We start from the raw sequence: 72,089 nt of genomic DNA, 5'->3' as shown, positions 1-72,089 counted from the left end.
TGGTAAGTGCTCTTTGTTTCCTGTGAAAATAACCCCGGCTTTTTGTTTTCTTTAATTTTAATGTCTTTTCTCAAATGTTTGAAGTATTTCCCATGTTGGACGCCAGTCAAATTGTAGCATTTGTTGTCATGTGCAGCATGTTCAGAAAATCTGCTTCGGTTTATTTTGGATGATGTCATGCTACGTGCAACCATCTTAAAATGTAACTTTTCCTGAGGGAGTTGATGAGAAACGTGACAAAATGTGCACATGGCTAGAGTTAACTTTTAGAACTTAAAATCTAGATAATAAAGACAACATTCCCCTTTAAGTTTTAAAAATGGCCCAAAGATATGTAGAGCCTAAGTGAGTTTTGATGGGCAATTTCTGGACCATTCCAGACCATCACTGGCAAGAAAGCATCCAGATTTTACCTTCAATGAGTCATCCTTTGGGAGAGTCAATGTAGGTATGGCTTGCCAATCAAAACTGGAGTCCATCCTCTATGAGTATTTAACCCTAATGCTCATTGTCTACATGCTTTGGATAGCATTTCTTTTTAAAAATTTATTTTGGGCAGGCGCGGTGGCTCATGCCTGTAATCCCAGCACTTTGGGAAGCTGCGGCAGGCGGATCACGAGGTCAGGAGATCGAGACCATCCTGGCTAATACAGTGAAACCCCATCTCTACTAAAAATACAAAAAATTAGCCAGGCATGGTGACACGTGCCTGTAGTCCCAGCTACTCGGGAGGCTGAGGCACAAGAATCACTTGAACCAGGGAGGTGGAGGTTGCAGGGAGCTGAGATCTCGCCACTGCACTGCAGCCTGGGTGACAGAGTGAGACTCCATCTTAAAAAAAAATTTTTTTTTTGAGGGGTAGAATGGGGTCTCACTATGTTGTCTAGGGTGGTCTTGAACTGGCCTCCAGCAGTCCTCTCACCTCAGCCTCCTAAGTCATTGGGATTACAAATGTGAGCTATTGCACCCAGTCTGGGTAGCATTTCTAAGCTATTTTTAAATATCTTTTGTCCCAGGGAGTTGAGGGCCACTATTTATTTTATTTAATCACAGGTTGACAAGAGTCGATGGCCTTATGGAAGTTTAATATCCTCTTAACATTTTTTCGGAATTTCAGCTCTTTTTGTACTTGATGACTTATTGTTTACTTGGTGTCATAATTGTTATAGAAGAAGTGGAAGAAGTTTTTTCATTATAAGTCCCTGTTGGAGAAGAAGGGAATTCCCACAGGCCAAGAAAAGGGAACAAGAGGATTAACCCCTGGCATTGTGGCTGATATGGTTTGGATGATCTGTGTCCCCACCCAACTCTCATGTTGAATTGTAATCCCCAGTGCTGGAGATGGAGCCTGGCGGGAGGTAATTGGAACATGGGGACAATTGCTAATGGTTTAGCAACATTCTCCTATTGTAGTTCTCTTGATATTGTTCTCATGAGATCTGGTTGTTTAAAATTTTGTAGGACCTCCCCCACTCCTCTTCCTCCCGCTCCTGCCATATAAGACATGCTAATTTCCCCTTCACCTTACACCGTGATTGTAAGTTTCCTGATGCCTCCTCAGAAGCTGAAGCTGCCATGCTTCCTAAACAGCCTGCAGAATCTTGAGTCAATTAAACTTCTTTTTTTTTATGAATTGCCCATTCTCAGGTATTTCTTGATAGTGGTATGAGAACAGAGTAATACAGTAATCCATCAGTAGACTGTGATTTACTAGGTAAAAAAATTAAAAGCATTTTTTTAATTTAAGGAAGTCAGTATAATAAACAAATAAAAATATTTTACATAAGATCCCCTAGTTCCATCCATGTTGCTGCAAATGATAGGATTTCATTATGTTAAGTGAAATAAGCCAGGCACAGAAAGGCAAATATTGCATGTTCTCACTAATATATGGGAGCTAAAAATAAAAACTTGAAGTCATGGAGAGAGAGAGTAGAATGATGGTTACCAGAGGCTTGGAAGCATAGTGAGGAGGGGGGATAAAGAGGGAATGGTTAACAGGTACAAAAATAAAGTTAGAAGGAATAAGATCTAGCATGTGGTGGCACAATAGGGCAATTATGGTTAAGAATAATTATATATTTCAAAATAACTAAAAAAGTGCAATTGGGATGTTCCTAACACAAATAATATATGCTTGAGGTCATGGATACCCCAATTATCCTAATTTGATCATTAAACATTGCATGCTTGTGTCAAAATATTACATGTACCCAATAAATATGCACAACTAGTATGTATCCGTAACAACTAATAATTTTTAAAAGAATAAGGATTCATTCCTTCTTTAAAAATAATTCCAGGGAAGCTCAAAAAAAGTAAAATTAAAGACATGTCCAGAATCCTTTAACTTTCTGATTGCTGCCATTCTAAGTTGTTCTTGAGAGAGAACTAGAAAATTTGAGATGAATAAGCACATGTGTGCTCCTACACATCACCACACTATCACAACTGCAGGAATTCTAGACAAATAACAATTAGACTTTTAGAAAAATATTGCTAATGATGTGCTATAGGATATCTATTTACTCCCTGTAATTATTTGGGGAACTCCTTGTAAGTTCTTGTATGGATGTGTCTTTATTATGATCATTATGTCCAACAATTTACTTGCATCCATGCTGGTCCCATTTTTCTAAGAAGAATCTTTACCACTCTCTTCTGGAGAGCATTTTATTTCTGTAGGGCAGGGGGCTTCTTCTTTTGTATTGCTCTTCTGTCAGGACGTTTACCTCTTGACTCGTTACAGGACACACCCCACAGACATTTGGAACTTAGTTGGCCTTTATGGTTTGGTTATTCCCAAAAAGTCACATGACGGGTTGAAAGTTCCCTAAAAGCATGTAACTTCTTTCCTATTCAATTATAAGTGGTTTCCTTCCACCCCACCTATTTTTTTCTCAAAAAAGGCAGAGGAAAATGATCAAAAATTTCTGCTGCTTTGATTATCGTGGCTTTTGGTCAGCAGATTGTATAAAGGTGAATAACTTCTGATTTTTTTGATGACCTATGACTGTCATTGGATATGTAGAGTTTGGTTATCATTGCAAGGCTCTGATTGGGAGGAAGGGAAGCTCCATCAACCAAGGAAGGTGACAAAAGAGTTAGGTTTTAGCTGGAGATCCACAGTTGATTGTACCTCACTGGTTATTGGTCAAGAAGGCTTATTCTAGGGTGTAGAGAATGATGCAGACAAATTGCTGGCTTTTTTACGGAACTAGAAAGCATAATAATCCTACAGTGTAGACAGATGCCAAGTATCTGGGCTGGTGAAAAGCAACATATTTGACAGTATCTAACCTAGCACAGAAATACAGAATGCTAGGCAGGAGCCAGCGAGACACTACGGACATCAGTGAGGGAGCAGCTTCCTTCTGTGACCCCACAACCTGGCTTTTGAACCTGGGATTATTGTAGTGGCCAGAGGGACAGAATACCTTTACAAATTACCAGGGATTTACTCTTTAGCACCAATGATATCATGTAGATTAAATAACAAAATAGAACAAAAACAAAAGCAGTCAATGTTGCTACCTTTGAATCATTTCCTGTTGAGGATAGTCAACCTAACGAAGTGTTAAGAGACCAGTTGATCAAACAACATGAATCTCTGATGCCTTTTTCCATTTTTACCTGGTTTGTTGATAGTAGGTTGAGACAAGTTTAGGCAGCACACTCACTTCCATACAAAAGATAGAAGATAGTTTGTGAAATCTTATAAGAGAGACAAAAACAAATATTTTAAATTTTTTCTTCAGAAAAAAATCAAGCTTACAAAAATTGTACTGCTTTACACATGACAGGCTTTTCTTTTATAGCTGTACTTCCCCAAGCCTTAAAATCATTTCATAAGTTATTACACAAAATTCATTGGATTATTTTTCTCCTGAGGCCGTTTCCTGCCCATGCCAATCAATCTACCTTCTTCTGAATCCATTCACTATCTTACAGGAAAAAAATAATTTATATATATATATATATATATATATATACACACACACACATATATATACACATATATATACACACACACATGCATATAATCTTTACACATATGCACATATATAACCCCACCCATTTTTTGTAAATAGAAATATTTTAAAAATTTGTACTACATTATAAAATCTAAGTATTGTTATATTATATAAACTTGAATATCTCATCTATAAAATGGGTAGGGCCAGGTGCGGTGGCTCACGCCTGTAATCCCAGCACTTTGGGAGGCCGAGGCGGGCAGATCACAAAGTCAGGAGATGGAGACCATCCTGGCTAGTATGGTGAAACCCCATCTCTACTAAAAGTACAACAAATTAGCCAGGTGTGGTGGTGGGTGCCTGTAGTCCCAGCTACTCAGGAGGCTGAGGCAGGAGAAGGCGTGAACCCAGGAGGTGGAGCTTGCAGTGAGCAGAGATCGCGCCACTGCACTCCAACCTGGGCGACAGAGCGAGACTCTGTCTCAAAAAAATAAAAATAAAAATAAATAAAATAAAATAAAATAAAGTGGGTATAATTACACCTACCTTTAAAAGATATTGTAAAGATGAGAGGAGTTGTGTAAAGCACCTAGCCCAGTACCTGATATGTGGTAGATGCTAATAAATCACAGCTCTTATTATTAATATTATTTAAATGTTTTCTAATGTGCAAGCAAGCCACATCCCATAACGCACTACATTTAAAACTGTAGGTTGTGATCATTTCTAGGTCATGAAGTCAGTTTTGTGGACCATGGCAAGAATCAAAGAAAAACAGAAAAAAAGAAAAAAAAATCTCAGGGTATGTTACTATAAAAAGGTTAGGAATGGGCCAGGCACGGTGGCTCACACCCGTAGTCCCAGCACTTAGGGAGGCCAAGGTGGGCAGATCACGAGGTCAGGAGTTCGAGACCAGCCTGACCAACATGGTGAAACCCTGTCTCTACTAAAAATAAAAAAATCAGCCGAGGGTGGTGGCGGGTGCCTGTAATTCCAGCTACTCAAGAGGCTGAGGCAGGAGAATTGCTTGAACCCAGGAGGTGGAGGTTGCAGCGAGCCGAGATCGTGCCACTGCACTCCAGCCTGGGGACAGAGTGAGATGCCATCTCCCTCCCACCCACCCCACCAAAAAAAAAAAAAAAAAAAGGTAAGGAATGTTTTCTGAAACTATTATTCTGGTGTGTACAATATGTGGTCAGTATTTGTGTTTGTATTTGTGCTAGGCCAAAATTTCCACAGGGCATGTTCAAAAAATGTTGTGAGCCATTGATAGAGAAAGGGGTGGAGAAGTGGCAGGAGATGTGACAGGCGTGTCTAGAATCTCACAGCTGGGAAGCTTGTAGTCCTTCTAACTTTGCCCTCTTTACAAGACTGGGAGACCATGCTGTTCCAAGGCCAGGAGTTTATTCCTCTGCAGACATTCCTGGGGCTGATGACTAGGGAGAACTGGGCGAAAATCACCCTAGGATGCAATGGACAGTGGTGCCAGAAGCTCAAGCCCAGGAATTCCCTGGCCATACATGGATCCCTATGTCCTAGAGCATTTGGGATGGGAAGCCTGACTGCCAGGTGCTCATGGTGATCCCATTGATATGGTGGTGATGAAGCTCTGGCATCTATCTACCATGGTCTTCTGCTAGTCTCCAGGGACTTGGACACCATTGCCCCCTCTACTGGAATGGAAGCTGGGATGAATAAAAATCCAGGTCTGTGGGTGGGATGCAAAGTTTTGCTTTCCTCCCACCTGTACCTTTAAGACTGTGGTGCTAGCCTCTTTATTGCAGCCAATGCAAGAATCAGGCCTCTCTATTTTTGAGTGAGAAAAGAATGAAACAAATGTTTTGTAAATTCCAAAACCTTGTTATTTAAGATCAGATATCTTACAGTGTTCTGAAGAAAGAATGTATAATCAAGATGTGAGCAACAGAAAGTGATTAATTCCTGGCATTATTACAAAAATGTTAAGTTATGATTCAAGAAGATCTGACTGTACTTACTAAAGAAAAATACTCACCCAAGTGAAGACTGAACAGAGAGCTTTCCACTAGAATGTGGAAAAGAGTTCATCTGTTCTTCGTGGTCATGGAGGTGCTCTGCACCTCATGGACTCCAGGGAAGCCTGGATCTCAGAGGAGCCACATGCAGAGAAAGAGGTAGTTTGCTCACAAGCATCACAGAGACAATGATGTCAGAGATTGCAATTTCTATTCTGCCCCAGGCTCAGGTTCAATTTTAAGACCACTGGAGTCATCTCTGGGCACAATGCTATAGCATCAAACACTTGGAGGCTATGGGGAACGTAAGGCAGGGGCCTCATGCTTTGGGCCACCTTCTGATTACCTGGTCCTCCAGGTAATCAAGCTTGAGGACCACCTATCATGTGCCACTGCCCTCTTTTGAGTCTGTTTTTTGAATCATCTCCTCCAGTCATCCATCCATCCCTGAGGCTGCTCAGTGTCCTCCTCCTGCCTTGAAGGAGATGGAGGAAAGGATGATGCACTTTGGTTCCGTGGAGGCTTACAAGAGCACCATGGAACTATTCTGCTTTGAGGAACTCTACATGTAAATTTGTGTGCATGTAATGTGTACACAGACTCACTGCTCTTTCAGAGAGCTTGGAATCACTCCTACACGGGCTACAGGTGAAAAGGAGTAGAGCAGGGAGGAAAGAAACCTCACAAACAATGCCACTGTCTCTACGTGAGAGGGAGAAGGTGCCCTCATCTCCTCCTTATCCCCTTCCAGTGACTGAGATGTGCATGCCTACCTCTCAGGAAGACTATCACAACATGTTAATGAGGTATACAATTGAGTAACACTGCACATGTAAGTGAAATTATGCAACTACATCAGAAAATTGGTATGAGAATGCATTATTGAGATGCAAGTGCCCTATTTCTAAAAATATGTCGCTCGCTGTTTTACACACACACATGTGCACACATGCTCCATTTCTACCACCCCCCACCAACCCCAGCCACTAGTAAGGGGTTTTCCAAGTCACATGTTGGAAATCCTACATTATTCAGGGTAACAAGGAAAGTGACAAAGGAGTTAGGTTTTAGCTGGAGATCCACAGTTGATTGTACCTCACTGGTTATTGGTCAAGAAGGCTTATTCTTATTTGTAAGAGTGTATAACCGGCTGCCTTTTGAACCAGTCCATACATTTAACACAGAATTGAAGTTTTAGCAAGGACGAGTCACTCCAGGATGTGGCTGTGTGTTTCCAGAATAGTCCTAGACATATTTGAGTGAGAAAGAAATTCAATGTGTTGCAGACTCCATATATTAAATTTTTCTGTTGCCCACTTTTTGTGTATTTTTCAGATACGTTTTATACTCTAAATCAGGAGCATTTTGCCAGGAATTTCCCTCAGAACCTCTTAAAAAGTCTGTACATTTGGAGATAAATGAAATCCGTGTTCCTGATTTATTCTCACTTTCTTCATCAAAATGTTACTTTCTACAAGGCACTTGATCATCAATAAGCTATATGAGATTTTTAAAGGCCTTTTTTTTCCCTAGAAAAGGGAAAACACATTTGATCAATAACATAGTTAGTTATAAAGTCAAAGTTACACAAGAATTTATAAAGATATATTGTTTTACTATTTAACTTTAATAACTTAGGCTATAGATATTTGGAAACTCACCAATCATTGTCAGAAAAATGCACATTTTTGTTTTTTTCTTCACAGGATAAACACACTTTTTAATTTATCTTTACAGTGACTTTCTAAAAAATTTGGTTCAAGATCTAGAAATGTACTTATCTTACATTTCAATACATCTAAATATAAATACCTTTTACAGAAAAATCCTAAATCTGTAAACATGAACATATAGTCATAATACATAGTTCTATGCACATGATATAATAGAAGACAATACTTCTCTCTCTAGACGCAGAGCTCACTGAAGACGACAGGGATGTCTTCCTCATCTTGGTATCTGCACAAAGTGGGTCCTTGATAAATATTTGTTGACCAAATGAAAACATTAAAAATAACACTAAGGAACACTTTTATAGATAAAAGTCTTCTGTTTCAGACCTCAAAGGGATGCCAGTTGAACAAGAAAGACTGTGTCAACAAGACAATACACTAACTCATACTACAGTCTTATTTTAAAATTGATTAAGGCCGACTGCGGTGGCTCATGCCTGTAGTCCCAGCACTTTGGAAGGCCAAGGCAGGCAGATCACAAGGTCAGGAGATCAAGACCATCCTGGCTAATACAGTGAAACCCCATCTCTACTAAAAATACAAAAACAAAATTAGCCGGGTGTGGTGGTGGGCACCTGTAGTCCCAGCTACTCGGGAGGCTGAGGCGGGAGAATGGGGCAAACCTGGGAGGTAGAGTTTGCAGTGAGCCGAGATTGCGCCACTGTACTCCAGCCTGGGAGACAGAGCGAGACTCCATCAAAAGAAAACAACAAACAAACAAAAAAATGATTAAAAGTACATGGCTGAGGGCAGGAGGGAGTGGGGGATGTTCTCAATCATACAGCTGTTTAGCTTTTCCCAGCATAGCCCCTTTTTGAGAAGAGGAGTTGGGAGTTGGAGTTGGTTACAGGGCTGGAGATTAATTTACATTCAAACTTTTAATGTTAACATGATCATTATACTTCAGAAATAACAATATTTTTGTCTATGTAGCATTTTATACATATATACACATACATACACATATAAAATATAAATATATACAACAAATATGTATTTGTTTTGTGTATTTGCTCAGCTATATATATCTAATTCTACATGTAAATTCGTGTGCGTGTAACATATACACTATATATGTAATATGAATTTATATATTACTTATAAAGGAGAATAAGGTAAGACAATACCATTGCAGTTCATATATTCCTTTTACATCACATATTATTTACCTAAAGAACATTATTTTCTTTTGGACCCTTCAAGGAGGCTGGCAATGATTTCTGATGTCTGAAGCTTGTTCACACTCATAATTTTATGGGAATTACCAAAGAGTAAAACATGAAACTCCCTAGAGACACTCAAGAAACTTAAACCCTTCCTAATTGATACAATCAAATTTCTAGAATCACAAAAGAATAAAGAAAACTTGTTTGAGGCTACATTCCCCATCAAAGATTTTCATTGGATTATTTTTTAAGCTGCAAAGACGATGAAATGGAGACCAAAAAGATCTGAACAGCAACATTTTCCCACATACCAGCATTGCTGACTTCTAAACATAAAGCCATTCATCAGAGTTTCAGGCTCACAGAATTCCCTGTTTCCACAGAACCCACATTCACCTTTATGCAAAAATGCTGATTCAGAACAGACATTGTGAGGAATATTTAGATGTGTGGCAACTCTTTCAGTTCTAAACACTGGATGTGGAGTATAAACGTGGAGAAAGGAACTTGTGAAAGCAGGAACTGGTATAATTCGCTCTGGGGCAAGACTTCAAAATGCAAATAACAGAGGAATAATAATGCTATTAGTCATTCAAACCTTAGTGGATATTAGTTTAGTCAAGGCTGCTGTCATTCTCATTAAAATCAGCTGCTGCTTTTAGCCTTTCTCATCACCCACCCCTGCGGAGATTTTATGGTGAAAGTATAGAACAGAAAAAAGTCATTGTGGAGGTAGGGAGTGGGAGTGGGGAGCAAGTAAGCACAGCATGATTTGAGAGACAATTGCCAGTAATAAAAAATAAATAAAATGTGAAAGAATATCCCAAATGAACTTGATCTATTTTGGAATTTTGACAAAGCCACATCAGGTACCAGAAAACTGTCGTCTTTCTCTTGTCTTCTTCCCTCCCACACTATACCATGACCACCTGCTCCTAGAAGACAGTTCCCTACCCCACACTCACAGGACGAAGTCCAACACAGCACTGTGGTGACTTCATCTCCATAGATGGTTTATGGGTTTCTGTTTCACATAATCCCAGAAGTGATTTCTGTAATAGAATCGGTAGAAGTTAGAGACTTCCTGTTATAAGCTCACAGTGGTTTCCAAGTGATTACAGAAACGGGGTTTTTTATCAAACCAGATGGGGAGAGGAAGCTCTTCATTTGTCAGTTACTGGGCATATGTAATACACTGTGCACTGATCAAAGCACAGGGCAACAAACAATGATGCATCAATGGTTGTCTCCTCTTCTAGGAAATCACAGTCATGTAGGTACTGCAGATGTTCTTACAGTTTGATGTGAGTGCAAACAAGCAAGGCCAATTTAAAATTTGTTTGGGTGGTAGAAACTTTTTCCAGTATTTTTTTCCAGTATTCCATATTCACAGGCAAAGTGGATTGATAAAATCCAGTGGTGTTGGCAATGACTGACTAGTGACAACGGAAGATTATCTAGATGAATCAATAGCAATGAATGTCTGCATTCACATCCTGATTACATGTGAGGTCCTAGGATCTGGGTCCCAAAGTCGAGTAGCTCCAGCTCATGCATGTAAATGTGCTGAGTGGGCAAGAGTGGGCAAAAGAGACAAGCCAAAACGTTTCTCAGGCTAAAGGAGATTGGACATGAGAACGAAATAAGACACATCTAAGTGCAAAAGACTAAAGCCAGTTATTAGCTCTCTCTTTAGCTCTCTCTCTCTCTCTCTATATATATATAATATAAAACATATTTATATATGGTATATATGTATGTGTATATATAATGTATGTATGATATATAATATATGTATATATTTATATATGTACACATATATAAAATATTATATAATACATATATATAAACTACTCTCTCCTAGCTTGCTTAATTCAACACGCTCATGTTCTCTCTATGTGTGTGTGTGTGTGTGTGTGTGTGTGTGTGTGTGTGTGTGTGTATTAGGAGATTTCCTATGCCTGATTATCATAGCACAAGGTGATGATGTGCTATGCCCCTGGCATGGGGAAAGTGGGGTTAAAGGTACCCTCTGAGTTTAGACATTTAACATGCTGTCTTAGATGAACACGTATTAGCATTTTAGCAAAAAAGAAGCTGGTGAAGGAATGATAAAAATAGAAGAGCCAGTGAAGGAAAAGCTAATATAACCTATTAATGTATAAAATATTTTTAAAGTTATTTTTGTTTTTTGTTTGTTTTTGGTGGAGACAGAATCTCGCTATGTTGCCCAGACTGGTCCAGAACTCCTGGCCTCAAGTATTCCTCCCACCTTGGCCTTCCAAAATTCTGGGATTACAGGTGTGAGCCACTGTGCTTGTGGAATTGTCAGGGAATGTTTTACAGTGAAGTTGTGTCAATAAATGTAATCTGAAGTGTGATGTGCAAGTTCTTATGCAAAGAATGACAGCCAGCAAACAAAATACAAAATGATTTTTGATAAAATGTTCAGATAAAAAAATTAAAAAATTAGTTTGACTGCATGATCTAGCCATATTTTTCTCAGACCCTTATCTTCCTATTTAATAGGCAAAAACTATTACAGAGACCTAATTTAATAATCTCTAGAACAGCTTTAATATATTTTTACATTTAATCTTGTTTTTGAAGAAAAGGTATAATACAAAGCAATAGTTTCCACAAAAGAAAAGAAGAACACTTCAAATCACTTGAATTAAAAAAAGAAATATGTATATATATATATATATCTTTTGTAGGAGATGCAGACTGAAGATAATGAATTAAAATTAACTGAAAGAAATACAATATTCCATCACATACAATACATAGATATTGTTCTGGTGTTAAAATAATTTCTTGAAATATTTTTCCTTTCTCTGAGTTAAAAATAAAAACTAAGTTGTTCAAAATGTCATTTTTTATAGTGCAGAATATCAATAATATGTCCAAAAGATACCTGTGATGAAAATATTATATGGGATTTGCTAAGTGCATGCAACTTATTTCAGAATGATTTCAGAAGAATTCCACTGTCACAGTTCTGTTTCCCAGCAGCAGTGGCACCACCAGTAACCAGGCAGATACTGGCTTTTCTGGTTCAGAAGAGCAAAGGATGTTGACAGAAAGCACCACCCGGTGATTCATGTGTCACAAGAAGGTTTAAATCATTCTTCAGTAGAAGAATTTCCAAGGTTATTCCTTCCCACAAGCTTTGTATATAAGTCACTCTGCTATTCCCATGGTTACCAAAAGGGGAGAAAAAAACAGTACACTTCAAATTTCAACTGCTTTGCTGTTCAATCCCAAGCATAAAGTGACCTTCATCTGAACACTGTCTCCTAGAAAGTTTATTTTTTTCAATTGATTTGGATATGACCTGTCCCTTTGAAAACAATGTAAAAGTATCCCAAACAAACAACAATAACATTTATCTTCTATACACATAATAAAAGCTAGAGTTTTGCATCCAGCTACACTGCTTAACTTTAAATTATCTGAGAGGATTGGACAGCAAGGAAATTACCCAGAAAACTATCATCTGGCAAAATTTTATAAACGAAGCAAAATGGAAAGATGGAAAAAATGATCTTTGAGTTGGGTTGTTGGGCCCAGTAAGCCATGTGAAGGATTCCCATTAGCTCCAGTTAAACGGGCTATTTTAAGCTTTGTAGTTAAAAGGAGTTATTAAGATACAAAAGGACAAACCATCCAGGTTACATGGCTCATGAGTCCTACCAACTCCTTTTTCCTCAAGGAAATATAAGAAAGCAAACAAGCAAAACAAAACAAAAAGACTTGTAAACCAAAAATAAAATTCTAAGGCCCCCTCAACCATCTGAATAGACTTTCTCCTTGGCAGGCCCTCTTTTAAAATTTAACCTGAGAGACCATTTCAGGCCGTGAAGGGAAATGGGAGTTGGACATGTCTCATTACGCCTCTCCAGCATTGACATCAACACAGACCTTAAGTCTCATAAGAAGCATTTTACAGTCTATCCTCTCTGAAGCCTGCTACCTGGAGGCTGTATCTGCATGATTCAACTTTGGTCTCCACAACCTCTTATCTTAACCTAGACATTTCTTTCTATTGATCCCAGGTCTTCTTTAGATGAACTCAACCAATTGTCAACCAGGAAATTTTTAAGTCTACCTGTAAGCTGGAAACCCCCACTCCACCCCCAACTTATACCCAGCTTCAAGTTGTCCCACTTTTCTGAATGGAACCTATTAATTTTTTTATTTGTTTTAAAAAAGGAGTCTTGTTCTGTCACCCAGGCTGGAGTGCAGTGGTGTGATCTTGGCTCACTGCAACCTCTGCCTCCCAGGTTCAAGCGCTTCTCCTGCCTCAGCCTCCTGAGTAGCTGGGACTACAAGCACGTGCCACCACGTCTAGCTAACTTTTTAAAATTTGTTTACTAGAGACAGGGTTTCACCATGTTGGTCAGGCTGGTCTTGAACTCCTGACCTCAAGTGATCCACCTACCTCGGCCTCCCAAACTGCTGGGATTACAGGCATGAGCCACCACACCCAGCTGAACCAATGTATTTCTTAAGTATATTTGATTGAAGTCTCATGTCTCCCTAAAATGTATAAAAGCTGCACCCCAGCCACCTTGGGCACATGTTCTCAGGACCTCCTGAGGGCTTTGTCATGGTCACTCATATTAGGCTCAGAATAAATCTTTCTAAATATTTTACTAGAGTTTGAATCTTTTTGTCGACAGACTGCCAACAGCAATGAAACATATATCTTGCTTCTGCTTAATCTGTAGTCTATAGTGTTAGAGTCTGCTCAAGCCTCATTATCAGTCATAGAGGAGATGATCTGAGATTGGTGTTTCCAGCAAAGTTCTTTCCTATTCTTGTCCAGAAGCAACATCACAACAGAATGAATACAATAAATTCAGTACTTTGACTGTGTCCTCGGTATGAGCCCTAGACACTAAATAAGATTCACAGATACTCCAATTCTTGTTCTCAGTGAACTTACAGTCTAGTGGGGAAGCTAAACACCTAATTTTACCTTTTATTATAATTTGATTTCCTCTTTTGTGCTTGTACAAGGAAATGAAATGAGAGTTCAAAGGACGAAGAATTAATATCTCTTTGGATTCAGAAATTGCTTTCTAGAGGCTGACCGTGAATGTGTAAAAAGGGCAAGATTTGAATAGGTGGCAATTGAAGGGAAGATTATTGCATGTAGAGAATGTACCATCAGCAAAGGCATGTAAGTTGTATTTCAGTCATAATTAGTTTAGAATTCGTGTTACAATGAGGCTATAGACTGCAGGATACAGACCAGTAGCAGATAAGTAAGTAGGATCATTCTATGGTCGTCCTAAAATGCTAGTTTAATAAAAATTCACTTCACCTTGTAGACAATTAAAAGTCATTAAATATATATATTTAAAAAGTAGTAGTTGAGCTTCATAAAGTGCAGTTCTGACCATATCCATCCCTTGAAGCATTGTATAGACCAAGTGCAAGGAGGAGACATATTTAAAGGGAAGCATGGTATGTTAGTTCTCACACTGCCATGAAGAAATACCCGATACTGGGTAATTTATAAAGGAAAGAGGATTATGGAAGGGGACGCAAACACATCCTTCTTCCTTGCTGCTGGTGGCAGCAAGGAGGAGTGCCAAGCAAAAGGGGGAAAAGCCCCTTATAAAACCACCAGATCTCATGAGAACTCACTATCACGAGAACAGCATTAGAGTAACAACCCCCCTGGTTAAATTACCTCCCACCAGCTCCCTCATGTGACATGTAGGGATTATGGGTACTACAATTCGAGATGAGATTTGGTTGGGGACACAGCCAAACCATATCATTCTGCCCCAGGTCCCTCCCAAATCTCATGTCCTCACATTTCAAAACACAATCATCCCTTTCCAACAGTCCCCCAAAGTCTTAACTCATTCCAGCATTGACTCAAAAGTTCAAGATCAAAGTCTCATCTGAGACAAGGCAAGTCCCTTTGACCTATGATCCTGTAAAATCAAAAACAAGTTAATTACTTTCTAGATACAATGGGGGAAGAGGCATTGGGTAAATATACCTGTTCCACATGGGATAAATTGGCCAAAACAAAGGGGCTACAGTCCCCATGCAAGTCTGAAATCCAATAGGGCAGACATTAAACCTTAAAGTTCCAAAATGATCTCCTTTGATTCCATGTCTCACATCCAGGTCAAGCTAATGCAAGAGATGGTCTACCATTCTGGGGCCTGGAGGATGGTGGCCCTCTTCTCACAGCTCCACCAGGCAGTGCCCCAATGGGGACTCTGTGTGGGGGCTCCACTCTCACATTTCCCTTTCACACTGCCCTAGCAGAGGTTCTCCATGAGAGCTCTGCCCCTGCAGCAAACTTCTGCCTGGACATCCAGGCATTTCTATACATCCTCTGAAATCTAGGCAGAGGTTCTCAAACCTCAAATCTTGTCTTCTGCACACCCACAGGACCAACACCACATGGAAGCTGCCAATGCTGGGGGCTTTCACTCTCTGATGCGATGTCCTGAGCTGTACCTTGGCCCCTTTTAGCCACGGCTGCAGTGGCTGGGATGCAGTGCTGAGGCTGCACACAGTAGTGGGGCCCTGGATCTGGCCCAGGAAACCATTTTTCCCTCCTAGCCTTTCGGGCCTGTGATGGGAAGGACTGCTGTGAAGTTTTCTGACATACCCTGGAGACATTTTCCCCATTGTCTTGGTGATTAATATTCAGCTCCTCGTTACTTATGCAAATTTCTGCAGCAGGTTTGAATTTCTCCCCAGAAAATAGCTTTTTCTTTTCTATTGCAGCACCAGGCTGCAAATTTTCTAAACTTTTATGCTCTGCTTCCTCTTGAACACTTTGCTGCCTAGAAATTTCTTCCACCAGGTACCCCAAATCATCTCTCTCAAGTTCAAAGTTCCACAGATCTTAGGGCAAGGTCAAAAAGCCACCAGTCTGTTTGCTAAAGCACAGCAAGAGTCACCTTTGTTCCAATTTCCAACAAGGTCCTCATCTCCATCTGAGACCACCTCAGCCTAGACTTCATTGTCCATATCACTGTCACATTTTGGTCAAAGCCATTTAACAAGTCTCTAGGAAGTTCCGAACTTTCCCACATCTTCCTGTCTTATGAGCTTTCCAAGTCTCTTGGAAGTTCCAAACTTTCCCACATTTCCTGTCTTCTTCTGAGTCGTCTAACCTGTTCCAACCTCTGCCTGTTACCTAGTTCCACAGTTGCTTCATTTTCGGGTATCCTTATAGCAGCACCTCACTCTACTGGTAATAATTTGCTGTATTAGTTTGTTCTCACACTACTATGTAGAAATACCTGAGACTGGGTAATTTATAAAGAAAGAGGCTTAATTGACTCACAGTTCCACAGAGCTGGGGAGGCCTTAGGAAACTTATAATCATAGTGGAAGGCAAAACAAAAATGTCCTTTTTCACATGGCAGCAGGAAAGGGAAGTGCAAAGCAAAAGGGGGAAAAGCCCCTTAAAAAACCATCAGATCTTGTGAGAACACACAATCAGGAGAACAGCATGGGGGTAACTGCTCTCATGATTAAATTACCTCCCATTGGTTTCCTCCCATGACATATGGGGATTATGGGAACTGCAATTCAAGATGAGATGTGGGTGGGGACAGAGCCAAACCATATCACATGGTCTGTGGTTTCCAGAAAAGCCAGTGATGCCTATTACCACCATGCTGAGACTATCATCTCTCCACTCTTCACTGGGTCTGCCCACAACATTTCATTCCTCCCCACTCTCCCACAACTTTCCTGTGCTGGGAATCCAGATAAGCCCACCGCATCATCAATCCTTGTTATATCGGGAATGTTTCATAAACACTGCATATGATGTGCAATGTCTCTGTATCCCTATTTAGATATTTAGATAAAGAACCAGGCAACAATCGGCCTGAGGTCAGGAGAATGCTTTCGGGATAGTACGGTGGTTAACTCCACAATAATGTTGCACACCCGTTATTTTTGCACCACTCTCATCTCCACTACAGCCCTACCTCTGCACCCAGGCAGCCCTATGGATATCTCTGATGCTTCCCAATGTTGAGGATACAAAGTGAAATACACTAGAGTTGTAAGAGTGCAGTGGGATGGTGTGCACAGAACATCTCAGGTAGGCGGCCTAAAGGCTAGGGACCTTGGTTATACCAAATTCATTGTCAGCCTTACCTTAGCCATACCAAAAAATCCATAGACCATGCATTTAATGGGGATCATATCACTTCCAAGAGGTGAATATTGGTTCTTGGAGGGGTCAAAACGTCTAACTTGTGTTATGTATAAAACACAGATATACATATCATACATAAGCAGATACATAGTGCGTCTGTGTTATTAAATTGTTACGGGGAAATAACTTGGTACTACTGTGTTAGGAAAAACATGTCTAAAAAGGCTGAGAGCAACGGTGAGAAAAATGTTGAGAAATGCTGTCATAGGAGCCTCAACCTTGCCCCGGTGGGTTTACAGGGGAAGTGGAGAGGGGGAGGGAAAAGAAAATCTCTGAGAAAACCCCACCTTGACTTTTTATGCCATGAGCCAAGGTGGAACTGTTTGAATACTTCAGCACCCACTCTGACAGGCTAAAGGTAGCTATTCAGAGAGCTGATGACAGAATATGAGATTGGCAGGTCTTGCCAGGGTAGAGAGAGAGCCAGGGTAGAGAGAGAGGGGCAGCAGGGGAAGAGGCAGGCCCTGCCAGCTTCAGTGTAGTGCATTAAGCTTGAGGGTGGGGATTTCCCATGGCCTTCCTTAGAGCTCAGGCTTGTAGGGACAGAGCTGGAGTTCCCCGAGTATTGCTTTGCATTCCGGAACACACTTGCAAGGCTGAGCTTAGCCTTAATGCTGTCTCTCCAAGGTCTGGAAGTCTCTCCCTTTTTGTGGACTGTGGTGGTGCTCTAAAGGGAAGTGTTTTGGCTACACTGGACCTTTGGTAAGCCAGTGGACTGGCATGGAAGGACACTTTGGCAACCAAATCCTGCTTAGAGTGATGCCATATTCTCCTCTTTGCAACTGAATGATAAACAGGTGGAAAGAACCAGTCGTGGTCTAGGACCATTCACAACCTCAGACGGAATCTTCTTTGTTTCTATTGGAGTTTCTATGTAATTGTTTTGTCCACCCACAAACAGTTGGAGTCTTGCCCAGTATCTGAGACTCGGGAAGAGGGTGGAAGAGTGAACAGAATCAGAGCAGGAGGAAGGAGCTGGCACTGCAAGGAAGGCATAAAATGTGAAGCATGGTAGGGGAGAGTCAGAGGAGGGCAGTGGGTGAGAGAGAAACTGCAGAAGGTGAAGGTAGGATTATCAAGGCCATTTTAGCTAAGGAGAAAGAAAATATGAAGAAAATTGTTCTGATGACTAATTGGTTAGATACATAATTTTCTATAATTATGTTGTATGAGAAAATTATGCATATTTATACATATATCAGAATATGTATAGCCTCACACAAACATGCAAACACATGCATATCTCATCTTATTATGTATGTGTGTGATATTTAAGTATGTAATTTTCTAATTTGATAATTGTTTAATGAAGTTCTTCTTCCAAGGTACCTTCCTTTGAATTTCTTTTTGTGCTCCTGTATGTAAAGGAGAAAGTGAGAGGATACTTCCAAAAATGGAAAAGCATCAAGGTTGGGCAATGAAAATTTAATGAGGCTGTCACTCTTTAGATCTTTAAGGGATTTCTTGTAAAGGGTGAATAATACTCAATAGAATTAGCTGCTAAAGAATTAGGGTATATTTTTTAATTATAAGTTTATACAGGTAAATGTTGATGGGCTTGCACTGACAAGCTTCAAGAGAGGTAAAGAAGTCTTACGTACTGTGGGAGGAGAAACAGGTCCACAAAAGGAAGTAATATTGTCATCCCACGTCATTTCATGTAAAATCAGCTTTGGAATTTATGTTCATACCTTTTATGGTTAAAAAAATGAAGACTTGATTTGCATTTGTAATATGTACTCGGGTTCACATCCAGTTAAATCCAACTAAGCTCACACGCCCATGTCATTTTGACAAGATTGAGGTGCAGATGAAACTAAGGATTCTCTGAGTTGTTCAGACCAACATTTTTTCTCAGCCTGCCAAGTGGAGAGGAAGGACAGAGATTTTTGCCTCAAATTCAAGAAAGAAAATGTCTTACTTTTCCATGTTTTTTATGTTTTGTAAACCCAAGTTGTCCACATCATTATCTCAATTCTGCACTTATTTCAACATACACACACACAAACACACAGAGATTTTGACAAAGCCATATTCACTACCTTGGTAAAAGAGATTTCTGTCCAATCTAAGTTTCAAAAAAGAAAACTATTTAATTAAGTGAGGGTACTAATATGGCATGGAGAAAAAGAATTCTTAGTCATAAATCAAATATGCACTATTGAAACCACATGCTTTTAAAAAATAATGGTTTCCATCTTTACAAAAAAAATTACAGTATTTGAAAATTATAAGCCATTGTACCTAACTCCCTCCATCCATCCTGCTTAGATGGGGAAGAGCCACCTGTCATCGATGCACCAGAAATATGTCTATACGCAAATCTCTGTGCCTTTTTAAAAGGCACTGCCAGAAGCCCGCTCATTCCTAACTGTGCAGAGGGTTCGGCTGCTTTAGAGTGCTGATTGTTCCCTCAAAGTTCATACATACTTTGGGATGAAATTTTGTGTGTGTGTGCATGAGCTGTGCCTTACAGCTTGGGTTTCTAAATATGTTTTTGTTTGCCTGGTTGGTTAGTTGGTTGTCATGAGTTTACTAATATCTGTCTAGAATGTATGTGAAAGAGTCCAATATTGGCATTACTAAATTCAGATTCTAGACGAGTACTTAGGCATTACAAAACTGGAAAATATGAGAAAAGGATGCATTGTCCAGGCTCCATAAATATACTCTGTCATTTTATTTTAAACACTCCTAAAAGGATTTTTTTTCAATTAAGACCTTTTGCTCACAACAGTTTCTCCAATAAGTTTTTATTTTACGAAAAAGCAAGGGTTAAAAGAGGTGAACAAATGCCAAAATTTGGGGAAGGGGGTTGCTGTGTTTCCTCTTTTGTTGTTTGAAGAATTGGGGGGTGGTTTTATCGTTCTTTTCTCTTTTCAAAATCCAGTTAATATAAATGCTTTTTTAATTGCAGAAACAGGCTTTGATGTCATTTAATGAGACATTCCTGAGGAGGTAGAAAGTAAAAATAACATGAATAGTTATGCTGCAATCATTAAATCATCATTCCACCATAATAAAACCCAATATATGGTGAAATGAAAGTCATCTGTTCTGTAGGCAATGAGAGAAATTAAAATCCTCTAAAGTAACAAAAAAACAAGAAACTCCCACATGTACAATTATAATATTTGTGAATCTAAATACATGATCATTCATTTCTTAAAGAAATTTTTGATGAAAAAGCAATTTTCCAGATAGAAATATATACATTAAGAAAGAACTTCTTTTCTGAGAAAATTTCAGCTTTGAACATGTAATACCAATACTGATGAATTTCTTTTACTTAGTCACATATTTGCCCCTTCCTGAGAAGAAACAAACTGTATAAACTGTTGGTTTGCAAAACAGTCTACCTTAATTGGAATAGAAGCTAAACAGACAAAGATAAAAAAGATATCAATTGAAATAGTTTGGCCTTTGCTAAAACCTAAGTCACTATGGCCACCACAAATATAAACTCAAAAGATCCTGAATCATACATGAATGAATGCCAAATGCTGCTTCTCCACCGAGGAGACATTTGAAAGTGCAACAACAGCTTGCAAAGTACACCATGTGCCTGTGTAATCCTAGTAATGTGTTAAAATATTATTTATAAAAAACTTACTGAAAGGTTTTTTAAAAAAGCCAACTTCTTCCATACCAAAAATGAAAATGAAAAAAAAATCCTAAAAGAAACACAGGAATCTCATTTATTCTAATTAAACTGACTGAACCTATAAATAATTTTAATTTCTGAAAATGGCTAAGACGTACTGAAACGTTACGAGAGTGGGAGAATCACTGGCATGCCAGATACAAGCAAGGCTGTTTGCATATCTTGTGGCTTGGCCATCTTCTATTCAAAAGCTATTCAGAATTGTTTTAACTTCACTAAAAATCCAACAGGAGTTTATTATAACCTCTGCAGTAGGAACCCACTCAGCTAAAACTTGTAAAATCTAATTTTTATGACGTTACTGAAATGTTAAGACTTTACATTTTGGTAGCCATGGCCAAAAACACTCTAGAGAGATGGTTCTACCATGTTAGCCCTGTGAATAATAACGAACCTTTAGCTGGCTTCTCTGATGAGCCTTACCATGTACTCCATAATATAATCTTTTAAATGGGCAACTTCTAAATATTGACACAACCATTCATAATAATGCTTATAGGGTAAAAGAAAATTTTTGAAGCACTGAATTCAGTAACCTGGGTCATGGTCCAATTTTGCTCACTACTTCATATCTTTTATGTAGATTATTCCTATAAACATGTTCCCTAAATTCCACATCAGTTTGTAAAGTCAATGGATTAAATTATTCAAATGTAGCTATTTAACGGTCAGTAACAATGCCTAGAAACCTATTTATTCATCTGTAATATCAGAAGGCTGAATTGATTGATCTTGAAAATCCTTTCCAGATTTACAACTCTTATTCTAACAGTAAAAGAAATACAGAAAAGTTCCACACAAACTTGGACGGGAAGCTAATATTTGTAATGTCACACGGAGAGATTAGCTCAACAATTTCCATTAATAGCAGTCATATGGTGAAATCCCCCAGAGCTATTTAGAAACAAATCTCTGATTGCTTAGAACTACAGGTAGAGCCAATTCACTTAGACTTTTTTTTTATTAGAAAATTCAGGGCATTCAAAGGTTATGCCCTTTCTTTATTGGGATGGAGTAATAGATGCTTGGAGACTAAATTTTGTGTTTTGCAGATAAATATTGATAAAAGACTGACCTGAGTAAGGAATGAGTGGAGAAGAATGGCAGATGCTATAAAGGTCATAGTAACAGAACTGGGCTCTGGACTGACATGTTACAAGTATTTCAAGACCCCATGGTTTCTTGTTGATAGTAAGGTAGCCTACCAATTTTACTGAATAACTTAAACAGTGAAAGAGGTACTGAGATACTATAAGCAGTGTGTGTTCACCATTTTATTTTAAGTTGTCTATGGGATAGATGATGCAAGACTAGGCAAATGCCAAAGTCAAAAAAAGGAGAAGCCGATCAAAGGAAGTTTCTAAAGATTTAAAAGAAACATTCTAACATGGTTTCCTTCTTTAAAAGTCAGTGTGTTTGGATGAAGAGGCTGTGTAGGGAATTGGGAAGAAGTGTTATTTTTCATAATCACATGAATTTATAAATTAGTCTTGAAAATTGAATGTAATTATTTCTAGAAAGTTGCTAGGTGTTTCATATTTCTGTAAATATGAAAAAATTTCAGATTATTGAAAAATCAGAGTAGAAATATTAGAATGAATGCTTTAAGAAAACAGAAGAGGTTGAGTGCGGTGGCTCATGCCTGTAATCCCAACACTTTGGGAGGCCAAAGTGGGCGGATCACGAGGTCAAGAGATCCAGACCATCCTGGCCAACATGGTGAAACCCCTCTCTACTAAAAATACAAAAAATTAGCTGGATGTGGTGCTGCGCACTTGTAGTCCCAGCTACTCAGGAGGCTGAGGCAGGAAAATGGCAGGGAGGCGAGCTTGCAATGAGCCGAGATTGTGCCACTGCACTCCAGCCTGGGCAACAAGAGCAAGAATCCATCTCAAAAAACAGAAAACAGAAACAAAAAAAAAAAGAAAAGAAAAGAAAACAAAGGAATTATCTTTCTCACATTCCTAACACTCATCCTTCAATTGCTCCTTAAAAATATATAATTTAATGGCAATAAGATACATAGATTTGAAAGAATTTATTAAAATTTTTGAGAATACAATTTTTTAAAAGAAAAGTCTATGAAGGAGTTGTGAATTATATTTGATTCATACAATACAGGTATATACTAAGAATGCAACAGTCAAGTCAAATTTATGTGTATAAAAGGTTAAGAACTCATAGAAATAAAAATTAATTTTTCTCTGTGAGTTCTTCCCTGATAATCCATAGGTAGTTTAAGGTGTTCTTTCTGTCCTGTTCCCAATGTACGTTATGTTATAAACTTACTGGAGTAGAATTGTTTCTTTATAGGTCTATCTGCTTCTTGTACTAGATGCTGTTTGCAATCAGGATTGTCTTTTCGCCTTAGTGTCTTCTGTGATTACTGGACAGAGTAAGCGTTCAATACGAATTTGCTCAATAGCTTGGTATTGCTTTGATTTATTTTTAATGTAAAGAGAAAGGTCACACAAATAAATAATCTTACCCAAGTGTTTAAAGCCCTGGAGGATAATATTGGAATACTTATAAGTTAAAAATCTAAAACAAACAATAGCCTGGGAAAAAATACTTGCATCATATATAATAAAAGGAATATCCCAAAGAGACAAATAACTACACAATAACAAGAAAAAGACTAGTAGCTAAATAGAAAAGTCATAATAATGGAGAGATACAAATAAAATACATAAATGACTAATAAACATATGAAAAGAAGAGGGAATTATTAGAGAAAGTCAAATTAAAACAACAGTGAACTAGCATGTTTGCCCATTTCATCAAGTAAAATTTTAAAAGATCGATAAGATCAGTGGTTGGTAAAGATACAGGGAAATAGTGTTAGTGGGCATGTAAAATGGTACCACCCATTTCAGGGGTTGAGGTTTTCCATTCTGTCTATTAAAACTGAAAACACATACATCCTTTGAACCAGCAATATGACATCTTGGAATTAATGTTAGAAAAACACTTGCATGAAAAATCATGTGCCTGAATGGTTCTGGTAGCATTTTTGTTGTTGTATTAGTGAAAAATTGGAGGCAAGCTAAATATCCATTAATAATATGCAGCTGTAATAAATTGTGGCCTATCTGCAGAATTCTGTACAGTCACAGAAAAGAATAAGTTGACTATGTGTTCATAGACAAGAAAGTGTATCTATGACATAATGTATGAAAAAGAAAGTTGTAGATGAGTATCTATAGTATGCTCTAATTTTTTTAGTAGAATACATAATCACAAAAACTATGCATGCTAGTATCTGGAAAGGTGCATAATGTCAATGGCTATTGACTCCTGTAGCAGAGACAAGAGACAACCAGAGACTTTCATTTTACTTTTACATATTTTTGCAATGACTTTAGTTGCCACTTGATAATCATTTAAAACACAATGTTTTAAGGATGTGAAATGCAGAGCTAGGACTTTGTATGCCTGGAGTAAAATTTGTAACATTAAATATGATGTTTTTATCTTAAGTATTTTTAATGAATATAATACTTGCATGTACTTTAGAAAATCAAGCCATACAGGAGGACTTTATACATCAGTTTGGATGTTTTTGGCTATAAGGAACAAAAGACTTGATCAATAGAGAAAAAAAACAGGCAATTATGATCTCAGTTTACAGTATGTCAAAGGGAGGGCAGGGTTGGTTAATTCAGCAGCTCACAGATGTCAGGAAGCCTGAGTTCTTTCCAATTCTCTGTTTTATTATTCTCAGTGTGAATCTCACCCTTAAATGGCTACAGTGGCTCTCGGTGACCTATCTGGATATGGCAACACCATCAGGAAGAGGATAGAGCTTATCTCCCTACAGTTCTCTCTCAATAGCGAGGGGTACCTTTCTCAAAAACACCCCCTTCCATACCCCAGAACTCTTCCTTTTGCATTCCACTGGGCAAACCAGCATCCCAATCAAAAGAAGTAGGATTATCCTTGGAGTTTTAGGTAGAACTGGCCTCCCTTGAGTTCCATGAATAAAAACAAAATCAGAGTTCTCTTAGGAGGGAAGAAGGGGTGGATAGATGCTGGATAGTCAACCAACAATGTCCATTACTGTGCATTATAAAAAGGAGCAGCCCCTTTTTTGCTTCATCACTTCCTTCTCTAATCTCTCATGAAGGAACAACTTTTAACTCCTGTATTCCTTAGATAGTTAACCCTGTATTTCTAAGCAATATGCTTATACTGTTATAACTTGATTTATTAAGTTTAGGGTTTATTTTAGGGTTTTTCTGTAGAATTTAAAAAGAATTTAGTATATTTACATTCTCCACCACCACTGTTGATCTTCTCCCAAGTATAATTACGTCATTATTTTTGCTTCCTCTAAACACTACCTTTGCAACTCTAAGAAAAATTATATTTACATTTTTTATTTCTTATTCAACCAAAGACAGTAAGTATCTTATGACTCCACACTTTCTCAGCTGAGGCATTACTCATTTCCACCATCTCCTACAGCTTTTTTCCCTGGCTACAAACCTTCCAATTTCTATCATTTATAATTTCATTCTTACATTGACATGCCCATAATATCCTATAAGCACAGGGAAGTTTATATTCTATAAGCCTAGTTAAGTTTTCTGTGCTGTGACTCTAGGTTTTTTCTAAAGGTTGAAAATCAGTAATAGTTATTTATATTAGCACAATTATACATTTTTCATTGGAATTTCCTTTTGTGTAAGCTTTTCTGTTGATACTTTTGCTTGTTTTGTTCTTGAACCATTTGCTTTTATCATATTTTCAATTGTTATCAAACTCTTCCTTTATCATTTATTCTCTGTAGTTTCATTTCTGCCCTTGTTGGAGTGATCCTATAAGAATTGTTTCCTCCTTCCCTCTGTCCTGGTTGCTCTGTGGGCCTGCTGACCAGCTGTCCTTCTTTGACTTCCTTCAACGGTTCTCTTGCTTTGGATAGATTATTTACTTGAGTTCCCACCTCTTTTTCTTTGTCCATTCCCTCCTTTTGCTGAAGAGTATCCTCAAAAACTCCTAGGAAAGGCCAGGCACAGTGGCTCACGGCTGTAATCCCACCACTTTGGGAGGCCGAGGCAGGTGGATTATGAGGTCAGGAGATCAAGACCATCTTGGCCAACATGGTGAAACCCTGTCTCTACTAAAAATACAAAAATTAGCTGGGCGTGGCAGTGCGCGCCTGTAATCCCAGCTACGCAGGAGACTGTGGCAGGAGAATTGCTTGAACCCGCGAGGCAGAGGCTGCAGTGAGCCGAGATCTTGCCACTGCACTCCAGCCACTGCACTCTGTCACTCTGGGTGACAGAGCGAGACTCCGTCTCAAAAAACAAACAAACAACAACAACCACCACAAAAACTCCTGGGAAAGTTTGCTTGGAAGGTTGACTCTCTTCAGAGTTTTATTCTGATAGCATGTTTGATAGTTTGGCTCGTTTGTATATCACATCTCCAGCTTGGAAGGCATTGTTTTGTTGGCTTATAATACCCACAGTGATCGATCGATCAATCTATCTATCTATCATTTATCTATCTAGATATATGTACATGTATATATATGTATGTACAATTGACCCTTGAACAACATGATTTTGAATTGCATGAGTCCACTTATGTGTGGATTTTCTTCTGCCTTTGCCATCTCTCAGACAACAAGACCAAAACGTCCTCTTCCTCCTCCTCCTCAGCCTACTCTATATGAAGATAATAAGGATGAAGATCTTTATGATGATCCACCTCCACGTAATGAATAGTGAATACTTGAATCATATTTTCCTTATGATATTCTTAATATTTTCTTTTCTATAGCTTACTTTATTGTAAGAGTACAGTATATAATACATATAATATACACAATATGTGTTAATCAACTGTTTAAAAGTAAGGCTTCTGGTCAACAGTAGGCTATGAGTAGTTAAGTTTTTGGGGAGTCAAAAGTTATATGCAGATTTTTGACTGCATGCAGGTCAGTGCTCCTAAGCCTCATGTTGTTTCAGAGTCAGTCAACTGTGTGTGTGTGTTCGTGTGTATGTATATATGTATAATATATACTTAAATTTACATATATTTTCTCTGGAAGCTTTTAGAGACTTCTTTTTAATCTTAAGTGTTCTGAAATTTCCAGCAGTTGCTCCTACATATGTGGTTTTCACTGATGTTATTAGATGTTGTTGAGTTCCTTCAATACGAATGTCTATGTCCTTCTCTACAAGAAATGTGTTTGTTTTGATAATATATCTTCTCATCTGATTTTATTATTCTTTCTTTCTGAAACTCATTATTTGGATAATATATTTGCTGGATTGGTTATCTTTTTTTAATCTTTTCACATATCTTCTTTCTTTTCCATATATGGTCAGTCATTTGACTGTTTTCTAAAAGATTTTATCTACTTAAATAATTCTTTTATAAATTTTGCTTTGTTTTTTCTTTTCCTTTCAGCAATAATTTTTAAATTCCAGAAGCTCTTTTTCTCTGTCCATTTTCATATCCTTGTGTTTTTTGATGGACATAATATCATCTTCTTAAATATATCTAAGAATACTATTTAGAGATTTTTGTTTTATCCTCTTCTGTTTCCTGGATTCTTTTATTTTCTCTGAGGTTAATAGTTTTATTTATTTCTTTCTCTTTCATGCTATAGGATTTCCACAAAAACTTTCTTTCTTTGTTATCTTATATTAATAATATATATTATTATATTAATGAATAATATTATTATTATATCAATGAACAAGGCAACATAAAATTTCACTCTGGGTGATAGTATAGAAGCAGGGATCTTCTTTACAATCTGCATAACCAACAGCCTTCTCTCCAGGAAGAACTAACAAGGGATGAGCTATCATGCTTTGGTGTCCCTAAATGGCAGAGTACAGAGAGTTTTGATGTGGATTGTCAACTCCCACACCATCTACCCTAATTTGCCCCGAATAGTTACTTCAGCTTCTTTAGAGGAAAGTCCTTTGGTTGCTGTGTTTGCAGTGGCAGTGGTAGTGGCAGTGGGTAGATACCTTGATGCCAGGCATTTTGTTACTGGAGATCGACTGGGTTATACACAGAATTTAATTTTTCTTTTGTCATTTCCACAGCTTTTTCTTTACCTTTAGTAGTGTCTTCCATTTCTAAGGCCTAATCCTTTTCAGCGTTCTTAAGTGAGGATAAACTCCAGCCAGGGTCATGGATCTCTCCACGTGAACTCATGGCTGTGTTGTTCACTGGCCAACTGCATCACCCACAACCAGTCCTTCATTTCCTGTTGGTCTTCAGAAATCTGTTACAAGTTCTTTGTCTGTTGATATCTACCCCTATCTTTTTTTTTTTTTTTTCTTTTTTACTGTTTGGGATTTTATCTTCTTTATTCTCTACTACTATTTTAGTGAGGTTTCATGGGGTGAGGGAGAGTGATAGGAAAGAGATAAACACATGTACTTGATCTGCTATTTGGAACCAAAAATCACAGATAAGCTTCTAAAGACAAATTTTCACCTCCAGTTTAGCATTATAGTTACAGAAATCTTTACCTTTTACAAGCACCTTGTCATGCAACATTTTCTTTAATCTTCACAACCTCATGAGATAGACAAAATTATCTCTAATTTACAAATAACAAAAATCAGATGCAGTAAGATTGGCTTCCTTAAGGTTAAACATTAATTAGAACTCAAAGTATTGTAATTTTTTGATTTTGGTACCATCGCCAACAACATAACTATGTTAAGAGGTCATTGCTTTAGACATGTGCCTCAGTTGCTGACATTGCTTAGGATGAATGATAGTATCATATAAAGAGCCCTTGGCTGGAAGAGTCAGGAGGCTTAAAATCTAGTCTCATTCCTCTGAACTAATTAACCACAACTTCACAGGCTTTTATTTCCTCATCTGTAAAGTAAGAGGGTCAAATGCAATAATATTTTCAAATTTCTTTTCAGCATTCATGTTTTTTGTTTCTATAAACCTGGAGAATGTGATCCTCAATTATATTATTTGAGGCTTGATAAACCTCACTGTAGAAGTGTGTCCTGAGCATGTTGCTTTGGATTTAAGCAGACAGTGCTCTGCCCTTAGTGGGATAGGCTTCAACAAGAGTTTTCCCAGGGCATCAAATTAAGTCTAATGATATTTAATAGTTAGGACTCTTGCCTAATTGGGACAGTCATGCTCACTTAATTGAGATGCCTCTAGGTAATTGTGTGGTATATCTACAGAACTTGAGGTGACCGGAGACTAGTCATGTTTTGGACTTAAATAATTCTTAGTGCCAATTCAGCAGAGCAAACGCAGAGTGAACTCTTCTTTAGAAAAATAATCTCTTCCAGATAAAAATAATCAATTTTCCTAGGAAGAAGATGACTCTTCAGTTGTCTGGTAAAAATCAATTGGTAAATGCCACTCTTGCTTCCAGAGAGGAGGCCAATCATTGATAGGCTGGTCTAATATGTTGAGCACTCCTCATAGGTTTGTATCACAGCAGGCGTAGTGGTATGGTGTTGTCTTACAGAATCTTATAATCCACATTAAAAGACAAACCCATATAGAGAAAAGAGGCAGGTGCTGACTCTGAGATGTAAGAAAAAGGAAGACTTCAAACATGTGCACACATACATGCATGCTTATTAGATAAATCAAAGGAAAGCACAGGGTCATAGATTCTTCTTTACAATCTCCATAACCTCAACAGGAGGTGCAGAATTTAACACATGGCTGTTTTATCCATCAGTCTTCTTTCTTCAAGACTGAATGAGATCTCTGGTTTCTTAAACAGTTGCTATATTGAGGTTTGTTGCCGTGGACTATGAAAATCTTCATGTTTTCAATATAGCCCATTCTATCCTCTACTCGCCCTATATGACAATATTTTCCTTATAAGTAACATTTAGGGAAGTTTTTTATTTTATCTACCCACCTACTTGGGATGCTGAAGTGGGAGGATTGCTTCAGCCCAGAAGTTTGAGGCTGCAGTGGGCTATAGCGGTGCCATTGTACTCCAGACTGGGTAACAGAGTGAGACCCTGTCTCTGAAAAATAATCATCACCATAAAATAAAATAAAAATTAAATAATTTTTAAAAGATCTAAAATAAAGCACATTAATTTTTTTAAAAAACACATAGACCTATAAACACATAGACCTATAAAGTATGATTTGCTGCCCTTCTGGGGACACCTTTGGCTTTATCTGAGATAAGTTGATATCATATAAGAGTGAACATGTCTAGAAGAATCACAATATTTCCAGAGTAGTTGAACACTGCACACATAAAATTTGTTCTTAATCCAAATAATCTCAAACCACATGTCCCATGTAATCACTGTAGTTGTCAACAGCCGACTCACACTGGTTTATTTTTTTCCACAGGGGTGGAGCTTTTTAGATAATTGATTTAACAAAGTTAAAGGTGTAAGTTTAATTATTGCTTTTCAGCAGTTTATATGACATTTGGGCTCAGTAACACCACTGAGATTTTTTTTTCCACCCAAAGCTGGAATGTTCCGTGCCCTTGCTCTAACCCCATCTGAACCAGGCACTTATCTACACTATTATTAGCAAAAGTATTTTACAACTCACTGTGAAAGCAGAGAGTTACCTTTCTCTACTATCTCACTGAGGCACTCAGGCTAGGGTAAGAGACCAGCAGTGGTTAAGCAAATTAATACGCTAACATCAGGTGGATTTCAGCATCCCAAAGGACAAGCATTTATTTAGCATCCCTCTTTCCCTTCCCTTTGGTTCCACGTCACCCCTATGTCTGACTTGTACTGAGTAGTAAATTGGCAGTTTTCACTACAATGGTTTGGGATATAATAAAATATTCACTAGTTTTACAATATTTGTGATTTTATTTTCAATTTTAATTATGTTGTTCTTGTTATAAACATCCTTAGTTTATGAGACAATGAATATATTTCATATTTGTTTAAAATACTTTAAGTGCCATTGAAAGGTTGTCTGCAATTTGGGAAGCAGAGTCATTGTGTCATTTTTCTATTTAATGCTGTGTTCCTGATAGGTACTGAATAAGTGACAATCATTGTTGATTACTTAACTGCTATCAATGTATTTCATAAAATAACCTATACAATATTTTATCAATATTCTAGTCCATCTGATGAGCATTAAACCTGCCAACAATAAGTCATATTTATTACATAATTATTCTGAATAAGGTCATCTTATGACCTTTTTAATTCCTAAGAATCTCTATTTACTTTGAAATTCAGATTTGTTGGATCAATTTATAAGGTCAAAGTTGTGCTACCACTTCACAGGCATAAAAATCTGCTCAGCTATAGACCCAGGTTACGTTGGCATGCATCCTGCAGCAGAGTTTTAAATTTAATTCTAGACTTTAAAAAAACCTGGATAGAAGCAAGAAAGATGGCTGGATGGAGTACTGATGAAAGCAAGGTGAAGTTGAGAGTCAGAAGGCTGGTCAAGCTTGCGTAAGTGCCTTAGTTGCTAATTTGCCTGTGGCTTTCTTTAAACCTCGGTTTTATAATTTTTATAGTGAAGGTACAGAACTCAATCTCTCTGACTGTATATCATGTTGATGTTTCTTGCACCTCATGTAGTTCTTATAAAGGCACTCTAAGGCTATGGTGATTTTCTGAATCCAAAAACTAGTAATGTCACAAAGGTTGTTTTCTAATCTATGAAATATCTGAATGTATTCTGTAAATATAAAAGTCTGTCAAAGCTGGGCAAAGACACAAAAGTATTTTATCTTTAAAAACACTACCAAAATTTAAAGATCAAGTCACATTTAGTTACACATTTAAGTAATTTTCTATCTCAAAAAAAAAAAAAAGATTTCAGCAGTTGAGACACTGCCAATAAATCTCCATATTTATTTTCTGTTATAGACTGAACTGTGCCCTCCTCTACCCCAAGTTCATATGTTAAAGCTCTAACCCCTAATGTGATCATATTTAGAGATAATGTCTTTAGGAGGTAATTAAGGTTAAATGAGGTTACCAAGGTGGGGCCCTAATCCAATAAAACTGGTGGGCTTCTAAGAAGAGGAAGAGAGAGAGAAATATCTCCTTGCACATGCACAGAGGACAGGCCATGTGAGGACATGTTAACAAGGTGGCCAACTACAAGCAAGGAAGATAGACCTTACCAAAAAGTGAACCTTGCCAGATCTCAATTTTTTATTTTCCAGCCTCCAGAACTGTGAGAAGATTAATTTCTGTTGTTTAAACCATGCAGTCTGTGGTATTTTATTATGGCAGTCTGAGCTAAGACATTCTCCATATTTATTAAAAGTATCAGAAGTAAATAAAATATTATGCTGTGGAAGTTCATGGGAGTCCTCAAAATAGATCTGGTGCTATTGCGTCTGAAATATTTGACTGTCTGGAAATAGTACCATCTTAAAAAATTCACTCTGTTAGGTTGCAGGAGGGAAGATCTTACTCTGGTGTAGTTCTAATTATCATAAGGCATTGTGGAATTAATATTCAGATAATGTTTACCACATGTGTAGTTTTAAACTGAACAATGGCAATATTCATCTATTTACAACCATTAAAGATGATCTCTTAAGATTCATTTTGTCCAAAATAGAGAGGGGTATAGGTGTCCCCTGCAGGGTGGAAGAATACTGTGGACATCCTACAGGGCTGCCATGTGGTCACTCCAAGCTTTCCTGCATTTGCTAGGGTGTTCTGCCCTCTCTCACAGTGAGTAAGCATAGGGACAAGCAAAGATATTAGGTAAGTCAGAGATGAATGTTATTTTTCTTGTTACCAGAATCAAAAGAATGTAATTGAGCCATTGTCCACAAGCACAAAGAAGAGAAAGGTTAAGTGACTCGCCCACAGTGCTCATTCACAGGAAGAGTCAAAATCCGAAACCAGCTCTCCATCAAATATTCACTCCATTGTTCAAGCTTTTATCCAGTCAACTACACAAAATTCCTCTCTCTATGTGGAGATATAACTGGGCCTAAAACATGAATGCCACAGATTCTATGACACAGCAAAATACTTTAGAATATATTAAAATGGGTGCACATTTCCTCAATTGAAAAAAAACTAAAATATTAGATATTTTTAAAAACACTTATGCCACCCAAAACAACCAGATGTTATAGAGTGAATGTTTTTCGTTCTTTATAAATTTGGTAACATATGGACCCCACGTATATTCAAGAAAACAAACATTTTTTTCCCTTCATTGATTCTCATTTTGTTATTATCTCTTACAGAGGTGAATTCTTGGAAGAAAAATAATGCTTTTGTTGTGTGACCTTTGTCAGAATTATCTGTAAACACTCTAATAGAAAATAATCAACCTCGAAATGAACTAAAACACAGTTCTTTTTCTTGGTTGAAAGTATTTGTCTAAAAACGAACTTCAGGCGGGGCTCGGTGGCTCACGCCTGTAATCCCAGCACTTTGGGAGGCCAAGGCGGGTCAATCATGAGGTCAGGAGTTTGAGACAAGCCTGGCCAACATAGTGAAACCCCGTCTCTACTAAAAATACAAAAAAATTAGCCAGGCGTGGTGGCATGCGCCTGTAGTCCCAGCTACTCTGGAGGCTGAGGCAGGAGAATCACTTGAACCCGGGAGGCAGAGGTTGTAGTGAGCCGAGATTGCACCACTGCACTCCAGCCTGGGTGACAGAGCGAGACTCCTTCTCAAAAAAACAAAAATAAAACAACTTAAATTTACTTTCAATTATCAAAGATGCTATATTGTTTTACTCATAGTAGGGACTCTTTTCTGGGAAAAGATAAATAACAAAAAGAAATCTTTAATTTCTAAGATCATTGAAGTCATTCCAGTTTATATATCTTTTAAATTATATAATACAGATTTTAATGTTACCTGATTTTGCCTTTCATTTTAAAACTGTCATGTAAGCAAAAGTCACTACAAGTAATTTAGCTTTAATTAGTTTTTTATGTAGTTTGTGGCATGAGGATCTTATTTCTCCCATAAACTAATAATAAGTTATTATTTTGAATCATTAGCAATCTGACAATTTAAAATTTTGCTACAGTATTTATCAAAAATTCCATTTGCCATTGACAAGCAATATCACACTCTCTAATAAATCTTGTGGCCACATTTTGGTCAGCCAAGATGAGTGCTTAAGTAAATTCTCCCACCTAACGCCACAACTCTGTAGTTTACAATAAAAGATAGAAGCAGTAATATCACAATAAAGGCTTAGCAGGAAATCAGCTCACTCTAGGAATGGCATTAGATAGTACTAAGACCAAGAACATTCAGTTGACCTCAAGTTTTGTTTATCTTTCTTGGAATGATCTTGCAAGAAAAATAGAAACAAGCAAAAAATACGAGCAAATAAAAATATCTAGTACGAAATTTTAGGGATTTTGAACAAATATTTTGTTTACTTCTCTTATCTGTAAGTTTTACCATCTTAGATAGGTGAAACTATATCCTAATTTTTAAAAGAATCAAACCTCTGGGGACCAGATATTATATACTACCATATTAATTTTAGTAATAATTCCTATTTGGAATAGTTCTTTCATGTGTTTCTTAAATTCTGCCTCTTGCACATTTTTGTGCATTTCCTCTTGTTTAGTCCTCAGTGGAAATGAAGTTCTTTGTTAAAGAAGATAAAGAATGTCTAGTCACTATCTTTTAAATTAGAATATTTCATAGGCTTGATAATTGATATAGTTTGGTTGTGTCCCCATCCAAATCTCATCTTGAATTGTAGTTCCCATAATCCCAACGTGTCATGGCAGGGATCCAGTTGAAAGTAATTTAATCATGGGAGTGGTTATCTACACTCCATGCTGTTCTCGTGATAGTGAGTTCTCATGAGATCTGTTGCTATTATAAGGGGCTCTTCCCCCTTTGCTTGGCACTTCTCTCTCCTGCTGCCATGTGAAGAAGGATGTGTTTGCTTCCCCTTCCGCCATGATTGTTAAGTTTCCTGAGGCATCCCTAGCCTTGTGGAATTGTGAGTCAATTAAACATCTTCCCTTTAGAAATTACCCAGCCTTGGGTAATCTTAATAGCGGCATGAGAACAGACTAATCCAATGATAGATATTGTATCTGAACTGTCATTTTCTTTCTAAAATAAATAATCTCACTACCCTGCATATTTTCTCATCTCCTTTAATTTCAGAATTACTAATTCACATTGAGAACTGGAAAGAGCAATAGACAAGAGATTAAGAGTCAAGGCTGTAGTCACAATTCTGCCATATATTAACTATGTGGCTTCCAATAACTTGCTTCAAACTTTCTGAGTCTTAATATCAGTTAAATGTGAAGTTTTGACAGTTATCTGTAATTATTCTTGTGCATCTAAAATCAAAGTTCTAATTCTTCTCTGAAATTTATGTAGTTCCCCCACATTAATCAGGGAATCCAGAACTGGACACAGTATGCTGGTGCTAAGTATATGAGTAATGTCATTATTCTGAAGTGTTTTACTACTATGTCTGAATTGTAGTCTCAAAATAGTGTTTTCAAATTATTGGACTCCTGCAGTGAAATAATCATTTTATTATCCATGTTGACTTCAACATGTTTTGTTTCTGCTAATCTTGCTCATCTTTATGAGCTTTGAAATGTTTAACTTTGTTTTTCAATGCATCAGCTGAAGATATACGTATTGACATGCCTTTTGTTTACTAATGATTATTCCTCCAACATATCATTATGTATATGATCTGCACAACAATTGGCTAACCTTTCCATCTAACAGTACATCATTTACTTCCTTAATTATTATTCCCACAAATCAACAAAGAAAATATTTAGCATTGTCAGGGGTGGTGCTGGCCCTGGAAAAGAACCACCAGTGTTGACACTGATCCTCTGATAAGTCCTCTCTTTAAAATGACCATGAGCAGTGAGCCGAGATCGCGCCACTGCAGTCCAGCCTGGGTGACAGAGCAAGACTCCGTCTCAAAAAAAAAAAAAAAATAAAAAATAAAATAAAATAAAATGACCATGAATTGTGTGATCCACCCTAGAACCTATGTACCCAACTGACTTATTTTACACTTCCCAGTTTATTTGCTTCTATTTAGTGCAATATGTTCCATTGATCTCCTTTCCTTGAGAGATAGAAAGCAGCTCAAGCTGAGAGTATGACACCTAGGAATCTATTTAGAAAATATATGACAAAAGAAAACTTCACATGGAAGGGGGAAAAAAGGCAATAAAAACTATAGCCAGCTGAACTCTGTCAATCTACATTAAATACAAAGACCTCAAAAACTCCATTTACAAACAGAGATTATCAGAATGGGTAACAACACAAGACAACTATATGCCATCAATAAGAAATCCACTTTAATTATAAAGACACAAACAATATAAAAGTAAAAAAAAATCATGTAAATACTAATCACAAGAAAGCCATTGTGACTACATTTATATCAGAGAAAATAGTCTTCCAACAAGAGTCAATGTCCAAGATAAAGAGAAATATTTTATGATAATAAAAGGTTGAATTTATTCAAAAAAATTTAAATGTGTAAATTTAAATTTACATCTGATAACAGAGCCTCAAAGTACATAAAACAAATTGACAAAACTAAAGGGAGAAATAGACAAGTTCACAGTCATTACTGGAGACTTCAACACCTCATTTTTAGCAAATGATAAAACAAGTAAATTTTTTAAAGCCAATAGCATTATATTATATTTGAACAGCACCATCAACATGTGATCTAATGGACTTTTATCTAGTCTGTTATCCAAGAGATGCAGAATATACTTTCTTTTCAAGCATACATATAATATTAACAGCTGGGCACGGTGGCTCACACCTGTAATCCCAGCACTTTGGGAGGCCAAGGCAGGTGAATCACAAGGTCAGGAGATGGAGACCATCCTGGCTAACATGGTGAAACCCTGTCTCTACTAAAAACACACACAAAAAATTAGCTGGGTGTGGTGGTGGGCGCCTGTAGTCCCAGCTACTCAGGAGGCTGAGGCAGGAGAATGTTGGGAACCCAGGAGGCAGAGCTTGCAGTGAGCCGAGATCCCGCCACTGCACTCCAGCCTGGGCAACTGAGCAAGACTCCCTCTCAAAAAAAAAAAAATTAACAGAAAAGACAATATTAAAAACTTTCAATAAATTTTAAAGTATGGAAATCACAGAATATTTTTTCTGACCCCCAACAGAATAAAAGTAAAAATCAGTAATAAAAAAAATCAATAAATTTCCAAATATTTGGAAACTAAGCAACATATTTCTAAATAATCCATTGGTCAAAGAGGAAATCACAAAACAAATTAGAAAATATTTTGACCTGAGCAATAAAAAATACAACAAATTGGAATTTGTAAGACGTAGCTAAAACAGCACTTAAAAGGAAATTCATAGCTTTTCATGCTTATATTAGAAAACAGTTATTTCTAAAATCAATAATCTCTTCCGCCTTAAAAATCTGTAAAAAGAAATGCAAATTGTTTTAAGTAATCGAAAGGAAATAAAGAACAGAAATGAATTAACCTCAAATAATACAAAAATCAACAAATTAAGTTTTTTCAAAAAGTTAATAAAATTAATAAACCTCTAGCAAGGTTTAGAAAAAATAAAGAAATCACAAAATATCAAAGTCAAGAATAAAAGAAGAACTATCACCACAGATCCTACAGACATTAGAAGGATAATAAAAATATATATTATGAACAGCACTATGTCAACAATGTTGACAATATAGACGAAAAGGACAGATGCCTTGAAAAATATAATTTCCGGCCAGGTGCAGTGGCTCACACCTGTAATCTCAGCACTTTGGGAGGCCGAGGCGGGTAGATCACGAAGTCAGGAGTTCAAGACCAGCCTGGCCAACATAGTGAAACCCCGTCTCTACCAAAAATACAAAAATTAGCCAAGTGTGGCAGCACACGCCTGTAATTCCAGGTACTTGGGAGGCTGAAGCAGGAGAATGACTTGACCTGGGAGGCGAAGGTAGCAGTGAGCCGAGATCATACCACTGTACTCCAGCCTGGGAGACAGAGCAAGACTCTGTCTCAAAAAAAAAAAAAAAGAAAGAAAAATATAATTTCCAAAGTGATAAAAGAAGGAATATACAATCTGTATAATAGTGTACATATTTTAAAAATTGAACTTGTAATTTATAACCTTCCCACAAAAAAAAAAAAACAAAAAGAAACAAAACAAAAATCTCCTGGGCCAGGTGCCTTTAGAAGTGAATTCTACCAAACATTTAAGAAAAAGGAAACAAAAATCAACCTTACACAAACTTTTCTAGAAAGTAGACAGTGGGCAGGGGTCGGGGGTGGTGGTGATGGGTAGTGTACACATCTCAATTAGTTTTATGAGGCCATATAACCCTAATACCAAAATCTGAAAAGGGATTCTTTTGTAAATTCTTACAAAAGAATTTACAAGGCAATATTTCCCATTAACATACAAAGAAAAAATCCCTAACAAAATATTAGTAACTAAATTCCTGCAATATATAAAAAGGACAGTACATCATGACCAAATAGTGCTTATCTTAATACAATATTGGGCTGGGTATGGTGGCTCATGCCGGTAATCCCAGCACTTTGAGAAGCTGAGGTGGGTGGACCACCTAAGGTAAGGAGTTCAAGACCAGCCTGGCCAACATGGTGAAACCTCGTCTCTACTAAAAATACAAAAATTAGCTGGGCGTGGTGGTGCATGCCTGCAATCCCAGCTACTCGGGAGGCTGAGGCAGGAGAATCACTTGAACCTGGGAGGCAGAGGTTGCAGTGAGCTGAGATCATGCTACTGCACTCCAGCCTGGAGCAAGACTGTGTCAAAAAAAAAAAAAAATACAATATTGGTTTACATTCAAACAACAATCAATGTAAATCATCTATGTTGTCAAAATTGTTGGCATAGACCTGCTCATAACATATTTTTTTATTATCCTTCTAATGTCTGTAGGATCTGTGGTGGTAGTTCCTCTTTTATTCTTGACTCTGATATTTTGTGATTTGTTTTTTCTTAATCTTGCTAGAGGTTTATTAACTTTTTTTTTTTTGGTGGGGGGAGGGGGGACAGAGTCTTGCTCTGTCGCCCAGGCTGGAGTGCAGTGGCGTGATCTTGGCTCACTGCAAGCTCTGCCTCCCGGGTTCACGCCATTCTCCTGCCTCAGCCTCCCGAGTAGCTGGGACTACAGGCACCCACCACCATGCCCAGCTAATTTTGTTTGTGTGTTTTTAGTAGGGACAGGGTTTCACTATGTTAGCCAGGATGGTCTTGATCTCCTGACCTCATGATCTGCCCGCCTCGGCCTCCCAAAGTGCTGGGATTACAGGCATGAGCCACCGCGCCCAGCCAATTTCATTAACTTTTTGAGAAAACTTTAATTTGTTGATTTTTGTATGTAAATCAAAAAGGAAAAAATCCCATGTTCATTTCAATAGATATGGAAAGAGCATTTAACAAAATTAAACTCTCAGCAAACTTGGGATAGAGGATAATTTCCTCAATACGATAAAAGGAATCTATGAAAAATCTCTAGCTAACATTATACTTAATGGTGAAATACTAAACATTTTCCACTAAGACAAATAAAAAGTATGTTTATTTCACTAATTTGATTCAACATTGTACTTGCCTTAATCACTGCAATAGACATAAAAGTTAGAAAAGAGGAATTAAAATTGTTTTCATTTTTGACATGATTGTATATGAAGAAAATCCTAAGGAATCTACCCCCACAAGAAAAGCCAAAAAACCCCATAATATCTACTAGATCTACTAGATAAGAAGTGATGACATGATTTGATCAAAGTTTGGGAATTCAAGACAAATATACAAATATCAATTCTATTTCTATGTGCTATCAATCAACAATTGGAAATTAAAATACAATAGCACAAAACATAACATACTTTAGGGGTACATTTAACAATATATGTGAAAGATGTGTACATTGGAAACTACACAGTATTGCTGAGAATATGGAAAGGCATAAAAATGATACAATGGACTTTGGGGACTCAGGGGAAAGGGTGGGAGGCAGGTGAGGGTTAGAAGACTACAAATTGGGTTCAGTGTATACTGCTCGGGTGATGGGTGCACCAAAATATCAGGAGTGACCACTAAAGGACTTACTCATGTAACCAAACACATGTTCCTCAAAAACCTATGGAAATAAAAAAAAAATTTTTTAAAGAGAACAAGGAAAAAAAAAGAAAATCATTAAAGTACCAGGCTAGCTATTAATGATGATAATAACAATAATGATATTTTATGTGTCTATAGTGTCTTTTTATATGAACATCTCAGATGACTTTACTGATAAATACTTTGATTTTACCCAAATAAACATACTTTTTCAATTAAAAATAAATAAATAAATGGAGGGATATACCATATACCTGGATTACAAGACTCAATATTGTTAATATCCCAACTGTCCTCAAATTAATCTATAGATTCAATGCAATTCCAATCACATGCCCAGCAGGAATATTTTTTAAAACTAAAATTTAAACAGAAATGTAAAAGGCCTAGAATCAGTAAAACAGTCTTGCAAAAGAATAACAAACTGGGAGTACTTACTCTCCATAATTTCAAGACTTAGTATAATGCTATAGCAATCAAGAGAATGTGGTATTCATAGAAGGCTAGATAATAGATTAATGGTATAATATACAAAGCCCAGAAACAGTCCCATCCATTTATGGTCAAGATTTTTTTTTTTTTTTTTTTTTTTACAAACTGTCAATAAAATTTATTGGTAAAATGATTTTTTTCGACAAAAGAGGGTGGATAAAGTGGATATCCATATCAAGAAAAAGTGAGAGATATGACTAACTTATTATATGATACACAGAAATTAAGCAGAGAAGTATTATAGACATAATGTAAAATTTAAATCTATAAAATAAACAACTGGAGACTATCTTTGTGAACTTATGATCTGGCAACAATTTATAGACAAAATGCAAAGAGTACTGACTATAAAGGGAAAAGTGGATAAACAGGACTTATCAAAATTCAAGACATTGGCCGGATGCGGTGGCTCATGCCTGTAATCCCAGCACTTTGGGAAGCTGAGGCGGGCGGATCCTCTGAGGTCAGGAGTTTGAGACTAGCCTGACCAACACGGTGAAACCCTGTCTCTACTAAAAATACAAAAATTAGCCTGGCGTGGTGACATGAACCTGTAATCCCAGCTACCCAGGAGGCTGAGGCAGGAGAATCGCTGGAACCCGGAAGGCAGAAGGCTGCAGTGAGCCAAGATTGTGTCACTGTACTCCAGCCTGGGCAACAGAGGAAGACTTCGTCTCAAAAAAAAAAAAAAAAAATTCAAGACATTAAAAAAAAAAAAGTATGGCCACATACCAGGATAAAATATTCATGATAGCCAATAAACACATGAAAATATATGAAATACATTAGGGAAATGCAAATTAAAACTACAAAAAAAATCATATATCCATTAGAATTCCTAAGATTAAAACTACTCAGTGTCAGAGAGAAGGTAGAGCTATGGATTACTCACATATTGCTGGTGGAAAGTAAAATAGTACAACCACTTTGGAAAACTGGCAATTTCTCTTAAAGTTAAATATACACATAATCTTTGACCTAGCAATTCTAATTTTAGGTATTTACACACAAAAGTAAAAAAGATGTCCAAAAAGTTGTGTAAAGAAATTGTTACTCCACTTAATTTATAATCATAAAAACTTGGAATTAATCCGAATGTCTTTCAACAGAAGCATAGGTAAGCAAATTGTGTTATGTTCACACAATGAAATACTACTCAGCAAAAAAGGAACAAACTAAAAATACATGCAATCACATGAATGCATCTACCCAAGATATTTATATTATGCAATACATCCAGTTCAAGAATAGGCAAAACCAGGCCAGGCGCAGTGGCTCACGCCTGTAATCTCAGGACTTTGGGAGGCCGAGGCGGGCGGATCACGATGTCAGGAGATCGAGACCATCCTGGCTAACACGGTGAAACCCCGTCTCTTCTAAAAAACACACAAAAAATTAGCCAGGTGTGGTGGCGAGCGCCTGTAGTCCCGGCTACTGGGAACGCTGAAGCAGGAGAATGGCGTGAACCCAGGAGGCGGAGCTTGTGGTGAGCTAAGATCGCACCACTGCACTCCAGCCTGGGAGACAGAGCGAGACTCCATCTCAAAAAAAAAAAAAAAAAAAAAGAGAATAGGCAAAACTAATTTGTGGGGATAATAATTGTTGTTCCTGGAAGAAGGCAGTTTGACTAGGAAGGGGCATGAGAAAACTTTCTGGGCAGTGGTTTGTGTCTTGCTTGGGATATTGATAACAGGATCATACACATTTGTCAAAATTCATTTGTTGGTACACTCAAGATCTGTACCTCAATGACATAAAGTATAAAAAGAAGCTCTTCAAACCCCCAAATCTGGCATGTATGGTATGTCATATTTATGCAGTTGTATTCGTGCGTGCGCATATGAAGAAACCAGTTTGCTTGCCCACGTTAGAATCTACTCTTTTGAATTGGATTTGAATGAATTTTTTCAATGCCTTATAAATATCTAGATAAGACAGAAATCCAATGCCTTTTGACCAATGATCTCAACATGTCATATAGTTGAATTCGTAAGCCCAAATATAGAACTGCTTGCAGAAAATCTGGGGCCTAGGAAAATGAAGCAGGTGCCCCAAATCTTGCATTTGGGAGCCTGCATGCTGTGGGCTTTGGGGAGGCAGGCAATAGAGGATACAATTATTTCAATTGAGCTAAAAAACAATCTAAGTAATAGCCCACGGCATATGAGAGCCATATAAGATCTCAGAGGTCTTCCAGGTCAGCCCACTAACTGTACAGGTGGAGAACTTGACACCCAGAGAGGTTAAATATTTGCCCAGGAACACACAGCTTGTTAGTGGAAAGCTCAGGCTAAAATCCAAATATCCTTATTCCTAACACCACGTGAAGTCACTGTATCTGTATGCGTCTTCCAGCTGTAATTACTCACCATTTTCAAACCAGAAGTGAATGGATGGACCATCAAGACATTCAGTCTAAATGTTGTTGTTGTTGTTGTTGTTTTTTAATCTCCCCAACCACTTTCTGGCTTCCTTTGATATATATTCCAACCCAATTTAGACCAGAAAGGAGGGAGTGAGTAACTAACTGCTTGCCCGAGCCCATAACCCTTTAGGGCTGGGTCATGACTAAGAAAGAATTTTATTGCAAGGAAATTGCATTTCAGTTTCTTACAGCAACTTCCCTACAGAGGTTTTAAAATCAGACAGTGGAATGCAGTGCATCACAGAATGCAACTGGCGTGCATCTATTCCACGACGTGAGCACAAAAACTCATTTGCAATTACTGTACTCATTGTAATAAGGTTGACTTTTTCTTTTTCTGGAAGGAATTTAAGGATCATTTACATTTTCAAGATACAAGCAAAATTTCACTCTCCAAATTATAACCTCATTTTTTGCAGTCATTGTGTAATTTTAGAAAACGTAGAGATCTTGCTTATATCCCAAATTTCCTTTGGAAGACTGAATTTGCAGTCTAATACTCTGCTTATATTTTAATGCAAACTAATTTTTTTTCCACAGTAGTGAAGGACTTCAGGGCTGTTGTGTATATGGGAACAGTGAACATCGGGGACCTGGAATTACCCAAATAATTTTTTCTCCAGAGGATTTCTGTTATTCTTGCACCCATGCCCTAGCCTATGCCCCAGCCATTCTGGACTGTTACAGAAAGAGATTTTTATGATTAGAATTGCAGTTTCCAGAGTTTATTTATTCACCGGGGAATGTTTGAGAGCCCTGTGAAAAATTATATCCACATCAGCCAGTTTTGGAGGACTCAAGGTGTCTTATAGTCCATAGGCAATCTCAGGTAGGTGAGCTCCAGAAAACTGCAAAGTCTTCTGATTCTCTTTTTTCCAATGCTTTTTGACCTCACCTTCCATGTTAATTAAAATGGAAGGGTTTTCCAGGCCTTCCATGTTAATTTTCTGTAAGCAGGTGTTGTGAAGAAGGCACATAAACAGAGAGAGGCTTAGCAGGGAATAGCAGGGGAGAAGAAGGAGGACCAAGAAACATAGGCTGGGAAGCATTCAACAAGACTGTTGAAAATGCAAACTGAAAAGTCTGGGGGGAAAATTAAAATATGAATTCATGTATTTCAGACTTTTCTGGAAAGCACCATTCTTGGAAAGTTCCCAAGATATATTAATTGAGCAACAGCTAGTTAGCTTTTTTGGAAAATGCATCAAAGTTCAACGACTTCCATTGTAGTTTATAATAAATGAACCTCTCTTTTGGAATGCTAATATTTGCCTTTCTTGTTTTTTAGTAAAAACAAGATGCTTGATTCTTGTTTTTTAATTAAAAAAATGCGTTCACATTTCTTGGTTTTTCCTTTCCTCACCATGCCAAGATTTCTGATGTACCACAAAATCCAGTTTCATATGTCTGTCTTAATTCTACATGAACCACCTTATGAGCCCTGGTGCCAATGTGTTAAGAGCCATGAGTGACTTCATCTATTACTAACTTAGACTTCTATATGTGGGACTTGATGATATGCGGTACTCAGGAAAGCAGTCATTTGATTGATTCCATAGTGTAGCTGTGACAGTGTGGAAGCACTATGGGGCGTTTAGAGGTAGCATGAAGGCTGTATAAGCCTGAACAAAATGTACTGGCATAAATCCTCAGTAAATATTTATTAAGATAAATGGCTTCATACAATGTGCTGACGATAGCTTTTTGCTCTGTTAGAATTAAGATAAATTGTATTATTGATGTATTAGGACCTCCTCTTTGCTTTTAAAGCACAGGACAGTAGTTTTTTTCTCATATAACTTATATACCTTCCTAGTCACCAGAAATGGCATCAAAATGCTTTCATATTCCTTTAATCTATGGCCAGTCTGCCATGGTTTGGTAACAACGATGTAACCTACAGAAATGTCTTACATAAGAGCCAGGATCAGATTGTGATGAATCATTTGACCTCTGCTTATGTGGCCAGTGTTAAGGTGTTAACAGTCAGTTCATAATCATATCCAACAGTTATCAATAAGTAATACCTCAGCTAGCACTGTAAAAAGCAGTGAGGACTAAGTCTACACAGCTTTTCAGAGAGCATTACTAGGAGCTTGTGATGGAAAAGGGCACAGCAGACCCCCCAAGACTAGAAGATGTTTATAGAACGCAAGATTATTGTTGGCCACTGATGAAAGAATACTTTTCTTCTCCCTGACATACTTTTTCAAAAATAAGTGGTTGCAAGCCTTATCTGGATCTGCATTACCTTAGGTATTCTTGAGTGCTATTTTGAGCATTTGGGTATATTTTCCATGATGCCCTCTTCCCCCAAACTGGTGTCCTTCAAAGGAAAGAATAAGATTTGGGGTTTTATTATATAGCCTGGATATAAAGAAAATTTAACCAGATAATTTAAAATAAAAACAAAGTATTTTAATAATTAAAAGAAAATAAAATAATTTTGTTCCCATTTCTGTGACAAAAAGAACGAATCAATACTGTCATATTTCTACTGTCTTTATCAGGTAAGTCATAAACTGATTGGTAAGTGTAGTTGGCTGCTACCAATTTAGTTGAAACTATGATCTGAATTACTGAATCAGCTCTGCTGAAGTCAAATCAGTTGTGTCAAAACGAAACATTACCCTCCGCCCACCAAAAGAATAATAAACTGGCCGGGTGCGGTGGCTCACGCCTATAATCCCAGCACTTTGGGAGGCCGAGGCGGGCGGATCACGAGGTCAGGAGATCGAGACCATCCTGACTAACATGGTGAAACCCCGTCTCTACTAACAATACAAAAAATTAGCTGGGCGTGGTGGCGGGCGCCTGTAGTCCCAGCTACTCGGGAGGCTGAGGCAGGAGAATGGTGTGAACCCAGGAGGCGGAGCTTGCAGTGAGACAAGATTGCACCACTGCACTCCAGCCTGGGCAACAGAGAGAGACTGTGTCTCAATGATAATAATAATAATAATAATAATAATAATAATAATAATAATAATAAACTTGTCTAGAGCAATGATTTTCAAATTCAGTGCCAGGAAACACTAGTGAGCCATTATAACCTTTGTTCACAGGTTACTCAGGATTTAAGTTCTAATACTGACTTTTAAATAAATATGACAGAGTACAAGGTTTAGACATCTCTTTATAGGTTTGCCATCAAAATTTTTGCAATCTCCCCTCTCATCCTGGGTATGGTGTCCTAGAGATCATCTGTATTTTTTCTTTGTTGGTTGGTTAGTTTTGCCAGTCAAAGTAGTAGCCCATGGCCCAAACCTATTTGACAACTACTCTTCTACAGAACATGTTGAGTTAAATGCTTTAAAATCTAATCTCTGCCTTTGCCCGAGCTAATGACTCTCTTCAAGGTATCCTAGCCATTGTTTTCTGTTTCCTCACTTTGAGTTCAATAATATTAAAGTAGTGGCTACTAAGTGTTTTTTTAAGTAAGCTTGACCTAACAATTACTGCTTTTTTTAATTAAACTAACACTGACCTCAACTAAGTTTTCACATTTTTTGTTGTTGTTATTTCAACAGAAGGGGCAAAAATTTCCACAAAAGATCTTTCTAGAAACTTGATAGGACATCTTTAAATCTTTCTTTTAAGCCTTAGATTAAAATATTAAATGCCACTTGACTGTGCACATAGCCATAAATAACTCCGCTGAGTACATCTCATCAGCTTGGCAGTGAAGCTCTGGCAGTCTCCAAAAGAAGTTCTAATTGGTGCTCAGTAATAATCTCTGTTTTCCTTTGACTACTCCTAAAATACTGGAAAAGGTGTATCTTTGGAATATACTATATGCTTCAAGAGAATAATATATAAAGAACTCATCCTTAAAAATGTTTTCTTAGGGCAATTCCTTAAATATTTTTCATATCTCACTGACAAATTGACATAAAGTATAATTGGGTGTTTAGTAGATAAAGTAATCAATGGGTCTGATAGTTTTATATTTTTATTTGTTTGTTTTCTTTACTTAGGAAATACTGAAGTATAAACAAATGGCATCAGGCATCAAAGATCTGAAATTTGAAGAGGCAGGTGGAAAGGGTTATTTGTGCCCTATAATACACAGAACCAAAATCATGTGGTCTGGGTTTCTAAAGAATGCAACGGACTATTTGTTAAATTAACTATAAACAGAGAAAGGGATGATCAATTTCAAAATGACTTATTATTCAGTACTCACAAAGTTGTGTCATTTCCTGTTGGCTAAAGAGTGAGGACTAAGTCAATACAGCAGCAGTTAAATCATATTTGCAGTTAGCATTCATGAGAAAAAACAAGGCTGAATGTTTCAACCCAGACTGGAGTGCTGTTACCACACAGCCTAGACAACTTAGTGCAGTGTCCTTGAGAGGGCAAATAGGCATAATTTTAAGAGAAAATAAAGGAAAAGATTCTCTTCCAAGAAAACAAATTCTTCCTAAATAAGCAGTTCAATCCATTAAATTGTATGAATATTCTTTCCTCAATTCCTCACTTCAAAAAAAAATGCCTTCTATTTTGTTGATGTTGTGTAAGACTGAGTGATCACCCTCTTCTGACCACCCCAAAAAGAGACAATTGTGAAATTGCCACCTTTCAGTACAGAGCAGTTTACAAGTTTACATGCTTGTTTTAAATTTTGTATTGAAATGCCTATATTTGAAACTATTTAATATCTGTCATCTTATTAAATTCTCAAAGAGAATGCCCATGACTCGTATCCATATTTTGTGACATAACATCTATGAAGGCATCCTGCACGTTTTCTTGCTTTGATGTCAGCCATCTCTCTGCTCCATTGATGATGCCTATAAGAAACCTGTGCTTCCTCCTTATTATGCACTTGCTCCTTCAAACACTTCTGCTGGAGTCTGAAGAGAGGCAGGTGACCGTGAATAAACTATTGGGATTATGCCTTACAATATTCTACTGTGGGCCAAGATCTCCATAAATACACTGAACATGAAAAGGGGAGTGCCTTTAGTGTGTTTCTAAAGAATAATTTTGGAAAGTGCAGGGCACATGATTTTTTAAGCAGTGCTATTGTGCAACTTAAAGGAGGCAGATGTTATCATCCTCACATAAGGATGAAACTGCGGAAAAGAATTTAGTCAGTGTTCGCCCAAGGACAGATAGTTCATTGGTTTAGCCTGGACTAAAACCCAAGTCCCTGACTTGTAGTCACTCAAATCTCAGAAACAATTGTTTATCAGTCTAGTGCTATCCCTAGATGGGAACTAGATGGGTACTCTTTCTCAATTGGTTCTCTCTCCAGGCCTGGAATCAGCCCTTTTTGTGTCAAAGGGTATGTAGTTTCTATGGGAGCAGAGATTTCTTCTGGTAAGTAAAGGGTTAGCCACAAAGAAAATAATTTTTGAACTCAAACCTTTTAGGGCACCTGAATGTGTTCTATTAACTAAATCATAGAGAAATATTTACTATTGGTTTTCTGTTCTCTTGGTCTTAAGGATAAATGAGAAAAAGGAGAGAGTAACAGGAAGACAAGCAAGAATCACAAAATGAAGAATGCTAGGTAATATACGATCCTCCCAGGTAAGGCGTCACATTTTCTAAATGAATGTGTTTCTTAGGGGAAAACCTTTTATTGCAGTCTAAAATTTTAGTCTTTTCCAGGAATTTAGGTATACTTGGATCCCATATTCTCACTGAAGATGAGCAGTTTCATCAAGGTTTCACAGCTAGTGAGTGACAGTGCAGACCAAGAACTGGAGTCATTCATTCATTCATTCATTCATTCATGTAATCATGCTGCTACCCTGTTCCAAGTCCTGCCATGACTGACTTCACATTACCCTGAGAATGAAATCCAAATTCTACAGCCAATTATTCAGCCCCTGCCTGCTTCCTTTTGCTCCCCGACCTACACTTTCCCTCCTTCAGCAGGCCCTAGTCATTCTGGCCTTTCTTCTGTTCCTCAAACCTACCAAGCCCTTTCCCTCCAGCCTGTAACCTTTCCACTGTCTGTGAGCATCCTTCTGCTGGACCATGGGTCTGATCCCTACCTTACTATGCTTTAATAATGCCGTGCCGTGTTTTCTATGAAGAAAAACATGGGGTGATCTTACTTCTTTATTTACTGTCTATCTCCTGCCTGGAATGTATGCTTTTTGAGAGTAGCAAACAGATCTGTCTTGTTTACTGCTCTATCTGCAGTTCCTAGAACAGTGCCTGGTTTACAGCAGATGCTGAATAAGTAATTGTTAAACTAAATGTTAGATGAATTTTAAAATATATTAAGTATCCACTTCACACTGAACAGTAGAGATTTTAAAAAGGAAAAGGAAGAATTTTTACCCTAGAGGGATTCAAATCCTGGTGACTTCAGGCAGTTGGTTTTTCTACTCTATTATACATCCATTAAATTTTGCTCAGCAACTGGCAGATTCCTGGAAATTCAGGTCACCTGATTTCCAAAAATAGTCATCCACTATGATTCCAGATGATTCTATGGTGAAGTGATTATGCATCTTGTTTTGCCTGGGATAGACCCTGTTTACCCCTGTTGTCCAGCCACAATCATTGGTAGTGCCCCTTTTGCTCTCAAATCCCAGCTTAGATGATAAATTATATGGTTACCCTATTTATTGATCAGCCAATTCATAAACATTCTTAATTATTTCCGTTAAAGTGATTTAACCATATAAGCTACATCAGTTCTGAAATATGGGAGGTCAAATCATATCTCTGGAAAGGGGTAATTTCATTAAGTTAAAAATAAGACAAAAGATAGGATGGGCACAGCTCCAATTAGTGAGTCCACCAATCAAGCCAGAATTTCTCAAGACACATTCAACAGTTCTGAAAAGTGCAAATAAGATTTTACATGCAAACTATAACACAGGTCAAGGACTCTTAACTGTGCCAGAAACCATTCTGCAAACTTCACTTGCATTTCCTCATAATTACCATTATGACTCCTATTTTACAGATGATGAAATTGAGGCTCAGAGAGGCTAAATAATCCATCCAAAGTCATACAGAAAATGTGAAGTTGGGGACCCAAATACACCTCTTTGTGATCTCCTGCCCCAACTACTATGCCCATTGCTTTTTAAACAAGTAAACAAACATGTGAATAATTTGATTAATGTTTCCTGTGTTTAAGTAGTTTTGGGAAATGCTAGGTTAAACTATGTTAAATAGTCTGCTTTTCTCTGGGATTTTTAAATGTTTGTAACATTAGTGTGCTTGGTGAATCTTCAATGAGTGATGTGGGTACAGTGTCGCCCTCACTAATTGGGCCATGACACCCTTTGTGTCAGGAGGGAACTAAAGCTCAGAAGAACAAACATTGGCAAAGGCTGCTCTAGGAACCCTAGCAGGGCCAGCAACCCGCTTGTCTGTGGGTCAACCCTCCACTTGTGTAAACACAGACCCACCGATGGAGTCTGAGTCAATGATCTTTGAGGGGGCTCCAATTTTCTCAGCCCCAAATAGGACATCATTCCTGGATCCCCTAGGCTTCAGGGGCCCTACCAGTCCACTACTTACATCAGTGCTTTTGACAACTCTTCATTGTGCCTTTTCACTTCCCATGTTAAACTTTCTGATTTCTTTGTTTTCACCTTATCTTCTCATTTACAAGCCTAGGAGTCTCCACAGGGGACCATATAAGCTGGTTTTGGCCAATGTGCTACTACATTGTAACAATTGAAACCTCCTGAGCATTTAGGGTGCAGGAGATGAAGATGAGAAAAAGAAAGACTTCTCATAGAAAAAGAACAAATGTGTGGGCTATTCTGGTCCTTTCTATGATTTTTGCTTGCGGGGAAGAGTTGGAGGGCTAGGGAGATGGATGTGGAGGAGGAAAGAAGAGAGGGTGGAGGGTTGTATCTGCATTTTTCAGCTAAAGATGTTTGTGCCTTCTGAGTCCAGTCTAGGGTGCTTTGATTCCAGGAAGATGGAGGCTATAGATAAAGAATTAATAGACAGTATCAAAATCTGCCCCCCCACCAGTCCCCTCACTGCAAATGTGGGGAGGTGCAACTAAGCTGACAAGTGTTTGGGTCCCTAGCGCAGTAGGGTTGAGTTTCCAATGGCCTTTGTCACTCAGTCATGGGCATCTTCCACTTCTCTTTCTTCTCCCCTCCCACCTCCTGTACCCACCCCTCGAAACCTTTCTGCCTCCACTTGTACGACTGAAACTGACAGGTTTCAGAAGCCAGTCTACTACCGTGACCCAGCCAAGTCTGTTCTTGCATCTGGAATAAAGAGGCTGATCTATTGGTCCGTGGCCTATGTACCTGATACAAACCATTTAAAAAAAAATAGAACCACTCAACTATTCTCCACCCAAGATCTGCTTCCTATGTTTTATCACTGTCCTTTAACTTGGGTGGGAAATGTTTTTGTTTTCATAAATGCTCATGAGGCTTCTACAGATAAGCCCCTATTAAACTATATTTAAAGGGATTGTAGTTCAAATCAGTATGCACAGATACCAGTTTCCCACCTTGCCCTGTGGACTTGTCAGCAAAGCATCTTTGGGATCTTCATGTTGTCTAAGAGCCTTGGTCTGAAATAGATCCCGAATGGGCACCCTAGAGGGCGCACTGCTTACATTTTCGGCATGCAACGCCAACAGCGCTCGCTCCCAGGCTCCATAAAAGGGGAGGAGGCAGATCAGTTTCCTCCTCTCATTGAGAAAGAAGAGGATTGGAAGGCCGGGCGTATAAAGCCGCGCAGAGAGCGTGAAACAAAGCAGTCGGCTCGGAATTGGACTTGGGAGGCGCGGTGAGGAGTCAGGCTTAAAACTTGTTGGAGGGGAGTAGCCAGCCTGCTCCTCTCGCTCTCCTCCTCGTCTGCGCCGCGTTTCAGGGGTTGCCCATCAGCCTTGTGATTTATTTTTATATCTGCTTTTTATAAAGAGAGAAATATATATATATATATATTTTCTTCTTAAGAGAAAATTCCTGTTCCAAGAGAAAATAAGGCAACATCAATGAAGGAGAGAAGAGCCAGCCAGAAATTATCCAGCAAATCTATCATGGATTCTAATCAGAACGTGAAATGCAAGATAGTTGTGGTGGGAGACAGTCAGTGTGGAAAAACTGCGCTGCTCCATGTCTTCGCCAAGGACTGCTTCCCCGAGGTGAGTGTGGCCGGCCGCGGCTTCCACGAGGGGGTCGGCCAGTGGGATCCCAGTCCCGAGGTGGGCTTCTCCGCTTTCATCCGTTTTCCCTTAAAAAAAAAAAAAAAAAAAAAAAGTCTTTTTCGGCCCTTACTACTTTCCCCTGATTAGACTGCGGGGAAAGGGAAAGTGCGCTGGAAGCTTTTAGGGTTGGGACGCGCCTGCACATGGGCTGGTTAGCTCCTGAAACTTGTTCGTTCCTGTGTGCATAACCTGGGGTTGGGAGATTCGGGTCAGCAGGTCTGTGAGAGCCGGGTGGCGTGAGTGGGGAGTAGGACAGGGGTTTCGGAAAGGGTCCATGTGCTTAGTGTGTGGTCTGATGTGTGAGGGTTTTCTTTCTTAATTGGGGAGCGGGGAGGCGAAGGGTGTTCAATGGGTGTCGTGCGTTTAAACATAACCTCTTTGCCCTCTTTCCTTCCTCTTTTGCCCATTTTGTCTATCCAGAATTACGTTCCTACAGTGTTTGAGAATTACACGGCCAGTTTTGAAATCGACACACAAAGAATAGAGTTGAGCCTGTGGGACACTTCGGGTAAGAGTGGGAGGACCGCGTGGCGCTTGGGGCGGGTTTCCAGTCGCTGGGGGATGCGCGGCGGGTCTCGGGAAACCGCGCGCTACAAGCCGTCTGCGCCCCTCCCAAGGGATTCCCACGGTCCCTGTTGGGCGAAAATTGTATCCCTTCTGGGTGGGGGCGGCAGACGACAGCGTGGACGAGGAGATGAAAGTGGGGAGAGGAGGGCGCTGTGTGCCCGCAGGGTGACCCCGCGGTTGGAGGCACTAGTGGCCAGGTGGCCGGGCGCAGTCCGCCCGCGGAGTCGTGGTCAAGTCGCCTTGGGTCGGCCGAGGTGGCCCGATACTGGGGGGTGTTGCATGGGCGCTGCCTGCGCCTCGGCGGAACCACCCGGCTCAAGGCGGGCGCCCCTCCTAGATCTAACCTGCTGGTTGGCGGGGAGGCGGGGAGCGCCGCGGGGGTGATGGGAGGCGGGAGAAAATCCCAGAGGCGACGCGGTTACGTGCAATTGCCGCTGTTGGGGGAAAGAAACTGAGCGCAGGCAGCCGCGGCGCCCGTGACGCCTACAGCCAGAAATGCGCTGGTGGCGCAGGGGCCGGGCAGCAGCTGGGCCTCCTCTTCGCGCCGCCGGCCGCCCGCGGCGCCTCGGTGCCTACCTGTACCGAGCTTTTCGCTTTTTACCCCACTCCATCCCAGTGATCACGTCCGTTTCCCCTTCACCACACCAGCCCCTCCTGACCTCTATTGCATCCCCCACTCGGCTTGCCTCCAAGGCCGCGGGCAACACTATTCGCCTTTGACCTTCCAGTCTACTTGAATTATTGGCGCCGCGGTGGGTTATATTCATGGGTCTGAGGTTCAAGGCCGGGTTATTGCTTTCCCATGCGCCCACCCACCTACCTGGCGCGCGGTGGTAGGGAGGGCTAGGTACCCTCCCAGTGGGAAGGCATCCTGCCCCCCGGCTGAGTTAGGGGTTTAGGCCAGGTCAAAGGCCGGGGAGTGGCAGGGGGGCACCATCTGAGGTCTTGGGCTGGGACATAGGCACCCGCCGCCCTAACCAGCGGTGTCCAGCGAGTTTGTTTCCAAGAAGGGTGTCGGCTATGGAAAAGCAGGACCCACTGGGAAGGCTGGGTAAAGGCCCCTGCGCTTAGGCTGGGAATTTAGCAGGGAGCTGGGTTGCTGGCGGACCGAGCCAAATCCGGGTGAAACTGGCGAGGAGGAACGCGCAAGTGCCAACAAGCAGGTTTGCTGTCAGGAGGGGAGGCCCCGAGGTGGAGCCGCGCCCAGCGGGGAGTGGCCTCGTGGAGGTGTTTCTGTGAGCTTCCCACAGCCCTGGGCTTGAACCGCTGGAGCCCCCGAGGGACGCGGGGATTCAGAAAGCAAGAAGAAGGAACCAGACTGACAGGGTCGCCAGAGGCAGTCCCAGCACAAAGGCAAGCGAGAAGTCTCGCACGAGCGAGCGCCTCTCATGGTCGGGCCAGATGCTCCGACTGCTGCAGTGAGAAGGGCTGATTTTGTTTCCCCCTAGAGTCAGGCTCTTTCTCAGCCGTTCCAAGGGCAGCAGAATCAGGACTTTGCCACCGTGTTTTCTGTTGGGGATGGTACACAGACTCGAAACTCTGGAGAAGGTGTTGGTAGACAGAATTCAAGTGGTTCCTTATTTCAGTAGTTCTTATCAAAATTATTATACAGCCTGGTACTTAATGGGCTCTGATTCCCAGACATATCATGGTATGTATTTGTTATGCCTACTAGATGGCACAGCTGGTATGGTACCGATAATAAGCACCAGTACTCCCTGCCCCAACCGGCAGCCCTGTTTGGACCTAATGCACGATAAAAATTATTTTGGCACGGGGTGGAGCAGTGTGTCTGAACCAGTCGTTGATACAAAGCTGTGTTTAGATCTTAGCTCCTGGTTACCATGGATGTCTGTGTGCAAATCCCCTATCTCCCTGGGTCTCATTTTCATCATCTGTAAAAAGAGGACACTGAGCTAGATGATGTGCAGGATCTCTCCCAGCTGTACACTTCTTGGCTTTATTACGCTGGACAGGCAGGTCTTTTTGTTTCCCAGGATGTTGGTTGGCTTCAGCTCTTAGTCTTAGGGGATCTGGCATCCCGTGCTGGGGTTTTCACAGCCTACAAAGCAAGCCAGGTTCTGGGCAGAGCCAGGCTTCCTGGTGGATTCAGGAATGAAACCCATCTGGACAGGGAGGGGGAATGGGTGGGCTTATAGGAATGCTGGGCTATACATTTCCTATCTCAAGCTTCAAGAGTGACAGGACCACCAATGGATATTTTGGAATCGATGCCTAAAGGGCTAAATTAATTATTTTAGGGGAGAAAAGGCACATTGTTTGATAAAGGCTAGAACATAAAACAAAATGTGGGCAGTTTGTAGTTGGAGGCTGTCCTTCGTATGTGCGGATAAATACCACTTCAGGTATCTTCATGCATTTAATCAAAACTCTGCAGTTCGTAGACTCTGCACACATAGCACAATGCCTTGCATACAGCAGTTATCCAATAAAATCTGATGAATGAGTAAATGAGTAATGATATGCATAGTTGCCAAGGAGATGAGGTTCCCTGACATTTATTCACACTGAATTACCTGTGCACAAAGAATGGCAACTTTATAAACATTGCCTTTCATCGAATTAAAGATAATCATCTGAAATGAATTTGTAGTGAAATAATCACTTGTCTTTTTATTTAATGAAACCAAAACTTATGTATGTTTAACTAAAATATAAAGGTTTGAAAATGTGATGAAGAAAATTTTGTACTGCAAAATTATCCAGTAATGAAATCTTAGTTAGAATTTAGATTTAAACAAATGGAAAAAAGAGGCATAAGGGAATTATTTAGAATTCCATTATGTTGTTCATGAGGTGAAATGTTAGTTAGTTAAACACAGTCACCAAGCACTGCTTACTTAAATTCTAAGAATAGCCTGTTTCCATCAAAGGTGATTTGTTGTTTATATCTAGCAGGAACCATTGCATCAGCAACTAATTATTTCAAGGATCTTTAACATTTTTCCATTTAATTCCAAGCTTTTCATGGCAAATTTCTGGACAGGATTATTTTTTGGTAAATGTTTGACATTTTCTTTGCCCACTAAAACATTTATTTAGTTCAGATTGTAAAAATAATTGCATATGCCTTATGCCTCTTGATACATTTATTTTTTCCAAAGGCCATCAATTTAACTCTGGAGAAAAGATCCCAGCCAAGTCTGTAAAGTTCTAAATGTCAGATAAATTGCACTTTTTATTTCCCTCCTAGAACTTTGTGAAAGAGACTTATATAGGAAAAATTGGGTGTGCCTGACTGCTCTTATATAGGGAGAGATATGGGATGAACATTGTCCTTTGAATGATATTTCCTGTCCTGTTTACCCTCCTAGCAGAAGGGCAACCATTTAGAAGACAGAAACAGTTCCTCTCTTATCTGGCCTCTTTAGTTGGACAGCTTCTCATAAGGGGTCTATTTTTGCCCCCAGCAGTCATGATCATGCATAGGCAAACTCTGCCAATTTGGATGTGAGAAAGACTACCAAGTGAAAGTAGGATATGTGAAGTCTCTTTGCACCAAGAAAAAAAAAATAATTTCCTGCTTTTTAAGGCACAGTGACTTAATATTTCCTTCCTTTCTCCCTTTCTCCATCCATCTCTTCCTTTTTTTCCGCATCCACTATAAACAGGCCCTCTGTTAAGACCTTAGAGATACAGTGTTAATTAAGCATGGTCCTGATCCTAAGAAGCATACAGTTCAGGTGGGGTAATGGAGAAAAAGAAGCTCTTCTGGTCTAGCGTGTATTTCATTAACAACTCATGATGCACCTAATTTTGTCAGGTCCTTGAACCCCAATGCCCTTTTCCACTTGGTTGCAATGTTTTTCCTTTGTCAGACATCCTAGGGCTTATAGATCCTCCGGATCCTCTTCAGATAGGAAACAGCTACCCCCGCTCCCCGCCCCCCACCCCCGCCCCGCCCATTGCACACACCAGTTAAAGCAACTACAAAAGGCATTTTGCCAGTCAATTCTTAGGGCTACAGTACTCCAGCCCCCCAACAAAAGTAAACAAAACCTTTGTAAAAATGCTGTAGGAATCATCTAAAAGAGGGAATTTTTAAGGCCCATAACTTCTTCATTTTCCTAAAAAATATTTTTCATTATAAAATGAACATTCTTAATAGTTGCAGAAATGCTCCCACTGATTTTCAAATTTCACCCAATGAGTTTCTGCCAAACAATGGGTAATAGTTTCAATTGTGAAGTAATAAGTAAGACCAAAGTAATTCTAATATCTTGTGCTTCAAAATTGGCCACATTTGCCAAGCATAGAAGTAATTTGTAGCATGAAGCCAAATGCCTACTAATAATAGAAATGTAGTCATTTAAGGATCACTGTATCTTTTCCTAAGAGATTTGATTGCAGTGTAATTTCAGCACATGTGATTTAGGGAGTAATAATCATTCATTCCAGCTTTTTAACCAAGGCAAGTTAATGCACATTTTATTTAAGGCTTATTATTACTTTTAACATATTCAATTCAGCTGTTAAAATTCCCCACAATAACTATGCTATTGCCTCATGAACACTCTTTCGAATCTTGTCATGATCCAAGTTTCTTTTAAGCCCTGAGTGCTAAAGTTAGTACTTCCTATTTTAGTTTTTAGCATTATTAACACTTAAGTTGGTATCCTTTATTTCTTAGAGAAAAAGAGAGGAAAAATATCTTAGTTACCTAATGGCCTTAATATGAGGACAAACTTCTCTGTAAACAGAAGTCTATCTAAGCTGTTATATTTAGATTATTATACATCAAGTATGAAGAATGGTCTTGGTGACAAGCTCTCTAATGAAATATTTCTTAATAGGGATGGAAATGGTTCAGCAGTATTGGAGATTAGTGTATAATTAATCCAGAAAAGCAGCTTAAAAAGAGATCACTGCTCTCTCTCCCCCTCCCCTTTTTTTTGGTGATTTAGCATATAAATGAACACATCTAGACAAGACATAAAAATGATTATAAAACCAGTAAACATGGTTTAGTGCTTTCTGTGTGCATACAATCTGCTAGATGCTATGGGAGGAGTACAGATCTGGGCGACAGCAGCTTCTGCCCTTAGGTACTCACAGTTTCACCATGTGATAAGACAGACATGGTGAAAACATGAGTGACAATAAAATTTAAAATATTTAGGCTTTCCCAAACTAACAAAAGAAATCAAATGAGAAGCCCGGATTAAGTGTCAGGTGTTTAGGTGAGAGGAGATGCCTGTAGACTGAGATTTGAACAGGGTAAAGACATCCTTCTTCCCTGACAACCTTCTTTGAATACCCACAGGACAAACAGAGGACATAGAAAGACTTCCTCCTGTCTAGTGCTGTAATACCTGTTTATAGGATGGTGAGCCTGGAGGTTCTAAACCTGGATTTTTCAAGGAGCAACAAGATCCAAAGAGTTCTTGAAGGCCACATGGGTAGCCCAGGCTCCCTAACTCATGACTTAATGGTCATTGAGGCCCACCATAATTCCTTTCCTTTCTAGAAGTTGACTTAAGTTCTAAGAAGTTTTTAATGTTCCTCCCACGTGGAAACTCGCTTACATTTAGTGGTTCTCAGATAAAACAAGATTCTGGAAGCTGAGAATTATAACTTAAATTAACCTTCTTGGAGAAAGGAAGAGGTTAAGAATTTATGAAGGAGCCAGAGAAGCATGGATGCTTGGGATTTGAATATCAACTGTGAAATTGCAGGAAACCAAGCATTTCATCAGGTGGTAATGATCCATTGGAGCTTAGGGTTTCAAAACTAGGTTTAATTCTTAACGAGTTTTCACACTGAAACTCTTACGTAAAAGACCTGGGTTAAGGTAAAACAGATAGTTTGTATGGTGGTTTCCAATAAGCAGTACATAAAACTGCATTTGGAGATTTGTCCACCATGCAGTAATTTCCATTTAAACCAAGGAACCTCCTAAAAAGGGGAGGGGGCAGTATGAATGCTCTTTCTAAGTCTACATCTGTCTGTAGATTTTTTTTTTTTTTTAGCCCCATTTAGTGCTGTTTTTTTTTCCAATCTGGTTTCTTGCTAAGTTGCACATTTCAATGAAGCATCCAAATTGGTCATTCTGATACCACCTGAAATAACCAGATGTTTCCTCATTAATCCAGTTCTTTTGCATGTAAATATGACACCAAGGACCAATACTTTCTCCAGTTAGCTCATGGTGCCTGGCGGGCTCTGCCAAATGAATTAGTCGTGGCTCAGTCATTTTCTGATGTCCTTTAAATGACTTCTCAGTTGCTACATATTGGTCACTTTCTCAGAGTCTCCCTTGGCAAAGCAAACATTTTATTGACACGGAATGTAGTTGACGCAGAAGTTTGACCAGGTGTTGTGCACATTGGTTTTGAAAAATGAGCCTTATGACATAGTTTGTGGAAAGATGAATTCACTCATGGGATTCTACTCCAAGAAATCTGATTCTTAGATATCATATGAAACAAAAACTTGAATCCATTATCCCTATTTACTTTTAGGCATATTCATAAACATATACTCTAATCCCTAAAGCTCTTGACTTAACCACGGTTCCACTGTCAGTAAAATATTTTGATTCTTACATATTTTTAAGTACCTCAATAAGATTAGGAGTTTAAAGCTAAACCTTTATTTAAAGGGCAAACATATCTACCTGTCTGACTTTCTAATTTTGTATCTACATTGCCCCCAGAAATAGAAAATCTTTATTCCATTTTAATAGCAACACATAAATGCCCACAAAATTTTATAAGATCTGTTCATAGTTCCTATTACCTGAATCCATGGAAGAAACAAACATATTCTTCCTGGGAGTGTTTGTTGCATATTTGCAGGCATGGTATTTGTTGTGCAGACTACTTGAAACAAGAACTAAACAGTCTTACACTGAGTCAGATACAAAAGTTCTGCCCAGACTTGATTCACATTCTTGAGATTGCTGCTAATTTAAACCTTTTCCTCTGATTAGAGATGGCATGAGGAAATGCAATCTTGTAATAATTGGGCAGATCATGCCCTCTCACATGTTAGCTGCTGCTGCATTCAGATGTGCTCATGGTGGTCACTAAAAATACCAAAAGTTAGTCTACTTTTCTCTGCCAAAAATACGCAATAGCTTTAGCTTACTCTTCTTGGTAAAAATTTCTTAAGGGGGAAAGGGAAGCTTTTCAGATGAAGGTTCAAGTTAAATAAATTATATTTATGAAATATTCAACAAGGAGAGTTTTCAGTTCTCCAACTCCTCTAAAGCCTCACAGTGTTTAAACTGGTACTTTGCAAAAGGTTCCATAAAGCCTTCCTTTTGGGCATGAATCTTCTTACATATACATTTAATTATGTACATATATGGTGTGTTCTATATTTGCGAAAGGGTGACTTCAGCAGGCAGGTATGTGTCTGAAGAATTAGTTTCTGGGTGAGGCACGTTGTGACTATTCTTTGGCTGGAAATTTTGCTCTCACCCAGAATTAATGATCTTGAATACAAAGATGGGTAGATCTGAAATTTCAAAAGCTCTCTAGAACTTTGCTGATGTTTGCCAAACTTGAGCAACTCAGAGAACCCCAAGTGTACACTTGTTCCAATCTACCCCCAGCAAAGCCTTTCAACTATATTTTCTGGGTGAGCGTGGTACACATTTTGCATATATAGTGTAGTTGTTTCTTTACAATATAGAGTTTCCCTAAGTTTTTCCTTCAGAGGTGTGGCAGGTTACTTAAAAAGGACCTTGGAATAGGGTTGCGAGCTTAAAAGTTTCATATAGTACCAGAGAAATGCTGCATCTGAGAATTTCCATATGCATGAAGCCTATTCCACATGCTGAAAAAGAGTTTCATTTGACAAGCCAAACACAGTCCCTAAATGTTATTGGACTTTAGTGCATTCTGAGGTACTAGAGCACATACTCTATGTATATCAATACCTACCATGTACTGCAGTTAAAGTTGAATACTTTCATACTTAGTAAAAATTGTTGAGCCCTCCTGCTTGTGCTGTGTTCAGTTCTACAGTTAGCACCTTGGGAGTTTTTCATGTGCATCTTTTAAAAACACCTATAGAAGTTACTTTTTTTTTTTTTTTTTTTTTGCTGTTTGGCTTCACAGGGTGTTGTAAGACTTTTCTGTAGGGATATAGGAGTTAGGGGCAGGTATCGTTCCTGCTTTACCCACTTACTTTCAGCTCCTTCCTTTGGTGTCATTTCTGCCCCCCTTTATTGCTTCTCACTTCACAGAGTCATTTCTGGAATTCCTCTTCCTTTTTTTTGGCATGCGTTGTCTCACGCATACCTGTGATTCCACCGTGCCCTCTCCAGCTTTGCTTGCCTTACTTCCTTTGTGCAGTCTCTTGGGCTTTATGGGGAAGAAAAGGAAGAATTCCAAGTGCTGAAACACAGAGTAAACACTGTAAAGTTACACAGGAGGTGTTTTTGTGTGTGTGTGTTTCTGTTTTTTGTTTTGCTTTGTTTTTTTTTATATCCTGAAAGTCCTGCTGAGCTGATGAGTTACATCTTTCCTGGTGGGACAGTTCTTTGATAATTCTATATCAATATTTTTCACTATGAAAAAATAGAGACAATAGATATTTCTATCTAAGACAAGATAAACTTAACCTATCAAAAATATAGTGAATAAATGGTCTTGTTATTTTAAATAAATTACTCTTGTCATTGGCAGTCAAATTATGCTTATAACTAAGAAATATGGGAATCAGTTTTACTAGTACCTTTGGACACTCGTGTTGATCTAAAAGCAGCACTGTTCATTAGCAAAAGTAATAGAATGGGATCAAAGTGTCATCCCTAATTAGATCATGTTAAACCTCTTAAAAATTACCTGTCTACCTCCACAAGCACGGTGGTTTATTTCTCATAAACCTTTGCATTACGTATGTATTTTCACTTATACTGTTAACCGGATAAAAACAAAAGCAGATACAAACTTCCCTGAAAATCTGGTTTAACTGGAGAACTCCGTTTCATTTTAAAATCAGGCCAGAGTCTAAATTTTGCAGATATTTAGATATATGCACCAAGCACAGAAGCCAGCCCACTTGATTTTAGTAGGTAGCAGTCTCCAGCAGGTGACACAGGGCTGAGCACAAAGCCAGATCTCCTTTGTGGCCATAAAATGGGTGGGGGACGGGAAACATAGTCCACAAAGGGGGGAGGGGTATTCCCAGCAGTCATGTGGTGGCCTGAATGTTGAAACCATTCCTCAGGATTTTCCTGGCAGTCTCAATTTTAATTAAACTCTTTTATCCTCTTTGTATTTCTTCAATCGCTTTTCCTAATTTTTTTATTTGGAAAAGATGGTCTCCATTGTCATAGAGCAGTATTACATCTGGAATTAGCAGTGAGTACTCTAACATCATACAAATCGTATCCTGAAAGGAGCTGGTAGGTACCTGGAACAGTTCTCTAAAGATACCAGGTCTGCTTGTACTGGAAGCTCTCCACAGGGAGAGAGTGGTTTTTCCTAATGTGAGTGATTTCTGGGAAAGGAGATCTCTGAAGCCTCGTTAGGTTTCTGACAATCCTGTTGGCAGCTTTGCCTTCCTGGGTCTGGGATCAGGTTGTCTCTCGCGGACTTTGAGGAGTAGAGGAACTCTCATTTATATGTCCAGTATTTGGAGCTCCACTCTATGATCTAGAATTTTCTGACTGCCTGTTTGAAAAGTCATTCAAATGTTTACAGCAGGTGCCGTGCTAGAGTTAGACTTTGGACACAGAAACAGGAAAGGTTCTAGTTGAGAAAGTGTGAACTTCTTAGAACTAATATGGAAATACTAATGTAGCCATAAATAGTGTTCAACCATCTCGTTTCTGATGCCTTTCGAATGTTCAAATGGGTGAACTATTTGTGAATTATTCTCTTCACCTCAGAGTACTTTCAGCGACTGAAAAGGCAGCCACAGCTTGTCATTTTCAGAGACGGCTTCATACTAATATACCTTCATACTTAAAATGACTTGACTTTTTAAACTCTAAACGCTTTAAGCTTCTGGGAAATATCTTTCAGCTGTCAGCCTCTGCTCTACCAGGACTCCTGGTTCCAGATGTGGGTAGGCAGCTGCTGCAGCTCATGAACAGCTCTGACTTAATTCTCTATTTATTCACACTTTTCTTCCTGATTCTTGTAACATTCTTTTCTTCCTTGCTTAGCAGACACACATGGCTTGAAGTTGTCACTCTCCATCGTAAAGGAGCTAGAGAAAAAGCTGCACTGTTGCCTGGGGTTCCACAACGGACGCCAGGGACCCAGAGTGTACTGTGTGAATAGAGGGCAATGCCGCCTGACTATAGTGTCTTTTAGATCACAAGAACAGCCTCCAAGCAAATGTTGTTTTGATAGAAATATAAACAGTGATATTTTTTCTAAAGCTGCTTTTTAAGTCTCTCTTCCTGACTTTGCCTATTGAGGTTTTGATTTATCAGGGGACAACATGTCCTGTTTTTCTGCTCAAAATGGAAAGTGATGTCAAAATGAAATAGACTTTTAAAAAGAGTTTGGTGGTTTAGATTTTCTTTTTCTGCTCTGGAGTCAGATACATACGTGTGTATATATTTGCCTAGCAAAATCATTTTCACGTGATGCTTGTGAAATGTCAGCATACGGAAAATGATTTCTTAAACAAGCGGCATTTGGCAGGCTGTATTTAGTTTTCTAGTCAATCATTTCATAACTATAGGCTTCATGTAATTGCCCATCCTTTGGAATTCTTAAAGAAATAAAAGAAACTTCCTTGATTGACTAGAGAGTTCTGTGGTTAAATTAATTGGCTGGTGCCTTGAACCTTTAGGGTACCCTGGACTTAATTCAGGTTAAGATCCTTGGATCATGCCTCAGTGTCACTCTCAGAGATGGGACTCTGTAAAAAAGCGACATGATCCTATATGACATTTATTACATTCTTGGTTGTAACAGGAAGAAAATCTATATAGGGTTTGGCAATAAGTTAAAATAAGCAAGCTCAAAGGTCAATGGCCTATCTAAACTTACATCTTAGAGATGGGTAACACTGATGTGGTTTCTCTTTGCATAGTTGAACCCTTCCTCTTCCTCTCTCCCTCATTCACCCCTATCCTGCTGTCAGAATTGATCTTGAGTTTTGGTCTCTTTCCCAAGAAGTAGTTCAGTTTATGGTTCTTGCTACCACTCAGCTTTTAACAGCGGTAATACAACCATAATGCCCGTAGTTAATACGTATTGATCCCTTACTAAAAGCCAGGCCCTGCCTGGGTTTACTTAATCTCAGGTATGTATGCTGTCAGCATCTTCATTTTATGAGTGAAGAATCAGAGGCACAGGGTCCTAAAGCTACCTTGCCCCCTCCCTTTTTAGTGGTGGAGGCAGGTTTACACTCAAGACCACCTGGCCCCAGGTGCTTCCCTACTTCACCCAGGTAACTTCAGGCCCTAGTCTTTGAACCATACAGATTTCACTTAAGAGCCTGGCCCTCTTCTTGAATTTATGTCAGACACATGTGAGGCTTCATTCATCATATATTTCTAAGCAGGCTTTTGTGCGTCTGTTTGAATTCTTTTCCAAGAATTAGGGGAAGTGGGAGTCGGGTCGTGATGTGACAGTCAAAGGACTTAGCCGGAAAGGGTAGAGTTAATGCATAACAGACAAGGGGACTCTCATCTGAAAATTTGTGTGTCTTTGTTTCTTCTCAGGTTCTCCTTACTATGACAATGTCCGCCCCCTCTCTTACCCTGATTCGGATGCTGTGCTGATTTGCTTTGACATCAGTAGACCAGAGACCCTGGACAGTGTCCTCAAAAAGGCAAGTGCTGGGGAATGATGACACACTTCAGTACTGGGTGATGTATAAATAGAAACGTGGGGTTTGCTGGGGAGCTCAAAGACTCTAGTCAATTCCCTGCCTTACAATTTGTAATTAAACACTAGAAAGAACCCTTTCACACCAAAATGGGGTTTCCACTTTTTGATGATGAACTTGCTTGAAATTTTATTTCATGAAGCTCTGAAACAAAATACCTTTTAAGGGCCTTCATATTTGTCCTTTGGGAGAAAAATGGTACAGCTAAAAACAGTTATATTTGATTACTATCATATTCATGTCTTCCTTCCTTCTTTCAGTGACTCAACAGATTGCATCTTAGTTTACAGATTTACATTTGACCTCAAGTCAGATAGTGAAAGGAATGCAATAATGGCTATTTTAACAAAGAAGATGTGTTTTAGTTATGGTGTTATTAGAAACAGAAATGGAACTAGTGTAGGAGGAAGAGGGATGTGTCCAATGTGAATTGTCTGATGATCAGGTATCTGTCTAGTAATTATGATCAGGTATCTTTCTAGTAATATGGAAGCAGTGCTTGTAAACATGTTATATATTATAATGTACACATAGTTTATGGAGACAAAGGTAAGTCAGGTTCCCTAGGAACCTAACTAAGGAAGCTATGATTGGAAGGAACCAGGGGGAGATCAAGAGGAAGAGGACCTATTACAGGATGGGTCACAGGAACTAGGGAGGCCAGTGGGAGGAAGGGGCGTTTCTTGACCTTCAGCAGTTGAGACTCAGCCTCCAGGTAGTTGTAGAAGGCACATGCCGTGTTAGTCCATGGATCAGCATTTATTAGCCACTAGCTATTTTCTCAGCCCTGGCCTGTGTGCTGTGGGGCTTCAGAATCAGATCCTTGTTGGAGCACTCCCTCTCCTCCACACACTGGCTTCAACGCCGGATGTGGCTGAGAGCAAGACAGTGTCAACTGAGGGGTGACCCATGCAGCCCAGTCTGAGCATGGTATGGATTGAGAAACACAAACATGCAGGTGTGGCTAGGTTGGTTTTGTTTTTTTCGTTTTAATTTTTAGTGGAATTTATTTGTATTTTGTGTGTTTTTATTAGTTTACATTCCCCTATTATATTTGATTGCTTGGCTTGTGTGTCATTGTGAAATCAGGATTTGAAGTATAATAATCCTTCTGTCTCTACTAAATATTACAAACAGAGTTCAATAAAACTCTTAGTAGATCTCTTTCTTAATAGATCAAAGACTCTTTTTTCCTTTTTAGCTCCTTTCAATTTTGAGTAATACATATCTAACACAAATAATGCTAATGCTTGTCAAATCCAGGCAGGAATACACCTTTCCTGTCTCTAATGCTTGTAAACAATTGCTAGACATGCAGAGGGAGGCCAAAGTCATTACACAGCTGAAGAGCAACATAACAACATGTCTAGTTCTGTCTGGAGATAAAAGGGGTTGCTTATTTACTAGAGATTTTACTTGATGTAGTATCAGGCTATGCATAATTTATGATGAAAAGCCTTTCTCCTGTTTTATTTTGCTTTTGTCTTCTAAGACCAAATGAATAGTGACTTTGGGTTTATAGATATTAATGAGTATGTTTTACATTCCTGTGAGGTTTAAGGCTCATGATAACCCCTGTGGTTTGTCTTGATTAATGGAACCCTTTAAGTCCTTCACTATCAAAGAGGAGGTTAGAATGACTTGAAGTAGGAAGGATTTCTTTTTTTTTTTTTCCAGTTCACCTTCCACTTCTAATGCCAGTGCCACCTAGCATGTGGTAGGTGTTCCTACATAATTCTGAAAGGCGTGAGGGAGAGAGGGAGAGAGGGAGAGAGGAAGGGAGGGAGGAAAGAAGGAAAGAAGGAAGGAAGGAAGGAAGGGAGGGAGGGAGGGAGGGAGGAAGGGAGGAATAACTGGACAAAATGGACTCTTTTGGAAAGTATATTACTCCTTTGAATCCACTGGTGTAGTTTGCACTAGAGTTCGTTACCCAAAGTACACCCGTAGATTTGGAGATGTCTCCTCTAGTGATCTTTTAAGTTATTCTTGCAGGATGTCCCTCTTATCTAGTGTTATACTTAATACATGACTTCATCACCCCCAGTATTCTGTGAATTTCCTTCCAGAAGACACAGCTATGTCTTAATCATCATTGTCACTGCCACAGTACTTAGTAGAACACTTACATATTTGTGAATGTGGGTGGGAAGAGTCAGGCGCCACTTCCCCATCTCAGCCTCTCTAGGCCCTGCCCTCAAAGGCCAAAGATCTCCTGTGACTGCCCTGAACTCTTGACTCCCATACTGTTGCAGAGCTCAAGCTTGAGGAAATGAAGCCACAAAAAGCCGCTTGCTTGTTCTTAAAGAGGACAGTTGGAATTCCAAGCCAGGCATTGCTGAAGGTTCTAATAATTCTTGTTAGATCATGAAACAACTAGACAAATTGGAATAGATTGAAATAGTTTTAAACTAACTTGAAGGCATATGAGCTGCAGGACCAGCTGCCTTCCCGATGACCCAAGAGATGTTCCTTTGCAAATGTCATGGTCTGTGTTGATGCAACCATGTGAACAGAAACTCCTTCAAGGCAGGATGTTCTGTTTTATTAACTATCTCAGGTACTTAAATAGAGCCTCAGCTCGTGGTGGCATGCTTCAGTGTTTCATGATGGGATCAGGGAATGCATACTTGTGCTAGTGTTGCCTCTGCCTTATCCCCAGCCTTCTAGTGAAGGAGGATCAGATCCACACATCGAAGGATGTGGTCACTTGTTAGGATATATAATTATTCTTAAGGCACATTTATCTTTAAGAGACACACCAATAATTAAGACATTATTGAAGCTACCTTTGGACAACATCTACCAAGTCTCTTTCAGTAGCAACAGATGAGTCACAGAGAGGGAGAATCAATCATAATATACATAATTGTTCTCTAATGCTTAAAAAGTAGTAAAACTTCACATCTGTTCAGGAGATAAATGCAAAGTTTGCTTCTTCATCTCAAGGGACACTCCTTTTTTAACATCTTTTTTGAGTTTCATTCTAATGTCCCGCCAGTGGAGAAGTGGTTTTCATGATATGGATACCGTTACCTTGTTCATTTTTAATCTTTTTTTTTTTTCTTTCATAGTGGAAAGGTGAAATCCAGGAATTTTGTCCAAATACCAAAATGCTCTTGGTCGGCTGCAAGTCTGATCTGCGGACAGATGTTAGTACATTAGTAGAGCTCTCCAATCACAGGCAGACGCCAGTGTCCTATGACCAGGTATGTATGTTGCCCATGTGCAAAACTGGATTTTAGAAAGAGTGAAAGAAATGGACTATCACTCATAATAAATAAAATAAAAAGTAGCTGCTTTTCTAAAGGCTCACCCAGTGGTCAGTTGTGAAATTTAAAATGCTGTCATTTATTAGTGTAATTATGTGATATTTGGGTACATAAACAGTTGATATGCTAACCTTGGATATTTCTGCAACTCCCAGTAGGTTTAAAGTTAAATAGGTTTAAGAGAGAATGTGGTCAAAATCAGTAATACTCTTTAAGAGAGGTAATCTGATTTTACAGTCGGCAGCACAATAATAAGACTGTTGCCAGTAAAGTGGAACACTCCATAACACCATCTTTCAGAGAGTCTTCATTTCTGTAAGCATTTCCCCCAAGTATTTAGAAATGAGAATCAGTTTCAAAAGCTCATTCTCATAAAAACTACAACCAGATTCTAAAGAGAGTTCATGTTGAAATACCAAAATTTTATCAAGAATCATCATTTTAAATACCGCAGTCTTCTTAGTCTTCCATTTCTCATTAGCAAAAAATTTGGTATTTTAAATAAGTCGTTTTGGTTAATGTGCACATGCTTATTGTTGTGTACATTGGTGGTATGGTTCACACTTAGAAATTACATATGTTGTGTTTCATAAAGTAACAGATGTTTACAATAGTATTATTCCTTTCCTCAACTCATTTCGGCCCTAAGTAAGACACAATCACATACATTTCAAAATTGATTTTAAATTTCATTCATTGCCCCTGTTTTTGGTACAACCTAGTCACTAGTCTTGAATGCCATTTACCCTCAAGAAAAGAGAAATGAAGTGCACCATGAGGCGCTGGAACAGGTTCTCAAGGCCACATCGCCACGGCCAGAGCTGTGTGGAAAATGCAGAGTTTATGTTCATGACCTTCAGCTAACTTACTTCACTAGTAAGATTCTCTGGGCCATTCCATGCTTGATGTGACCCTGGAAAACCTGAATAACCAGTTAACTCTTGCTTGCAGTTGATAGTGAAGATGAATCACTTCGTTAGCTCCACTCTACACTTCTTTGAATCACCTCATGTTAAGTGTTTGATAACCAGGGTCTTCCTTTGTTAAGATCAGCCTTTAGCATTTATTCAGAGCTCTAACACCTCTAATGAGCCATGAGAGTTGGGTATCTTAGGGATTGGCTCTTGACTGCAAATAGTTATGAAGTAATAAATAACGCAGTTTACATTTTAACAACTTTTTTTTTTGCAATGACACTTGGAAAATTCAGTTGACATATCAGCAAACGTTTTGCAATGCGTTATTATTTTGTGGTATTAGAAGATGCTAGCTAACTTTCCCCCAAAGTCTTATTGCTGATTAAAATCCCTTCTTTTGCTTCTCAGGGGGCAAATATGGCCAAACAGATTGGAGCAGCTACTTATATCGAATGCTCAGCTTTACAGTCGGAAAATAGCGTCAGAGACATTTTTCACGTTGCCACCTTGGCATGTGTAAATAAGACAAATAAAAACGTTAAGCGGAACAAATCACAGAGAGCCACAAAGCGGATTTCACACATGCCTAGCAGACCAGAACTCTCGGCAGTTGCTACGGACTTACGAAAGGACAAAGCGAAGAGCTGCACTGTGATGTGAATCTTTCATTATCTTTAATGAAGACAAAGGAATCTAGTGTAAAAAAACAACAGCAAACAAAAAGGTGAAGTCTAAATGAAGTGCACAGCCAAAGTCATGTATACCAGAGGCTTAGGAGGCGTTTGAGAGGATACTCATCTTTTTGGAATCCTGACCTTAGGTTCGGCATGTAGACCAAGTGATGAGAAGTGAATACATGGAAGAGTTTTGAAGTGTGACTTGAAAAATATGCCAAAAAATGAGAGATACAAATGAGCTAGAGGAAGATGAGGGGGATGCGAGTACCTCCAAGAAGAAAAATCACACTCTGAATGGTGCTTGCATTTTTTTTTTTTGTTATAATCTATTCATGGATCTCTACTTTGATTTAATTTTTAAATGTTTTAATCTCCTTTACAAAAAGTATACGTTTATATACCGTCCTCACGGGGGAACTGGCACTGTGACCTTAGCATTTAGTTTTCTAGAGGATGTGATCTAATTTCTTTCTAGCTCATCATTAAAAAGGAAATTGTATCACGACCCACGGGATATATCCAGAGGAAAACTTTATGAGGCTTTGAAATCTTGCCTTCCTGAAGATAGCTGAGTAGGTTGGTTCTAAGGAAAGCCTTTGCAATCTTGCAAGATTTGTAGACCAGCACTACAAAGATCGCATAGATCAAATAGGAAAAAAAAATGTCGATTTTTATTCAGTCTGATGGTTCTGTTCTTCATTGTGATTGTCATTAAAAAGTGGTAAATTGCTCAATGTAATATTTTTGTGCGCTGTTTAGAAGTTGTGTGATTTTTTTGCCATCGTTGATAAAAATGCAAAGTCAAATAAAAGGTGTCTTGGTTTGATGTCATAGAATGATCCAAGGAGAGAAAAAAGGTAGTTACTGTTTTCACCAGAAAAGGTAATGAGTGAAGGAAAGAATAGTAGCAGAAAGCACAGTTTGTGAGTAAAGCTGTCTGGAATTAAGTTACCAAAAATACAAAGCAAAAGGACTATTATTTTGGGTTGAAGCTCCAAAACTGACAGCATCTGATGATCTGTTGGTTTATTTCACTTTCATTAAATGAACATTGATGAGAGAAGATGCCACTTACCCAAGCTTTAGAGAATCCCTAGTGGAAGATTATACGATAAACTTTCAGTCCTGATGTAACACTAGGGCATTTCTAGAGTGTCATTGCTAAAACCTCACTGAACAGACGCAGCCAAGGTCTGTGTTCAGCACTTGGTCGCTGTTGTTACGTAAAATAATAAGCATTTAAAATAGTTTACAGATATTTTTGACCAGTTCCTTTTAGAGATTCTTTCAGAGAAGAAACCAGATCTGACCTGTTTATTGTTGGCGCTTGTTGAAAACGAGCTTTCTTTCCCATGATAGTGCTTCGTTTTTGAAGTGTTGAAGCTGTGCTCCCCTTAAATTGTGGCAGGAGAGATTAAGGTAATTACAACACTCAGTTCTATGTCTTACAAGCACTTTGTCTTGTCTCTGCAAGAAAATTCGATTCCAGTCATTTCCCATGAAATACAGACATTTTACCAACATAATATGCTTTGATTGATGCAGCATTATGCTTTGGGCAGTATTACAAAATAGCTGGCGAGTGCTTTCTGTATTTAAATATTGTAAAAAGAAAATAAGTTATAACTGTTATAAAGCAGAACTTCTGTTGCATTTTTTAAACTGTTGAAGTCACTGTGTATGTTTGTTTGGTCAATGTTTCCGCAGTATTTATTAAAACATACTTTTTTTTTTCTTCAAATAAAAAAGTAACCATGTCTTTGTCTAAATGTGATCTGTCTTTTATTATCTACTTCCTGAATTAGCTGTTTAGCTTTGTTCTTTAACATAGGTGATTACAGAATCTGGCCTAACATTTTCTGAACTAGAAGGCTTTGGAATTTTTTGATTCTTAATAGTAGTAACAGATAAACCTGCATATATAAAAGTTTTCATGATGCTTTCAAATCACAAGAAAAAAATGGGGCATAATTAGATTAAGTGATTTGATCACATACAAAAAAGAGCCATGATACTGCCTAAGATTAACTTGTAGAAAAGATGGAAATCCTTCAAGTCTTTAAGAATGAAGCAATATGATGCAGTCTCAAGTCACAGGTTTAATACTAATATGAGCCTAGTTTGCCTCTCTGCCCTGTGGGGTCCTAAGCCTTGGTCCTTAACCCATGCCACCTCGCAAGGCATGCCCTTGTTCACAGCAGTTGTGGGGATGACCCAGAACACAGCTTTTGCAGCAATTCGTGGAAGGATAAATAACACAGCACAACATAATACAAGTTACCCCACTGACCTGGGAGATGTACAGTAAGCATGGAACAGCTTAAAAGAGAGGACTATCTCCCCATAAATCCAGTTGATTCTCAGTCTTCAGCTAAAATACTTACATATAAGTTTTACATAAGTGTCCAAAGATACTCTGTGGGATTTTAAAACAGTGCTTCTTTTTACACAGCTAAGTCACTTCATATAAAAAAATGCATCCTTGTGGCTTCTTTTTTTCTGAGTGGCTTTGGGAATCTTGGAGGTATAGTTATTTGCTTGGAAATAATTCTCAGAAGCCCAAAGCAAAGGGGGAAGCAGAGAATCCAGCATGAGTGAACAAATTAAAGCACACAGACATTATGAAATGGCCTTATAAACAATTTTAAGCACAGAGATTTACTGAAAATGTCTGTAACTCATTCTCGTCATCAAATAGTAAAGGAAATAAAAGTACTTTCCAAATCCTTGGTGTTGAGTAACTTCGGAGCATAATGTCTAAGTCAGGCTTGCAAGAAACTCATTTCTCAACAATCACTGGCACAGAAAAATAAAAAAATAAGTAAAAAGCTGAGGTTTTGCTGACCTTGGCAGTATTTTATATGCTGTACAGTAATGTTCCCCTCTGGTCAATTGTTCTTTCCTAGCAGCTTTAATTTGTTGAAGCAAGAGAAAAACGTTTGTCTTCAG

General features: G+C 38.7%; 1 protein-coding gene and 1 long non-coding RNA gene across 2 annotated transcripts; one reads left to right on the top strand and one right to left on the bottom strand.

The window, feature by feature from the left end:
* Positions 1-19,771: 19,771 nt before the first annotated feature.
* Positions 19,772-42,827, bottom strand: LOC134756643 (uncharacterized). The gene is made up of 3 exons (XR_010129582.1): positions 42,672-42,827; positions 29,634-29,745; positions 19,772-20,035 (listed from the first exon to the last, which is right to left on the bottom strand). It is a non-coding gene; the product is annotated as an uncharacterized lncRNA (long non-coding RNA).
* Positions 42,828-51,320: 8,493 nt separating this feature from the next.
* Positions 51,321-70,909, top strand: RND3 (Rho family GTPase 3). The gene is made up of 5 exons (XM_019022656.3): positions 51,321-51,821; positions 52,305-52,392; positions 64,111-64,220; positions 67,349-67,483; positions 68,872-70,909. Exons 1-5 carry the CDS (start codon positions 51,672-51,674, stop codon positions 69,121-69,123), a joined length of 735 nt encoding a protein of 244 aa, XP_018878201.1. The 5' UTR covers positions 51,321-51,671; the 3' UTR covers positions 69,124-70,909.
* The last annotated feature ends 1,180 nt before the right edge of the window (positions 70,910-72,089 follow it).

This window comes from Gorilla gorilla, chromosome 11, assembly GCF_029281585.2.
Source record: "Gorilla gorilla gorilla isolate KB3781 chromosome 11, NHGRI_mGorGor1-v2.1_pri, whole genome shotgun sequence".
In the NCBI taxonomy this organism is placed as follows: domain Eukaryota; kingdom Metazoa; phylum Chordata; class Mammalia; order Primates; family Hominidae; genus Gorilla; species Gorilla gorilla.
The sequence above is the reverse complement of the archived record's forward strand: the minus strand, read 5'-3'. Positions and strand labels throughout refer to the sequence as shown.

Coding starts and splice junctions, on each gene's coding strand:
- RND3 (XM_019022656.3), top strand. CDS start 51,672: ATGAAGGAGAGAAGAGCCAGCCAGAAATTATCCAGCAAATCTATCATG. Junction 64,221..67,348: donor TGGACAGTGTCCTCAAAAAG/GCAAGTGCTGGG, acceptor TTTCTTTCATAG/TGGAAAGGTGAAATCCAGGA. Junction 67,484..68,871: donor CGCCAGTGTCCTATGACCAG/GTATGTATGTTG, acceptor TTTGCTTCTCAG/GGGGCAAATATGGCCAAACA.